Source organism: Borostomias antarcticus (genome assembly GCF_949987555.1).
Source record: "Borostomias antarcticus genome assembly, chromosome: 2".
NCBI lineage: Eukaryota > Metazoa > Chordata > Actinopteri > Stomiiformes > Stomiidae > Borostomias > Borostomias antarcticus.
In genome coordinates, this window is record NC_140235.1 from 2420806 (window position 1) to 2492894 (window position 72089).

The 72089-nt window shown below is 47.2% G+C and overlaps 3 protein-coding genes across 4 annotated transcripts; 1 reads left to right on the forward strand and 2 right to left on the reverse strand.

Moving 5' to 3' along the window:
* Window positions 1–12252: 12252 nt before the first annotated feature.
* On the reverse strand, window positions 12253–15176 carry LOC311318605 (uncharacterized protein; the record flags this gene model as incomplete). Of its 2 annotated transcripts, none has more annotated exons than XM_084449974.1 (2): window positions 12253–13513; window positions 14984–15176. In XM_084449974.1, 2 exons carry the CDS (start codon window positions 15174–15176, stop codon window positions 12681–12683), a joined length of 1026 nt encoding a protein of 341 aa, XP_084306100.1. In that variant the 3' UTR covers window positions 12253–12680. The 2 variants fall into 2 exon arrangements, with proteins under 2 accessions (XP_084306100.1, XP_084306099.1); XM_084449973.1 differs by having other exon boundaries at window positions 14975–15176.
* Window positions 15177–18895: 3719 nt separating this feature from the next.
* Window positions 18896–59177, reverse strand: cep170aa (centrosomal protein 170Aa; the record flags this gene model as incomplete). Its single annotated transcript, XM_084461377.1, has 20 exons — window positions 59141–59177; window positions 50546–50690; window positions 46198–46287; window positions 44706–44797; window positions 44459–44513; window positions 43793–44003; window positions 40867–41004; window positions 34235–34681; window positions 30738–31372; window positions 28814–28960; window positions 27569–27707; window positions 25826–27433; window positions 25446–25499; window positions 22978–23239; window positions 21535–21769; window positions 20506–20670; window positions 19915–20003; window positions 19687–19780; window positions 19268–19319; window positions 18896–19155 (listed from the first exon to the last, which is right to left on the reverse strand). Exons 2-20 carry the CDS (start codon window positions 50648–50650, stop codon window positions 18896–18898), a joined length of 4878 nt encoding a protein of 1625 aa, XP_084317503.1. The 5' UTR covers window positions 50651–50690; window positions 59141–59177.
* A 1124-nt stretch (window positions 59178–60301) lies between these two features.
* Window positions 60302–66934, forward strand: rtkn2 (rhotekin 2; the record flags this gene model as incomplete). The annotated part of the gene is given in 12 exon segments (XM_084452164.1): window positions 60302–60439; window positions 61895–62092; window positions 62433–62487; window positions 62577–62630; window positions 62805–62922; window positions 63027–63227; window positions 63806–63900; window positions 64236–64342; window positions 64776–64907; window positions 65710–65881; window positions 66031–66138; window positions 66312–66934. Coding segments are annotated over 12 exon segments (2001 nt in total).
* Between the last annotated feature and the right edge of the window lie 5155 nt (window positions 66935–72089).

Genomic DNA, 72089 nt, shown 5'->3' on the forward strand with positions numbered 1-72089 from the left:
GCTCATCCCATTGAGAGAAAACGGCGGAGTGTTGCAATGCGGGAAGCCCCGCCTTCTCATTTGCATGATCTGGCAAGGTGCCGTCTTTCGCAGACCGACTAGACGGGACATGAGAGGCGGGCAGTGTTAAATAGCCAGCCGAGGCAGTAAACACGGAAGTATTCTCACTGACCGGTGAGCGTGAAAACTCTCTACCTGTCGAACACACAGGGAGAGGCTCGAACGCTCGGCCCGAATGAACGAACGCCGTCTGGGGGTCTAGCGCATCTTTTTCGCCGCTAAACCCCGCCAGCGGTCGGTCCCGAGAAAACTCCGAACAGGGCAGTACAGCCATAGCACTTGGCCTGGGCGCACACATCCCCTCTGTTAAAAACCCAACCGGTCTGTTTAGAACAGGGGCGGCGAGACCTGCCGTGGTCAAATCTGACTTTCTCACAGAGGACCCGGCGGCTCTAGCCGAATATATTACATTCGCTGAACCGGCGAGAGCTGCGCGCGTCACGTCTGCTCTCTTTGCAGGAAAAAACTCCGCGGCTCGAGTCGGTTTTTCAGCTGCGGCGAGACCTGCCATGGTCAATTCCGACTTTTTCACGGAAGACCCGGTGGCTCTAGCCGAATACATCACATCAGCTGAGCCGGCGAGCCCCGCGTGAGTCACGTCTGCTTTAGCAGGAAAAGACTCCGCGGCTCGAGCCGGTCTCCCAGCTGCGGCGAGACCTGCCGTGGTCAATTCTGACTCTTTCACAGAAGACCCAGCGGCTCTAGCCGAGAACATTACAGTAGTTGAAAAGGGAGGAGATGCGGACTGCACATTACAACCAGCTTGAAAACGTTGCATCGTGTTTGTTTTATTAAACAGGGAAACTTGCTCACCGCCGCTCTTAACAGAGCGTGGTGTGGGCACAACACAGTCACGCATCTTCACGCACCGTCAATAGGTGCGCCTCTTCCTACCCCAAGCCGGAGGCGGAGCGGTGGGCGCGCTTGAAGACGCCGGACCGGTCCCGGCACCCTGGGCGGGGTAGGCAGGGGGAGGTCGCGGGGGAGGAGCCGCGTGCGCAGTCCAGGAGCCCGGGCGAGCCGGTCCATGGGCCGTAGCGGGGCGGGACCCCGTGGCAGGTTGTTTAGTCTTGTGTGTCCGCCGGCGCTTGCTCCCAGTCGCGGCAGCATCAGCCGGAGCACGCGGACGTGCCGGCACACTGCGCTCCCCCGGAGCCGCGAGGTGGCGAGCGAGGAGGAGCCGGTCCTGCTCCTGGCTGCGACACTGCTCCAGGATTTTAGACACAGCTGCCCCAAACAACCCCTCCCTACTGACCGGTGAGTTGAGGAGGACACTCTTGCTTTCCTCGCGCAGACGAGTCAGGGAGAGCCATAGGTGGCGCTGCTGCACCACCGACGTGGCCATCACTCCACCCAGACAGGAGGCGGAGATTCTCACAAGCTGAGCCACGGCTCCGGCGGCTTCGGCCATCTCCGCTCTCCTGTCTTCATCCATAGAGGGGGGGGTTTGCTCCGTAGCTAGCTGGCCGATGTAAATGGCCAGCATAGCAATGGAGGAGGAGGCAGCCACGGCCTGCGCGGCCAGAGAAAAACCTTTGTCGGCCAAGGACAGGGTTGTCTTGTCTTTGACGTCCGGCATGAGAGGCTTCCTGGCCGAGCCCCAGGCGGAGGAACCAGGCACCAGGACCGCTGCAATGTCGGGTTCCAGAGGAGGAGAGCCGATAGCTGCTACGTCAGTCCAGCCGGTTACCCTCGTAGCTCTGCTGAACTGGCGAAGCGGACCTCTGATGGCCAACGGCCGCTCCCATTCAGCCTCGACGAACGCCTCCAGGTCAGGCATAGCCGGCAGGAGACGAGGAGCAGGCTGAGAGGGACGCCCGTAGCAGACGGAGCTCCACAGTGGGAGCCCCGTAGTCGCAGCAACCTCCGGGACGGAGATACCGAGGTGATGCGCGGCTCTCTCCAGCAGCCGGGGCAGGTCGCGATCGAAGGAACCCCACCCCGGGAAGGAGGCGCCACTAGCCGTAGTGGCTTCCGACGCAGAGAGAACCTCGTCTTCCCCGGAGAGCTCATCCTCATCATCCGTAGGCGCGAGGGAGGTAATCGGGGCCGCCGGTTGTTGCGGGGGCGCGCCGATGTACTCGCCGACCAGCTGGACCAGACCTTCAGTCTCCAGCGGCGGCGGAGCGAAGAAATGCGCCCGGAGCATCCTCTCCATGGGGTCCAGGAGGGCGCAGATCTCGCAGGCGGGGGACGGAGCCAGACCCGCTCTGGCGTGCTGCGGCCCCAGACAGCGGAAGCAGAGGTGGTGTCCCACGTCGCTGTAGCGGGAGCCGCAGACACAGAAACGATCCGGCGGATCCATCGGCACCGGCAGGGGGTCATCTAGGGACGCCGCCAGGTCCGCTTGGGTCCGCTGAGTAGACATCTTCTGATCTTCTCCAGTAGCAATGCGAGCTGAAAATTTCGAAGGAGCAGATGTGCGGGCGTAGCCCGCTTATACAGTGGTGCACCGGACCTGGTTGGACACAGGTGCGTGTATGTTTTTTTCTTCAGTCAATGTAGCTAGCTGGGTTTCGCTAGCCAATAGGAGCTAGCCCTGTGGGGCGGAGCTCCACGAAATAGAACCATGGAGCCTGAACTGAACCATTGTTTGATGGCGAGCGGCCAACGTGGCGGAGAGAGGAGCTACGAGCTCATGATAGAGGTACTCTAGCTCGTTACATCGCCACCTGCTGGGGTGGAATGCAATACGCAACAACAGTGTGATAAATGTAGGGATACTGTGATACAAGAAACGAATGAAATCTCCAATACACGCAGTTTTTATGCAGGCTCTCACTGGGCTACAATGGAAGTCAATGGGGAATATGCAAAGGTACTGGAAAAACTATGATAAATGTGCTTTTACAGGACGGGAAGCATAGGGTGTATCATCCCAGTGCTATGCTCTTCTGTGAAATATTCGAAATCCGAATATTTTTAGGTGTTATATTATTTTCAGGAGTATAAGACGATTTTTAGTGAATTATTCATTGAAAGTTCCTTTCCCATTCAACTTTCACAAACATAAATCAATATACAATATTTTAAATAAATAGATCAGGTATAATTGTCTGAATCTCCAGGCTTTGAGTGCCAAATGGCATAGCCTACCCTATTAGCACAGTACACAAAGCCGACGGGACACATTGGTCATAGTTTGGTACATTTGACCTCAGGGAGATTGTACGGCAACGTAGCCGTCACTGCTGCTTAAATCCGTAACTACGATGTGATTAAATAACGTTACATTACAATCCCACCCTGACTTTATTGGAAATGTACATTTGTCACAGTGGGTCAGAACATTTGTAAATTACTTAGGTTTTAAAATACATTTTGAAGTCATAAAGTTACAGAATTGTAATAATGAGGAGCAATCCTACCTGTCTGTTTTGTGTGTAATTTCTAATTTAGGCTACAGTTAATATTAACACTAAAGATTTGCAGTGTAGGCCTAATAAAAATAATTATAAAAAATATGCCTACCACGGTTTAATTTGCAATAGCACCTTCATAACACCTGTCTGAAAGTGCCAATCAAGTGATTTACAGTGATTTTAGAACTCTATGACGCACACAAAGTTGGTTTTGTCAAAAGAGCCTTACAAACCGTGACGTCACAGATCGCCCTTGTGACGTGGGCCTGGAGGTGTATAAAAGCCAGAGAGAGACAGAGGAAGAGCAGCCAGAGAGAGAGAGAGGGGGGCGTCTCCCTCTCGCTCTCTCTCCCTGTCTCTCTCTCGTGGGCCAGAGAGAGAGAGAGGAGGAGGAGATGTCAGATTGATATCTCCTCCTCTCTCTCTCTCTCCGTCTCTCTGGCCAGAGAGGGAGGGGGGAGGAGATGTCAAGATGATATCTCCTTCTCCTCTCTCTCTCTCTCTGGACCACTGAGAGAGTCAGGGAGAGAGAGAGAGATGTCCTCTTCTCTCTCTCTCCTCTTCCATGGCTCGGAGGAGGAGGCGGTGGAGGTGGCAAATTATAAAAACTAAATAAAAAATGATTTTAATAATAAAAACTGATTCTGATTCTAATTGTAAGCTATAGTGTTGCTATTAAGATATCCATGTTAGCATATAGGAGTACTGTTACTATAGTTAGGCTACTGTTAGCACTTCAGACTTCCACTGTGTCATCAGCTGCTTGCCCCTCTTCCCAGAGCAACCGACGTATTTTCAACCGGAGACGTATTTTCGCGTCGCCCTGATTCAACCAGGTGTTATGCGGAATTATGTGACCATCAGTGACCAGATCCGGTGGTCACTGATTTCCGCATGTTAATACATCGACATGATGAGACTATCTTAAACAGACGCCCCTGACCCAATATCACAAACGTTGTGTGTAACTAATTTGATGATTTTCTTGACAGAAAACATAACAAACACTAGGCTATTTCATCCTTATTATTTTACAAGCTGCCAGGATACAGGGACAAAGAAAAAAGGCAGACAAATGATTAATATTTGTGTTTATGTTTGCGAGACTTTTCTGGGAAGGTTCCGAGGTCACACATAGCATATCCCATTCGGGATCAGACCAAATACATAATCCCATTCCAAAACAACACAATTGTAATACAAAATTCCAAGTCACACACAAGGTGTAAAGATACAAATCCTTCAAATCAACTTATTCCATCCATTTTTATTAAGAAGCTTAGCTACACCTAACATTGGGCTTGAACCTTTGACCCCGAGATTAGATTCTCATGCCCTACCGACTGGACAGTGGACACCAAAAGTACATTACAAGGAAACAGTTTCTACTATGTGACTCGTATGGTTTTTCATCCGCTCCAAATGTTTTTTCCTCTCTGTGCCAGTCTTAAAACATTTACCACAACATCTGCAAGGGAATGGCTTCTCCCCTGTGTGACTTCTCATATGCCAAACCAGATGTCCACTCTGTTTAAATCTCATATCACAATATTTACAGCAAAACGGTCTCTCTCCAGTGTGAATCCTTAGATGCATTTTCATTTCAGCATTAGTCTTAAAACATTTACCACACTCACTACAAGGGTATGGTTTATGGCCTGTGTGAACCCTGTAATGCACTTTCAGATGTTGAGGTGTAGTGTATACTTTGCCACAAACATTGCAGCCATGCAACCTTCCTGCTTTGTGTTTCTCTATGTGTACCTCCATTTCAGCAGTAGTGTTGACGCCGTAGTTACAGACACTACAATGTACAAGGTTCTGCCCTTCCCGAACACTGTCATAGTTTTGCCATGCCTGAACACTCTCATGGTTTTGCTCTGCCTGAACCCTGTCATGGTTTTGCTCTGCCTGGACCCTGTCATGGTTTTGCTCTGCCTGAACACTGTCATGGTTTTGCTCTGCCTGAACACTGTCATGGTTTTGCCCTGCCTGAACACTGTCATGGTTTTGCTCTGCCTGAACACTGTCATGGTTTTGCCCTGCCTGAACCCTCTCATGGTTTTGCCCTGCCTGAACACTCTCATGGTTTTGCTCTGCCTGAACCCTGTCATGGTTTTGCTCTGCCTGAACACTCTCATGGTTTTCCAACCGTGTTGTGCCACCATTTTGGGAGCCATGCCCTTTCTCTCTACATTTGTGCCTCTTCAAACCGCTATTATCAATAAAGCATTTACCACAATCATGACAACTATATGGTTTCTCCCCTGTGTGCATTCTCTTATGCAAAATCATACTTCCACAGTGAATAAATCTTTTCCCGCAAAACGTGCAGCTGTATCGTTTCTCTCCAGTGTGGATCCTCATGTGTATCTTCTTGGTATAAACACTACTGAAGGATTTGTTACAAACATTACACATGTTTAAATCTCTAGTGTGAACTGGAAGGTGATCCTTCAAGCTCGTTCTGGACTCAAAGCTCTCTCCACACACACCACATGCATGTGCGTGCGTTTGTGCATGTCGAAATAAAAATCCCCTGACGAGAAAAGTCAGTCCACACACCTTACAACAATAATTAGACTGAGTATCTTGACTGGGTGAGTTCAGACTAGACTTCTTTAACATCCCTATCTTTTTCTTCTTCACTGATTGTCCTTTTTCAGCCGTCAGTGTTGTCAGAGTGCTGTTTTCACTCTGTGCAGCAGAAAATACAAGATTTCCTGAGAAGGGCACAGTTACTTTTGTTACCATATAATCCTCTTCATCAGGCTCTGTTTTCATCTGGCTAACCCGGCTGCTACTGGGTTCTATGTCTGTCTCTCTGTACTGTACACCGGCTCCTACATGTGAGGAATTAGCGTTGCCTTGATCACAGCAACTTTCCATGTAGGGAGTCTCCAGCCCTCCAGTTGGAATGAAAAGCTCATTTCTCTTACTGATGCAAAGTTCTTCATTTTCCTCTTTGAACTCCGCTTTGAGCTCTGGGTCCCGGTCCAGACCCGGGGTCCCCTGCTGCGGCTCCAGACCCGGGGTCCCCTGCTGCGGCTCCAGACCCGGGGTCCCCTGCTGCGGCTCAGGGAGACTCTCCTCACAGCTCAGGTGCTGCTGGGCGTCTAGGGGAGGAGAAATCATGGATGTATTAAAAGAACTGGGAGAAATTACAAAATACTTTATACATAATATATAAACCCCAGATCGTTAGGTAATAACAAAAAAAAAAAAGACAAACAGGCAAGCTACAAACCTGTCCTGTGTAACTTAATCTCCAGAACGGTTTCCTTTACTCTGCGTAGCTGGTCGATCTCCTGCTTTAATAAACAGATCTCTTCCTGGCAGTCCGTGATAGTGCTCTCAAACACCCGGCAGATCTCATCTGCAGCTGCTGCCAGCCGGTCGTTTACGAACACTCTTATGGACTGCATTGTAAACAATTCAATCGAAATTATAATAAATATAATAGCGGAATAACAGTTCTATTAATACATCCATGGAAATAACCACAACTCAAAGGAAGCTGGTATTCTAGATGATGACGTTACCAGTGGCGGACAGACTAGCTCGATGTTATAGCGCCACCTGCTGGGGTGGAATGCAATACGCAATAACAGTTGGATAATGTAGACATAGTACCTAGTTTCACCAATAATTTAATTTGAGAGGTTGCAAAGCACCATTATGGAAGGATTCTTAAAACCAGGTTCAGTCTGGCTTATGGGCGCATAGGCCTACAGCTGTTCTTTTGATAGTTCTGGACAAATGTCATTGGCTGCCCTATGCACTTCCCTTAAGGTGTTGAAGTAAGTAGATCAAGACACAGTGGCCTATCTGAACATGTACACATATTTGACTGAGTCAGCAGGTAGGATAAGTGTAGACTCCATGGAGCTACAAAAAATAGGCATGCACCGATAGGAGCATTTTGGCTGATACCGATAACAGATATTAACATTGCTTTTATGGCTGACAACCAATATTTAGCTATGTTGATATGTTCTGTATAAAAACAAGTTTCTATGATAATCAAATGTTATACATACTGAAAAACACATGGAAACACTGTATCTATTTCCAAAACATTTGATCAAGGCGATAAATCATAGATTTACCACATTGTTTCCTCTCAAAAACAACACACAGCAACTAGACAGAAATAATCATCGATTGTTCACATCGGCCCTGTTTTGCACATCGGACCGATACCAGTATATTAAAAAATGGCTAACATCGGCTGATACCGATATGATTGCCGATATATCTACATCCCTAATAAAAAAGGACATCGAAGACCCACCAACAAATAAATCCCATGACCCAGTACAACCAACAAGCTGAAAACATTCAGTGATATGTGTAAGAAGAGAGAAGTGAAATCAAGTGGGAGCGTGGCCATCTTGAAAACAGACAGGCCTTTGTTTGGACATATCCTAGTGATGGCACAAGGGCACATATATATTTCTCACCCATTTGGACCATTGCCCTGGGCCCACTCCAGATGGATTTCTGAGAAAGACAAATAAAGCTACTCTGGCCACAACCTTGCAGAGAAATGTAATAGTACAATCCCTGGAAACTGTTACAGTGGTTGATGGAATGAAGTTGGCCCAAATAGTGAAAGTTGATCAAGTTACTTTCAGAGATGTTGCCACAACGGTTCTGGGTATGGTTCTGAAGGAAGGCAGAGCAGCAGAATTATTCAATACTTGAAAGGGTGCTCTGAGAGAAATACGCGTTGTTTCACCCTGATCGATGCGAGTGATGGAGAGAATGGACTTCAACATTTTTGTTTAGCGTAACTCCACACTCTAAACAGCTCTTTGACCCACCCCCCTCTGGCAAGTGACTGCGGTCCATCGGGACCGGGCCCACACACCACAAAACAGCTTCTTTCCCACGGCCATCAGACTCGAGTCCCCCCACGACCCCCCCTCCCACTGACTCTACACCCCCGGCACACAACCTCTGATTGTTCCGCACACCTCAACAGCACACACACTACACACACTGTACATAACTCTGCACACACACACACTATACAGTACATACTCACCACACCCCATTCTGTATATAGAACGTATATTTCATTTGTGCCTCATATCTTTTTTTAACAGCATATCATAATTTGTACATTGCATTGTATTTTGTTTGCACTGTATTTTGTACTGTTTTGCAGTCATGTCTTTCACTGTCCTGTCCTGCACCCTGTCCTATGTCATCTGCAACAGCGTGTGGCTTAACACTAGTGAAATTCCTAGTAGGTGTGAACCCCAGATCTTGAGTCTCCACAGGGACAGTGTGTTATGAATGTATGAACCCTAAACACGTCCCACATCATTTTGACACGTTCTGTACAATTATAGGCTTAACAATTTAATTTGAGGGGTTGCAAAGCATAATTATGGAAGGATCCTTGAACATGTTTATTTCAATTACATTGAGACCAATTATATACATTGTTTGGATATTGGATTTCTGTACATTTTGTATCGTAAATGTGTTTCTAGTCTGGGTTGTGTTACTCTGTTGTCTTTTGATGCTGTAACAGTGCAATTTCCCCCTGGGGGTCCATTTTGAAATGAGCCCCATACCAAATACAATATTATAGAAAGACATGAATTAATACGTTTCCATTAAATCCTTCTCATATTAGCAAAATGAAGATTCAGAATCAAACAATAGAAATAAAACAATACTTATTGAAGCAAACAGGAAACTTGCCCCAAGCAGTAAGTGAACTAACGACCTCCTGCTTCCAAACCTGAACCCGGCTTGCTAACCACAACACCAAGAGAGTTAGCTCCCTTGGCAGAGATGTTAACAGGCCTTAGAGGGTCATTACAATGCATTCATAATCCCTACAGAGAACCTGTCTCTCTGGAAGCTTCTACACTCAACTTAAAAAAAAAAAATCAGTCATCAGGGTCTTATATTCACAGCGTGGCACTGGAGATTTGCCAAGGAACTCAATACGACTTTTAAAAGCAGCTGGCTGCCATGTTTGGTGCTGCTAGCTGCAAAAGTAAAGAGGCACAGATCAGGCTGTGTGTGATACAACAAATCTCAATCACAGATACACGTGTCTGGAACAGGTTTACTTCTAGCTCTTCAGTTATAACACACACAAAAAAACTATTTTAGCATCCAGTCTATACAAATCAAATTTCCTAACCAAAGTCATTCTGAGCTGCTTTTGAGGCAGGTTGTGCTACTGAGGGGCACTGGTAGTCATTCATAGTCACTATACTTTATCACCTCAAGTGAACCCTCTTCACGTGCCTTTTCATATCATTGCTGCCCCTAAAGCGTTTACCACAAACATCACAAGGGTATGGTTTCTCTCCTGTATGAATTCTTGTATGCCCAACAAGATTTCCAAGCTGATTGAATCTTTTGCCACAATATGTACAGAGGAACGGTTTCTCCCCGGTGTGAATCCGCAAATGTGTTTTCAATGCAGCGCCACTAGTAAAGCATTTAGTGCAGATATGGCAAAAGTGATCTCCTCTGTGATTCGGAAGTTCTTTTGGAACAATCATACTTTCTGTGGACTCAAAGCACTTTCTCCACACACAACGAACACATTTTGCATCCTTTGAATGCTTTCGCACATGCTTCAAGTGTTCGGAAGAACTGTTATAACCAAAAGCCTGGCCACACATTTTACACAGAACATGACTTGGGTGTAGATGGGTCTCCTTCAGTCTTATACGAGAACTTTCTCTTTTCACAGTTGGCTGTTTTTGTGATTTCAGCATTATGAACCCTGCTTCCGTTCTTATGTTTTTCATCCTCTCAGCATCGGCAGTGTTTTCCATCGGAGCTGCAAATAAGGCAGGATTTACCGCACAGAGGAGCTCAGAGTCACAGGCTATTTCTGTTACCTCATACTCCTCTCCACCAGGCTCTGTTTTCATTTCTCCAGTTGTGCTGCTACTGGGTTCAATGTGTCCGTCTGCCTCTATGTACTGCACACCTGTTCTTAAATAATACACAGCTTCCTCTTGATTATGGACATTTTCCATGACAGCCTCGAGCCCTTGAAGCTGATCTTCTGCCTGACTGTCCCAGAGTTCCTCGTGCTCCTTCTTGATCACCACGAGCTTTGGGAGCTGCTGGTTCACATCGGGGCTGCATTTCTTCTCAGAGCGCCGCTCCTCAGCAGAAACCTGTTCATCAGGGACGGTGAGCTGCTGTATGTCTGAATGAGAGAAAATACCATTCACCTTCCATCATCAATAATGAAATAACTGTATGTCTGAATGAGAGAAAATACCATTCACCTTCCATCATCAATAATGAAATAACTGTATGTCTGAATGAGAGAAAATACCATTCACCTTCCATCATCAATAATGAAATAACTGTATGTCTGAATGAGAGAAAATACCATTCACCTTCCATCATCAATAATGAAATAACTGTATGGGTGGTAGTTAATAATAAAATATATATATAAAAAAGAGGGAATATGTTACGTAATGATACAAACCTGATCTGTACAGCCTTATTTCGGGAACTTTGTTCATCACCCTGCGTAACTGGCCAATCTCCTCCTTTGAACGGGAAACCTCTTCCTGGTACTCTGCTATCGTCCTCTCAACCTCCCCGAATATCTCTTCAGCAACTGCTGCTAGTCGCTCGCTCAGAAACATTCTCAGCAAATGCATTTTAGACATTTTCGAGTGGATCAACAACAACCCTCCAATCTTACGCGATGTAGACAGTGCGGTAAAACCATGAATGTAGGGACAGAGGATGAAACAAACGTGCTTAGCTTCTCTCTAGCGTTATTCGAGTGATTGACATGCAGATTAACCAATGAGAATCGAGATCGGGGTTGATTCGGGGATGTCTTCTTCTTCTCTCAGTTTAATGGCGGATCGTGAACCAACTGAACATACCGCCACCCGGAGTGTGCACAACATCAGGGCAAGATTCAAGATTTATTTTATTAGTCACATGTAGGCCTAATTAGTGTTGTAGTCAAGACCACCCGAGACCAAGACCAGAGTATATCGAGACAAAGACAAGACCAAGACTTTTAAGGGTTGAGACTTGAGACCGAGTCACGACCGAGACCAGGACCGTTTCTGGAGCTCTGTAGCCTGGCTGTACGATCGCGAAGTTGTAAACAGAATAAATACCACATACGAGCAGATGTAACCTGCTCCGCTATAATGAAACTGTTAAAACTAAGATGCCTGGATAAAGAAATAATTTTTCGAAACGATATATTTCACAGAATCGTAATTTGATGGCAGGTACTTAAATGGTGCACAAGATCACTAACGTTTTGAGAAGTGTCTTCTTCAGAGTGAAACTCTTAGTGATCTTGTGCACCAATAAAAGACAGTTGTCGAAACGGTAGTGATCTTGTGCACCATTAGAAGACAATTGTCGAAACATTAGTGATCTTGTGCACCATTAGAAGACACTTGTCGAAACATTAGTGATCTTCTGCACCATTAAAGTTTTCTTTAAGATGATCAGTGTGCTGTGAAACTGCTCGCCGTCGACCGAGAGCTCCGGTCCTCATCTCAAGAAGGTTTTAGCTCGTGAACTTATACAGATTTGGAAAATTTTATTTTCAATAAATAGCCTAATTATGAGAATCACGTCGCCTATTTATAAGAATCATGTCCCCTCTATGGATGGGACAGAACAGGACATCACTGCTATAGACAAACCTAGATAAGCCTCCAAATACGGAGGCTAAATAATCATAAGGAGAGGAAGTGAAAATAAGTAACTGCCATATTTTTTATTGACTTTAAAGCAGTTTTTAAAGGTACAGTGGGTACAATATGGTTACAACATATTACTCAACTCCAAATTCAGTGAATTAATCTAATCTCAAACATGCTAAATACGTAGACATATGAATGACAAGATGACTAAGATGTAGAATCTCCCATAAGAATATTGATAATCTCCAATATGAATATTGATAATCTCCCATATGAATATTGATATTCTTCATTTGCAACAAACACGGTAGAATCAGTGTGGATCTCCACATGCACATATCAAATGTGCTTTCCAAACAATTCACTGCCACACAAACTGCAAAGATAGTTTCTCCGCTGTGAATCCTCTGATTTGAAAGCAGTCCATCTTTAAGAGCCGTCTTTACAGCAAGACAGTCTCCCAATGTAAGTCAGTCAGCCTATTCAACACTATGATGAATGCTTTGTGCATATCACGTCAGAATCTTCTTATGAATATTCATACCTTTTACCATATTTTTTTTTTACAGCTTCATTGTATCTCTACAGCGTGTATCTTCATGTGTGTTTTAACGCTGGACTTATGGCGGAATCTTTTTCCACATACAGTGCATGGGTATGGGTTGTCCTTCGTGTGAGTCCTCATATGAGTGTTCAGATTTGTAGACTCTGTAAATCCTTTGCCACATTCTTTACAGACATACACTTTATCTCCCGTGTGAATCCTCATGTGCATGTTCACACTAGCCCTATGACGAAACCACTTACCGCACACAGTACAAGGATAGGGCTTCTCCCCTGTGTGAATCCTCATATGCGTATTCAGATTTCCAGCCTCAATAAATCTCTTGCCGCATACTTTACAGCTATGCGGTTTCTCACCAGTATGAACCCTCATGTGGTTTTTCCAGTTCGCTGTATGGCTGAAACTTTTACCACAAATATTACAAAGATACGGCTTCCACTTCCTCTCGTCAACACTTTCCCTGGTTTCAATCGTAGCTGCAGAGAAGGAAGGAATTTCAGCGGAGGCCGATGATTCTGCTACCACAAAGCACTCTCCATCAGGCTCTGGTTTCATCGGTCCAGTTGTGCTGCTACTGGGAATAGTGTCTCTGTATATATATTCTACACCTGAATGTGAGGGATTAGCTTGGTCTTGATCGTGGCCATTTTCTTGACAGAGAGCTTCGAGTCCCTGCAGCTGATCTTCCCCCTGACTGCTCCAGAGCCCATCGTCTTCCTCTTTAATGACTAACAGGTCTGGGATCTCCTGGCTTAGGTCGGGGTTAAAGGTCTTCTCACAGCGCTGCTGCTGGGAAGGACGCTCTTCTTGAGACACAGGACCAGTTATCTGCCGGGGGTCTGGAGGAAAGGAAAGATAGCATTTAGACCCTCCACAAGGATGAAGTTAAGACACCTAAAACTGAGTTAGTTCCCTGATTATGTCATACGGTCAGTCAGTGTGCCCGACTCCCCATTTAAGGGTACCATATGCTTACATTTACACCTTGCTCGCGGAAAAATAGACCAGAAGACAAAATAGACCAAATGAAAAGATAGACCAGACGCAAAACTATCCGCTGCAGGGCTCGAGTCCCGCGGAGCTAAGCAACGTGACGGGGTTTCCCCAAACGGAGAGAGAGGCGGTAGATAAGCCAGTGGTTAGAGCCAGTGGTTAGAGCGTGTGACTAAAGCCAAAGGTTTCAGGACTGGCCCCAGAATACAAGTTGATGCTGTAAGTCACTTTTGGATAAAATCTTGTTAGAATGTAAATAAATAAATAATGTAAATAAATAATTTTCCCAACCACAGTGAAACGCATAATGTCTATAATTATTCCAGAACATGACACTAGATTTACAGTGATTTAATTTGCAATATAATAGACATCTGATTTAACCACTTCGACTATTCTTGCTCTAGTTTAACCCACAATCAACTAGTCGTTGTAGTAATGTAAAATTGAGTTAGATAATCAAGATTAACATGTTTTGTTAGTGTAATATTAATAGTAGCATACACACTGTCCAGTTTAGCCTTCTTCAGGCGTTGGGTTCTATTACCATTATAAAACCAATACAGATACCCCTACATCTTCTCGAATGAGAACTTGAAAATGTAAATAGTCCTGTAAAAACTCCTTTGTCGTATCCCAGCAAACACGCAACGTCAGGGAGACGTTCAGATCACGTCTTAATAACGTCCGTCGGTCCTGAACCCCGTGTGTTCGTCTGCTGGACCCCTCAATATTCACACGTCTGGCTTGGACCCCTCTAAGACGTCTGTGGACGTGCAGAACGGGTTCAATATCTGAACGTCTAAAAGAAACTTTCATTCTGGCTCCTAATTGGATGTCTTTGGACGTCCGAAAAAGACAAAAAAGACATCTAAAAGACGTATTTTACACGTGTCTTTGCTCAGTGGGATCACCCGTCTCGTGTTACCACTTGGATTGCAGAGCATCGGAAACTGGGGGGTAGAGCTGGCGAGAGGAGTTTCAGATGTACGACCAAATAAACACATGACCTCAGCAATTAATGTGCAGACAAGCTTTAGCTTTAACACTTTGGTGAATTGTATGTGCGAATTGTATCTATCTATATTGTTGTTCACGTAGGCTACGCATGCTGTATTTGCTCATACACGTCAACTAACCTAATTATAACTTAACTGGTAATAACATAGGGTAACAACATTGTGGTAATAGGCACAGGCGAGCGTAATTAAAGCTATAGTAGCAGACGGCCAAACATAAAATTCACTAGTAGGCTATAAAATATTAGTTTATCTATAAATGTGAAAACGTTACAGAACTGAACGTACTAACGTTACCTGGTCTTTGGAAATGTATTTCGCGTTGGAAATTGCTGTCCAGGACCATTCGTAGCTTCGCATTCTCTCTCTTAGAATAATCCGCCTCTTCCTGGTACTCTGCTATGGTTCTTTCCACCACCCCGAATATCTCATCAGCTGCTGCTGCTAGTCGCCTGTTCACAAACATTCTCAGCAATTCCATTTTGGACATTTTCGAAGAAACTGCAAGATTGTAATCCCCAATCTAAACAATGTAGCTTAGTGTGCGTCCACAAAAATGTCGAGAAGTCTCGTGTACGCATGCGCGGTTCTTGCCGTTCTGAACGCATACCAGTGTATCTAGCTGAGGACTAGCGCCCCCTGCTGGAGTGAGGTTAAAGATACGCTCTGTGCACCAGCTCCACTACTTCCTGAAAGTCACTTGGCATCTTTATTTCCTGTCCTATATGATTGGATTAAGTGATTAATCAGGTGTGTGGCAGACCCAGCGCACACCTGATTAATCACTTAATCCAATCATATTGGACAGGAAATAAAGAAGCCAAGTGACTTTCAGGAAATAGTGAAGCTGGTGCACAGAGCCTATCAAGCCCCAGGATCAGCTCAGCGCAGTGAGGCGTAGAGCATCCATGATCGAAATGCAGAAACAATTCGCTTTTGTTCTGCTGATTCTAAACTTGCTATAAGAGTTAGCCTCGCGTCAGAGTCTCTCCTCGGGGAGAAGAGCCTGGTATCTATTTACTTCACTGCCTTAAGCCCGCCCCCTCATCCGGCTTGAGCCTGTAGAGCCCGCCTCCAACATCCGCTTGCTTTATTTTTCCTTAACCGGTAGTTCTCCTCGCATCTTCTTTTACAATTTTCGTCGGTGTTATGCCTGGTGATGCCATCGCGAATGTTATATACTTGAAACTTCACCATGTGCAGCCTACAGTAAAAACATTACAACAACTTACTGTTCGTCTTCCGGTCCAGACCGGATGATTATGGGATGCGTCATCGCGCTTCCGCTCTAGACCGGCGAACCAACACCGAACGAGAAAGGCCCTAGACTAATAAGAGTATATAAGAGTCCTTTCCATTTTCATGACCACCCCCTTTCCAAAGAGCACTTGTGTATTCATATTATGCACAACTCCAGTACTTCCTGAAATTAGCTTCTCTATTTCCTGTCTCACACTATTGGATGAAATGATTATTCAGGTGTGCCTGATTATTGTGCTGCAGTCATGCACACCTGATTAATCATTTCATCCAATAGTGTAGGACAGGAAATAGAGAAGCATGTCTAATTTCAGGAAGTACTGGCGTTGTGCATTAGGCTCTGTGCACCAGCTCCACTACTTCCTGAAAGTCACTCAGCATCTTTATTTCCTGTCCTATATGATTGGATTAAGTGATTAATCAGGTGTGCGGCAGACCCAGCGCACACCTGATTAATCACTTAATCCAATTATATTGGACAGGAAATAAAGAAGCCAAGTGACTTTCAGGAAGTAGTGAATCTGGTGCACAGAGCCTATTGGCTAATTCTAGGCTATCCTGGCAGTATCACTTCCTTCTCCTTCTACAAGAGCAGCCACAGCCGACAAGAACAGTCAGAATGGGTTTTTGTTTTATTAACAGATATAAATCAACAAAAATGTAAAACGTAGGATACAAATGTACAGAAACACATGGACACAACAAAAAATAAATAAAACGGTAGTTCATACAAAAAATAAACAAAACAAAAAGTGTAAAACGCCGATAAGATAACACATGTGTAAATAAGTAAGAAAAATAAGTACCGAGCTACAACCCCCTGATGTTTTGCACTAATATAGAAATGAAGAGAAGGAGCTAATGGACAAAACACAGAAGCAAGCCTTGCTATCTGATTAGGCTATAGGCTATGGTCTGGATTTTGTCCGTTAGAATTCCCAACACAAAACTGTAGGCTACTGTGACATATAGTCTTTGAACCCTTTCACTGCCTCACAGTAAAATATGAAACATAAACACAATCCTATGTGCAAAATAATACAATTCTAACTCACGGTTTCATGATTTATCATTTTCTAAACATGCCGTTACATTTTTCAAACCGGCACTTTGTGACGTCAAAATTCTGTATAGTATAAACTGGAGAGAAACACAGCATGTACTTAATTTCACTATAGCTACAAATACTAATACTCTACTTTTACTTCGTTTCATTTTATCACACAATTGCTGTAGATAGGAGTGGCTTAAAAATGTAAGTGTCCGTTAAATAGCTACAGATGAAGCAGTAAACACTATATGGGAGACTGGACACACACAAACACACACACACACACACATACACACACACACACACACACACACACACACACACACAAACAAACAAACAAAACAAAACAGTAAGAGTGCATGGAAGGCCTCCTCCCGATATGGAAATGTAGAATAATGACTAATTCGACAGCATTTAAAAAGCATAATACATGTGAAATTATCATTAGGATCTTGAGACTCATGTACTTTGTGTCTCTCAAGACCATGTTAATGCAGTCAGTGCTACAGTACATTGATCTGGATCACAATGTTCCAAAGTGAAAAGAATCCTTTTAAAAGTATTGTGACATTAGTTCCAGTTTACAAAGATACCACCTTACACTATTGTAACTAAAAGCACAGATACCAACCGGAAATTATAGGACACTTACTGTGTAAGTACACTTCTACTGAGACACAGAAGGTACTGTGTAGCTTGGCATGGATAGCAACCACATCAAAATTATGTTTACAGAATTGCATATCACTGTGGCAATGTATTTATTTTGGAGCTGCTCAGAAAAACTGATTTGAGAAATATTTGCACTTCAGAGAAACTTGTCTTATCGAAAACAGATTAACAGCAAACGCTGGCATTCAAAATACATGTAAAATGTTTCTTGAATTTCTATCACAATACGTTAATTCACTTGGGGAAACTTTGCTCGTAGATTAAAAAAAGAGGACATATGCTACTATTAGCTTTGGTAGTTTGAATCACTGTTGAAAGACAAATAATCACTTGTTTCCTGAACACCATTAGCTATCAATAGTGGTAACCAAACAGGATTAGCAAGACTACTTTTGATGACACAAACAGGTTTTCTGAAAGAATACCCTTCAGTCTCTTGATAAGATTAAATGCTTTCGAACTTCCAAACACAAGTGGTCACTGGTCAGCAGGGGGGGAAAGGTTGGGAAGAGCAATTCGGAGGCACTCAAGAAGTGGTTTTCAGCAGACGGTCTGTCTGGGGTTTTTACTCTATGGGTTGGCATTTGTAACAATCTGTAGACAGGTAGACTTAACTCCAGGCAATACAGTACCAGTGTGCCCAGAGGTTCTGCTTGACATTAGACATCTACCACAAAGCTGGTTTATTTCACACGGCTGTCATAGTGATTCACTCCACCTCGGGGTAAGGCAAATTCAAAACATAACTTCCGAGGCAGCCCTACCACAAAGAGGCGACTGCAGAGGTCCTAATGTCTGACTGCGTTCGTGTCCGTTCAGTAATGTGAGGTTCTAGACTTGGTGCTTAGTGTTGTCCTTGTCCACTGAGACGAGGAGAGGGTGGAGATTTGCTTAAGGCTTGTCCTAGGGTCCTGACACATACAATCTAGGCTATCAAGTCAAGGGAGATAAACATACAGAACTATACATACACAGGGGTTGCGTAGGTCCGTTCAATTAAAGAGAGTCAGTTAGAGTGGTTCTTCTGTGAAACATCAGGTCCAGTTCATGAAGTAACACCAACGTTTCGGGACGACTCCGACAAAAAAAAACGTAATTGAAGAGATTCCTCATGCTACTGTATGGAAACGAGAGACATACAGTATGTCTGTTCAATATACAGCCTACTTCTGTCTCTTAGTTCCACAATGTGTCCTGGGAAAGGTGGTTTCTCTCACTATTGTCTCTCACTTCTGGGCTTTGGCACTCTCCTCTCCGCTGGGGTGGACCCGGCTGAAGAGGGGCCCTCCACCCAGGCCCCGGCCGGTCTCCAGCGGGGGGACGGAGGGTGTGTGGCCCCTGGCAGACCCAGGGCCAGGTAGGGGGCCCTCAGGGGGGGCCTGGGAGCCAGGGCTGGTCTTGGACTTGGTGGGGGTGGTGGGGCTTGTAAGACCAAGGCTGGTCAGGGCATCCAGGGTACCATCGGGATCCACCATGACGTTTATCACTGCAGGGTGGAACACGGGTAAGTGTTGAGCTCAAACGGAGAGTAGCTGACTGGCTGGCAGATTGTGTGTGTGTGTGTGTGTGTGTGTTGGAGTGTATGACCTCTGTCTTACCTTGGAGCTGTTTCTCCACCCTCTTCAGCTCCAGCAAGATGGAGGATATTTCCTGAGGAAGAACCAAGAGACTGGTGTCAAACATCATGGACTGGGCAGTGGACTGCACTTATATAGCGCTTTTCTCACCCCTAAGGGACAAAGCGCTTTACAATGGCCTCTCATTCACCCATTCACACACACACTCACACACCAGTGGCGCCAGCAGGCCATACAAGGCGCTAGTCTGCTCACTGGGAGCAATTGGGGGTTCAGTGTTTTGCTCAGGGACACTTCGACATGTAGACTGGAGGAGGCGGGATTCGAACCGCCGACCCTACGATCATTGGACGACCCACTCGACCTCCTGAGCCACAGCTATCAGCACATCAGAATAAAAAAAAAGAACCAATACTTGCTGACAGCCTCTCTCCCCCTACCTTGTTGGAGGTTTTTAGAAGTGGTATGTCACTCTCAGATCTGAGCTTGCTCTCAATCTCCTCCCAGTTCCTGTCTTTGTCTTTAAACAATATCCTGGAAGAGCGAGAGAGAAAAACAAAGAGAGAAAATAGACTCAACGGCGATCGTCTCCGTACCGTCGTTGCTCTCGCTTTACCGAACGGCCTTTATTGACTTTGACTGTTCAAATGGATGTTCCAGTGAGTTACCGGATCTTCCCTGCGGTTTTGTCGACAGACTGTCTGATCTTGGCTGACAGCTGGGAGACAGAGGTGAGCAGCAGACTGTCCAACACCGCCTGAGAGAGGAGAAAACATGGAGGATAGCGGTAAACAAACAGTAGAACTGGGACGAAAACACAGAAGAAACTTGTCTCCGTCTCTCTACCCTCCCTCTCCCTCCTCCTCCCTCCCTCCCTCCCTCCCTCCCTCCCTCCCTCCCTCCCTCCCTCCCTCCCTCCCGACGTCTTTTCTCCTCGTTCCCTCTATCCCTCACTTCTAGCCACCCTCCCTCCCTCTCTCTCTCCTCCTCCTCCCTCCCTCCCGACGTCTTTTCTCCTTGTTCCCTCACTTCTAGCCACCCTCCCTCCCTCCCTCTCTCTCTCCTCCTCCTCCTCCCTCCCTCCCTCCTCCTCCTCCCTCCCTCCTGACGTCTTTTCTCCTCGTTCCCTCACTACCAGCCACCCTCCCTCCCTCTCTCTCTCTCCTCCTCCTCCCTCCCTCTCTCTCTCCTCCTACTCCCTCCCTCTCTCTCTCCTCCTCCTCCCTCCCTCTCTCTCTCTGACCGTCACCCTCTCTGACCTCCTCCCTGTTCCAGGTGCGTCGGCGAAGGGCTCGGGGGTCCATGGCGTCGGGGGCGCGGGGGCGGAGCTCCACGGGCCGTCCGTTGTACTCTGGGAGCTTGGCCTGGACCACGGGGGGCGTCTTCCTGAAGGTGAGGCTCTCATCGAACACCCGCTCCACCAGCTGGGGGGAGGGAGGGAGAGAGAGGGGGGGTGGGGAGGGAGAGAGAGGAGAGGAGAGAGGGAGAAGAAGTGGGAGAGAGAAACGTTGAGGTAAGATTAGGTTTTGTAAAGATGGATTAGATGATATCAAGGGATGTTTGTCAGATGACAATAGCTTAGTGGAAATTAGTAGGAAGTTAGATCTAAAGCATTTCTAACCATGTCACTCTTGACAGCAAAATGGACCCCAGTGGGATATAAAATGGCGGCACGGTAAACAATGTCCGCAAAGCTTTACTACCCACCCAAGCAGGCCTTTAAAGGGTAGCGCTCCACACTCTCTGTCCTGTTCCGTATTGTCTATCTATGCTTCAGCATTTTTGCTGATTCTGCATTTTAGCTCCGGGGGTGACTAAAGAAGTGGGTGTGCTCTAATGGCGAAGTTGCAGAAGTGTTACAGTTTGTACATGAGTGGTGTATAAGAAGTGTGGATAGGCCAACGTAACGTGTCCAGAGAAGTGGGTTTACCTTCTCCTACACCGCTGGTTAGTACATAGTTCCACGTGTCGTGCTTTTAGGGGGCAGTCCTCATTAGAGCGGAGGCTCACAAGGGCGAATGACATCCAGGGTGCAGTGATACCCGGATGTGAACGGCTTCCGGGTGCGCTTGTTTTCACTCCGGATATCACTGCGCCCTGGACGTCACGCGCCCACGTGAGCCTCCGCCCGAATGAGGATTGCGCCCTAAAAATGTGGAATCATAGTCCCATACCTCTCCCAGTGGCCCTGACGCCAAAGCCAAAGCAGCGCAGCGGGGGTGCGAGGGGGCGGGGCGATGGTGGGGGTGACGGAGGAAAGGGCGGAGTAAAGAAGAAGACCTGGGCACCTTGCGCATGCTCTCCCGCACGCTGGGTGGCGTCGTGCGCCCGCTGCCTCCTACCTCTTCGCGGGTGTCGATGGCGGAACCGGGCGTGGTGGCGGCGGTGCTGGCGGTGGTGCTGGGCGCCGTGCCCGACGAGCTGACCGAGTCGATCTCGCCCGCCACGTCGTGGATCTCCCGCGCCAGGATGGCCAGGTCCTTGGCCAGGTCTTGGCTGATCCTGCGCACACAGGGGAATAACCTAGAACACGTCAGCCTACTGGACCACAGGGGAATAACCTAGAACACGTCAGCCTACTGGACCACAGGGGAATAACCTAGAACACGTCAGCCTACTGGACCACAGGGGAATAACCTAGAACACGTCAGCCTACTGGACGACAGGGGAATAACCTAGAACACGTCAGCCTACTGGACAACAGGGAAATAACCTTGAACACGTCAGCCTACTGGACGACAGGGGAATAACCTAGAACACGTCAGCCTACTGGACAACAGGGAAATAACCTAGAACACGTCAGCCTACTGGACCACAGGGGAATAACCTAGAACACGTCAGCCTACTGGACCACAGGGGAATAACCTAGAACACGTCAGCCTACTGGACGACAGGGGAATAACCTAGAACACGTCAGCCTACTGGATAACAGGGGATTAACCTAGAACATGTCAGCCTACTGGACAAGCGGGAATAACCTAGAACATGTCAGCCTACTGGACGACAGGGGAATAACCTAGAACACGTCAGCCTACTGGACGACAGGGGAATAACCTAGAACACGTCAGCCTACTGGATGACGGGAATAACCTAGAACACGTCAGCCTACTGGACAAACGGGAATAACCTAGAACATGTCAGCCTACTGGACCACAGGGGAATAACCTAGAACACGTCAGCCTACTGGACGACAGGGGAAGAACCTCGAACAAGTCAGCCTAGTGGACGAGGGTAATAACCTAGAACACGTCAGCCTACTGGACAACAGGGGAATAACCTAGAACACGTCAGCCTACTGGACAACAGGGGAATAACCTAGAACACGTCAGCCTACTGGACAACAGGGGAATAACCTAGAACACGTCAGCCTACTGGACGACGGGAATGTAATAACACATTCATTAAAATGTAATGTAATGAATAACTGCTTTGCTTGCTGTGTGGATGTGTCAGAAGACCGCATAGCACAGCTGAGTCTGCTAGTATAGGGTCTGTAAATGAATGAGGCCGAGTTTGTGTGTATTTGTTTGCGCGCATGTGCTTGAAGCCATGTTTGTGTGTGTGTGTGTGTGTGTGTGTGTGTGTGTTTGCTTGCGCGCATGTGCTTGAAGCCATGTTTGTGTGTGTGTGTGTGTTTGTTTGCGCGCATGTGCTTGAAGCCATGTTTTTGTGTGTGTGTGTGTGTGCGCGCGCGTGCATGCACACATGTGTGCATCTGAGTAGATGAGTACCTGGCGATCTCCTCGCTGTGGGCGGTCCAGTCTCGGATGTACTCTTCCTGCTCTCGCATGCGGTGCTTCATGACCACGCCCCCCGGGCTGGAGGCGGAGCCTGAGACGGGGCCGGGCGTGGGGCCCGCGAAACGAGCGCCCCGCAGGACTGGGCTGGGCCTCAGGTGGGGGCGTATATGTTTGGGTGAGTTTCTGCAGGAACCAAACTCCTCCTCTGAGGTGGAGCCGTACTCCGGGGGCAGACGGCGCCACCTGTTGGAGACTGAGAGCAGGGCAGGGAGAGAGAGAAACGAAAACTCGTCAAGGTTATTCATTACATTACATTTTAATTAATGTGTTATTACACAGTTGTTTGGTAAGTGGGTGTATATGATTGACCCTGTCCAGTAAACAGCCCCACCAGGCAAAAAAAGCTCCTCAAAGACCAGGATGTGGTGGTCAGGGGTTGTCTCTGTGCAGGACTATCATTGGGTTATATTTCAGTTGGGATTTGATGTTGACAACAGCGTCAATGTTGGGGTTATTTTGAATGAAGGATTACCATGATAACAGTGACAGTAAAAAAGCCGGACTGTTGTTTGTTAGTAAGATTCCCATCACCTCACAGCCAAATAGACCATTCCATCACCCTGCCACCACACCCGGGCTCCATACCCAGACTACCCCACCACACCCAGACTACCCCACCCAGACTACCCCGCCATCAGCCCCCGACCAAGCACACCCTGCCAGCAGCTCCGCCCAAACACGGGGAACACGTTACTGTTTGCCACCAGACTTCAAAGCAGCACCTATTATTGGCAACACGGCGATGACATTATGCTCTCTCTTCAAAAACAATCCATGAATCAATATGGATAATAATAATAATAATAATAATAATATAATCAATGCTATAAAAAGTTGTTTCTTTGAGTTTGGCAAAAGTTTGTGCTTTTTATTCTAGCGTTGGTTTAATCCGTTTGGGAAACCTTATTGTGAAGATCCATTTCTTTCCACTAGGTGGAGCACTATCTATAATAAATAACATGATAAAAAGCAGCACATATGCTCATATCTTTCCTCAGGGACGAGGTTGTGTTGGATCAGTTACTCCTGACCCAGTCCTCCTGGCGCTGTGGCAGCTCTCTTCCTGCCCGGCCAGCTGAGTTCAGACCAGACTACAGTAAGAGAAACTTAGCTTGTCTCTATCCCTCCACTCTTCTCTCCCTCCTCCGCCCACCCAAGATCTGCTACTGAATCACTGCTGTTTGTAAGCAGGGCACATCTAGAAAAGAGACCCCATTTACACCTGGCATTAAAATGTGTCTCATATCCAGATTGTATCTATATAGGATTTAACCTGATTACATTTACACCTGGTATTAATATGTGTCTCATATCTAGATTGTATCTATATAGGATTTAACCTGATTACATTTATACCTGGTATCAATATGTCTCCAGTGAGATCTGATTCAGATAAGATTGCTCTATCTAGCTCAAACAGGTCTAACATTGATGTATGTGGATTGAAAACACATTTGTGTTTACACTTGTGTTCAATGTGGTCATAACGCGTCCCTGACTACCTCTGGAGCTGGTTTAACTGATCAGATCGCAATCTGTCTTCAAAGCATTTTGGGTGCGTTTACACCTGTACTTTCAAGTGGTGTAGCACTGTCAGATTGCAATATGATCACCCAAAACACATTGTAATGCCAGGTGTAAATGGATCTGTTCTGTCTAAATAAAGGCTTCTTTCTTTCTTTCTTTCTTTCTTTCTTTCTTTCTTTCTTTCTTTCTTTCTTTCTTTCTTTCTTTCTTTCTTTCTTTCTCTTTCTTTTTCTTTCTTTTTTTCTTTCTTTCTCTTTCTTTTTCTTTTTTTCTTTCTTTCTTTCTTTCTTTCTTTCTTTCTTTCTTTCTTTCTTTCTTTCTTTCTTTCTTTCTTTCTTTCTTTCTTTCTTTCCTTCCTTCCTTCCACCCACCCACTCACCCACCCTATCTATCTATCTATCTATCTATCTATCTATCTATCTATCTATCTATCTATCTATCTATCTATCTATCTATCTATCTATCTATCTATCTTCTCGTTCCCTGTATCCCTCTCTTGACTTGGTGAGCAGCTAGTTGGACCAGAGTCGAGCGCTGAAGTCATCACCGTAGAACCAGGAGGGGAGGGAGGGGAAGCACACGTGACGCTGAACACTGCAACTCGCACCTCCGTGGCAAAACAGTACACATTCTCAATTCAGTTACTTCACGTGCGCTTGATTCAGCTCGCCTGGTGCGTGTCTGAGCAGGGATCACATCTGGTTTGAGATGACTTCACCAGGGATGAGCTCAACCAAACACACCTAATGTAATGTAATAAGAAAATGAGTAGCATTTTGCCTCAGGTTTGACACAAACACACACACACACACCCACACACACCCGCACACGTATGCGCACACACAGGGGCCGAGCTCTCTATGGTACAGTACCCATCAGCTCGTCCTCCTCAGTAGCGCCCCCCTCAGGCTCGGGCTGAGAGCTCTCTGGACAGTGGGAATGATTTAACACTCATCACCACACACTTATCACAACATAGCGACTGACAGTGAAATAACAGACTAACATTCACCAATACGCTGATTAACACAACACTGACAGTTGAGATGAACTGTCGTCACGTACACACAAACTTGAAGACAGGAAAAGACAAGACATTCCAAACATCATACTGACACATCTAATCTAAATTATTCATTTTACACTGTAATATTTTGTGCACAATAGGACTGAGGCTGACCTCTTTTCAAATATTTACATGAACCGGTCTATATTTTGATCGTGCAAGAACTAAGCTGTCGGTTGACCTCACCTGAGGGCAAGCCGTGGATGGAGGTGGACAGCTTGGCCTTGGTGTCGGTCAGCTTGGACACGCTGTTGGCCCTCATACGGGGCGTCAGCCTGTTCTCGGTGGGCGTGGTCGACCTGAGGCCCAGACGCAGGGCGGTCTCGGCCGACAGCCGGGGCGAGGAGGCGGAGCTCCGGGTGGCGGTGCACTCGGAGTCGCTCCGGGCGGAGATGGAGCCCAGGCGCGTCCTCCGGGGCTGGGCCAGCATGTCCAGCCGAGTCGGCCCCTTGCGGCCGGACGGGGGCTTGGAGGTGGAGCTGGTGGTGGACACCTCGGACGCCACGGACACCCGGTCGGCGTCCGCCAGGTCCGTGTCCGAGGTGTCCCCCAGGCGGGCGCGGCGGAGGATTGAGGCTCGGGTGGGCCGAGGTTGGGGAAGGGCGGCCTGTTTCCCCAAGGAGGACGCGGTGGCGGCCTGGAGGGTCTTACTGAGCCTGGCGCTGCTGCTGTTGGCGCTCCTGCTGCTCAGCTTGGAATGTAGCAGGTCGTCTGTGGAGGTGAGGGAGCCTCTGCCGCCGTGGCGCCCGGAATACGTCTCCTGGTCCGAGGAGAGGATGTCGGAGATGGGGAACGAGGAGGTCTGGTCGTCGTCCGTGAGGTCCAGGGAGGGCTCTCGACCCCGAGAGGACGACCCAGGCTGGACCGGCCGCCGGGCTTCGGGCCGGCCGGCGCCGTCGGTCCGGGGCTTGGTCTTTCTCTCGAGGCGTTCGCGGGCGCTGGCGTTGGCGGCGGCGGCGGTCTTGGAGGCGGCGGCGCTCGCGTTGCTCTTCTCCCTGTGCAGGCTGCTGAGCGAGCGGCGTTTCTGGGCGGCGGCCTTCCTCTCGGCCTCCCCCGTCTGGCTGACGGTGCTGGCCGTGTCCACGTCAGACTCCGGGGACACGGAGCCGGCCCGCTGGCCGTAGGCCGCGTTGGCCTTCTTGTCGTTCCTCAGCTTGGCCTCCAGGAAGGCCATGACGGCCTCCGTGTCCTTCAGCAGAGTAGCCGTGTCCATGCTGCCCACGGAGTCGCTCCTCTCTCGGCCCTGACCCCCGACCCCGGCCCCGGCGGCCTGCCTGTTGATGTTGGGGAGGTGCTGGACCGGCACGGCGCTGCTGGGCTTGTCGATGGTGAAGCTGCCCTGGCGGACCAGGGGCTTGCCCGACTTCTCCTCTGACCTCTGACCCCTGTCGTCCGACCTCTTTCTCCTCCCGTCCTCCCTCTTCTCGGCGCTGCCCGTGGGCCTGAGAGGGGGCTTGGCGGAGGAGGCCCCCTGCTGGTTCTGGACCTGGTTCTGGTACTGGTTCTGGCTCTGGTTCTGTCTACCAGCCATGTCTCTACCCAGGCCCTCCACGGAGGCGAGGCACGCCCCGTCTCCTTTGTGACCCGGCTGGCTCTCCTTCTCCTGGGCCTCCGTGTCCTGCTTCTCCCCGATCTCGGAGTGCAGAACCAGGCCCGGGCCCGGGGCCGAGGGGGGCTTGACCCGGAGGTCGTCCAGGGGCAGCTGGGGCAGCGTCCGGCGTTTGCGCTCTGCGATGCTGGAGGTGGTGGAGCCGGCGCTTCTGATGGACACGCCTGTCTCAAAGGCATCGGCTTCTGGGAGACGGATGTTTGAGAGAAGGTTCAAAGATTTGACGGACGTACAGTAAGAGGATTGGACAGATGTAAGAAAGGGATATTTCTACTGTATATATTATTTGTGGAGTAGCTGATCTAGGATCTGTACTGTACCTCTCTCCTGATGGAGGAAGGCGGGGGACTCCGCCCCGGAACCCTCCGGGTCGGTCCTGGTGTGATTGGCTGCTAGACTGGCCCACTGGGAGACCCAACGGGAATTGGCCACGCCCCCCGAGTCATCGGCCACACCCTGCTAGGAGGGACAGAGGGATGATGGGAGTGGTGAGATGTCTGTCCCTTATTCCATGTTTTGCCTTCTACCAAAACACCTAACGGGAATCAGAGACTACAGGCGAAATAGTGAAGACTGAATGCTGCACTTATATAGCACTTTTATCCAAAGCGCTTTACAATGAAGGCCTCTCATTCACCCATTCATTCACACACACACACACACACACACACACACACACACACCAATGGTGGCAGCTGCCATGCAAGGTGCTCATTGGGAGCCTGCTCATTGGGAGCAGTTTGGGGATCAGTGTCTTGCCCAAGGACACTTCGACATGTGGAGAGGAACAGCCCAGATTCGAACTGCCGACCCTACGATCATCGGACGCCCCGCTCTACCACTGAGCCCCCTAGAAGTGTGTCATCCATACTCAGAGGGACTACACAGCCTCCTCTCTCTCGTCACGTCAGTGGAAGCTGCCTCGGGGGAAGAGATGGTCATTCCTCATCCTCTCGCTAACTAGGTCGGTCTCTAAGTGGCCTACCGGCTGCAGAACAAAGGCATGGTGCAGTCAGGCCATGCAGGCACAGATGAGGCAGCCTGTGAGGCAACCTACTATGGAGCTCCGGTCACTGATCCAGAACTCCGTCGGACCGGACCGGGCCTCAGAGTGAAGGGACCGTATGAGAACGGAATCACTTCTTTACCTAATAGAATGGCACCTTGCACTGCATTTTTGAGTCTGTCTTCCACAAGTCGTCTGGTGCTACAACCCCACAGGATCAGGAAGATAAGCTGTTTAAACATCACCCACTATGGTTGGAAGCAGGGATGCACGATATATCGGTAATCATATCGGTATCGGCCGATGTTTGTCGTTTTTTAATATATCGGTATCGGTCCGAAGTGCAAAACAGGGCCGATGTGAACAGCTGATAATTATTTCTGTCTAGCTGCTGTTGTGTTGTTGTTGAGAGGAAACAATGCGGTAAATCTATGATTTAATCGGCTTTTCCAAATGTTTTTTCGGTTATTGGTATCGGCCAAAATGTTCATATCGGTGTATCTCTAGTTGTAAGTGGAGAAACATTCAACGCAACGTGCATAAACATGTAACTTCCTACCTCAGTTGGAAGGCAGCTTGTTTTTCCAGCCTCTCCTGTCCTGCTGGTCTTCTTCTCCTTCCCCCGGTCCTGCTGCTGGTCTGGGGCTCCTGGTACCGAAGAATTCTGGCTCTGGCTCTGGTTCTGGTTCTGCTCCACCCCGAACACCTGGGAATGATGAACGCAGCACCGCCCTTGAGTTTGAGTGTTATTAGGACAACTTGCATCATGTTCACACAGGATGAATTCTATGTCCTATTACAATTTTTAAATATAATACAAATAAACAGTAGAACATACAGTACAGTAATCAACAATTAAGCTAAACATAATTTAAAAGGAGGGGTATCAAGTTATACATTTTCATTAAGCAGTGTGGTCAGATAGGGGATGGTAGAGCTCAGTTCTTGTTAATCACCGCCTGTGTGAATCACCCCATCAGGCCTAGTGGTCGTTTGCGCTCTTTATTATTAGCTCACTCATTATTAGTGTATTTTTAGTGCATTGTAACAAAATGCTCTCTGAATAATAAAATCACTTCATCTCTTCTACTTGATAAACAACAACAACAACGCTGGCAGAGACACGACGTCGAGAGATGAAAGCACCAGGCTGGCGCCATGGCAACAGAGCGGAGGCCATGTAAAAGGCCGTCGTGAGAGAGGGAGCCGTGTGCTTATTAGTCTGTCAGCTAATTACCATAATTACTCTGTCTAAACTCCAGCTTTTTAGAGAGCTGAATGCTAAACGAAACCTAGTAGTACGTCCTCTCTATTCCACACCCCGAAATACCCTCTATAAAAGGTTTATTTGAGAGAGATTACATCTTAGGGTATAGGTTTACAAGCTAATTTGAGGGAAACCTGTGTCTCTTCTCAACAATAAAACCTTTCCTTCCACAACGTGCATTGAAATGTGCCATTATGAAATGTACATGTACAGTACGCCATGAAAGACCAGTATGCTGCCGAGCCTTTAAGAGAAGCTGGTTTGAATCTCCCTGGAGTGCGAGAGAACAATGAGCCAAGGTTGATGGAGAGCCTCAGTGGTCATTACCAGGCCATTATGTAGCGCCCCCGGTGGAATGAAGCGGTCACAGAGAACACGGGCGCAGCTGTCAGAAACGCCGGGATGACTGACTGTAGGTTGGTGTGAACTGGGCCTTAAGGAAGCCAAGGTAGTGAAGTGAGACCCCTCGGTCTGTGTGGGGTCTCGCTTCAGAAGAGGAGAGGACGGAATGGAAGAGAAGAGCGAAGACTCTGATCTCTTCACTCATGTTTAAACTCTGTTCATATATCTCGAATTATTTCAAATGAAATATGAGATGATTTAAAAAAAATATGAGGGGAAATTGTGGTTCTGAGTAAGAATTTTACGCATAAATGTTGAATGGACATAAAACTAGAACGCTTTGAGAAAAGCGGTGACATAAATCACTTTGACAGGTCATTGTAGATGATCCTGAAAAGCTCAGCAGGCCGACGTTTCCAGCGCGCTGCCCACAGAGTCTGACCCCGTCTGCTGAGGTGACCTGATTCAAGACGCCACACTGACCCACATACAAGCGCTGTATAATCCTACAACTATTTAACCCCCATACATCCCACTGTCACTTACATTGTGCATTACTTCTACGTCTGATGTCATTGGGAATATTTCTACACTATACCTCATCTCAATGAACCGCAACGATATTTAATAACCCGCCATTTTGGGTTTTGTGAGGTCAAAACAATCTCGGTAGCATTGAATGATACGCATGAAAAGCAATACATTTTTTATGCATAAAAAAAACGAACGTCAAGTTTCTACTACATGAATGAGTACATGCTTTACTCTCTGTAAAGCGCATTGTGTTGCCTCTGTGTATGAAATGCGCTGTACAAATAAAGTTTGATTTGATTTGATTTGACACAGATTCACCCTCAGAGTGACGTTCTCCTACCTTGTCTATCATGCGTCTGGCCTCCTCCTCCTCAGGGTTCCGGTTCTCCAGTTCTATCGTGTAGGTTCCCTTATCGCTCTGGTCGTCGTCCGGCTCCTTGTCTCCCTCCCCGGCCCCCCTCGGGGCTTCCTCGCTGGGGGTGGTCAGGTGACCCGTGCTGACCGAGCTCCGCCCCAAACTGGGGTCCTCTGACCGCTGTTTCAGCAGCACGCGGGCGGCCGTCGGGGCGCCCGCCACTATGGTCGGCGATATCGTCACGCAGCTCTTGGTGTAGTCGGCGGCGGGGGTGGCGACGGCATTGGCGATGGCGTTGGCGATGGCGTTGGCGGCAGAGCTGGTGGCCCTGGGGTGGGAGGGCGGCGTGGGGCACAGTCCCTCCCCGGCCACGCCCCCGGGCAGCGGTGCAGTCTGGGAAAAGGAGTACGAGCGGCGCTTGCGAGGGTTCTCCTCGTCGTAGAACTCAATCATGAAGGCAGTTCTGCTGCCGCCGCTGCTGCCGCCACTCCGGACGCCGGCTCCGCCCCCTAGGGCGTGCGCGGCCCTCAGGCGCTCCTCCAGAGCCAGCCGCCGGCTGCCGAAATGCAGGCCGGGCCCGTTCTCCGAGTCGCTCTGGGTGCCGTCCTCATGCTTGCTGCCTGGATGGACAATACACAGAGGGAAGCGCCATGTAAGGTTACGACACAATCAGTATCCCCATCACAATGTGTCTCCGCACCTTAACCCTAGACCAGACAGGAAACACAACCTTTAACCCTGATAAACAGCTAAACAGAGAAAGCTGCATCCCACAGCGGCACGACCGTCCGGTCTGCTGGTAGGCTAGGCAGTGTGTAACAGTGTTCTGAACACACAGCCCCACCAACCCCCAGCCCAGCCTCTGAAGGGGGCAGGATCAAGGAGAGGAGGGGGGGGGCAGGAAGGAGGGAGAGGGGGGGTGGGGCAGGAAGGAGGGAGAGGGGGGGGCGGGTACTCTTCTTAAGTAGGGGGCTCAGGAAATAGCACGCAGCCAGAGCTGACAGTGTTGATCTGGGGAGGGGGAGAGCCGGTGCGATGCCCCAGACAGACAGAGGCTCTTCATGGTGCAGCGCTCAGACAAAGGAGGCTCGGCCCCAACAGCACCACATGAGTCAGACTGCATCTCCTCTCCACACACTCGCACACACACACACACACACACACACACACACGCACACAGCGCACACACACACACACACACACACACACACACACAGAGCGCACACAGCGCACACACACACAGATTGCACACACACACTCACACACACACACACACGTATGCAAGCACATACAGTACTGTAAACACACACACACATGTATGCAAGCACATACTGTACAGTACTGTAAACACACACACACACACATGTATGCAAGCACATACAGTACTGTAAATACACACACACACACCACACACACACACACACAGAGCGCACACACAGCGCACACACAAACACAGAGTGCACACACACACACACACACACACACACATGTATGCAAGCACATACAGTACTGTAAACACACACACACATGTATGCAAGCGCATACAGTACTGTAAACACACACACACACACACACCACACACACACACACACACACACGTCTGCAAGCGCATACAGCACTGTAAACACACACACACACAAACCACACACACACACACACACACATGTATGTAAGCACATACAGTACTGTAAACACACACACATACAAACCACACACAAACCACACCCACACACACACATGTATGCAAGCACATACAGTACTGTAAACACACACACACACATGTATGCAAGCACATACAGTACTGTAAATACACACACACACACACACACACACACACACACACACACACACACAATAGCCTCCAACATAGACAACAGATAAGCCAACACAATAGAGCAAACAAAATGATGTCACGATATTAGGGTTATATTAAAACCCTCACACAAACGCAAGATACAATCTCACAATCTTCAGATACTTCGCCTTGAGAATCCTCTCTGACCCCCGTGTCCGTTGTATAGTAGAGACCTCCCTGAGAGCATGAGTATTAACCCCAGTGACTGTATCCCAGGATCCCCTCGGCTCGTCTGAGTTAACCCTCGCATGTACCCACACACACCCTCCTAGGAGCTGACCACATCACTGAGCATGCCTCACACACACATGAACGCCTCTCTCACACTCCTCTCACACACACACGGACGCCTCACATGCACAACATACAGGCACGCCTCCCACACACCCAGGGCTGAAAATGAACACCTGCCACCGGCCAAATGCAGGTAAAATTTCCAATTGGCGACTAGATTTCGGAAGGCTATCTGAAAAATATATATACTTGGCCGGTGACTCACCATGAGCCAAAAAGTTAATTTTCACCCCTGCACACACACACACACACACACACACACAATCTCACAAACATGTGCACGTCTCTCTCTCTCTCTCTCTCTCTCACACACACATATACACACACACACGCACACACAGGTTACCACCATCCAAATGCAGATGCCCCAAGCTCACCAACAGTCCTGTTCCTCCCCGGTCCCGTCCGAGACTCCCTCTCTCTCTCCAGCTTCCAGCCTTTCAGCGTTCAGCCCAACACACAGCGGAGCAGCCACACCTAGAACTGGATGGACTGAAATGTCCTCCCCGCCAGCGCTTGTCCCTACGCCCCCTCCCTCCAATCAGCAGCTCTCCACCTCCCCTAGTTCACTCGTGTCTCGTAAATCTTTATTCAACCCCTTCCTGACAGCCCCCCCCCCGCCCCCTGCCTCCACCGTCAAGCATCATAAATTAGCACCCGTTTAATTATCTAGCTCCCCTCTAAGTATAGCCCACCCCACCCTCTCTCGTCAGCGCAGCGCCCTAACACAGAACAAGCCTACTCAGCAGATACCGCCAGCAGGTAGAGGCACAAAGACGAAAGAAAGAGGGACTGACATAATGTTACCAGTCCTACCCCGACAATGCATAGCAACAAACCCCAGAGGCAGAGATTAGGTAGTAGACAGTGTCCAACCAGAACCTTCAGCGATAACTATGAGGCAATTGCTATTCCTTAAGCTCTATACATGTGGATTAACACTCGCAGAGTTGGGGGATGGATGTAGCTCACAGCTCACAGCTTCGCACGCGGCCGTGGATAAGCGCGTTTGACGGGGGTGCTGTGATATGGGGGAGGTAGCTAGCTAGCTAGCTAGCTAGCGACTGTGTGCTACTGTGCTATGCTATGCTAAGCCCTGCCAGTGTGTGTCAAGAGAGCCTGATATGAGTGTGGAGACGGGGATTTAACAGAGCTGAGAGCTAATCCTCTAAAGCAGGAAGCAGGTCTAGCTTGACTTCACTAGTAGTACTGTGAATCTGTGAGGGTGAGCTTAACAGGAAGTGTTAAGCGTTTCTATCCACCGACGAACGAGAGAGAACAAAGAGAAGGGTTGAAGGATGGAGGGAACGAGGAGAGCGAGCAAAACCCTCACCTTTCAGCCTCTTCAGATAGACGGGAACGTCACTCTTGATGCTCTTGCTGTCCTCCTCCGTCGATTCGTTACGCACCAGTGTGGGGTCGTTGTGGGCCAGCCAATCAGCCACCTTGCTCTCCGACGCCATCATGGCGGCCTGCAGGGTGCTCAGCTCCCGTCCGCCCGGCTGTCCCGCCTTCTTCGAGCGCGGCCGCTGCTCCGGGGTGAACTTGGACACGTGGTCCTTGATGGTGACCTTGCCCGGGGAGGTGTCGTCAAACTCGATGGTGAAGGAGGCGTGGCCGGACGCGGAGTTCGTGGCGGCGGCGTTGGCGCCCTCCGTGTCTTTGGTGGGGATCTCGTGGATGCCGTTGTCGGCCATCTGACCCTCCTTGGTGGGGATCTCAAAGTAGCTGGGCTCCTGGCCGTCCTCCTTGGACCGGTCACCCCTCCTGGCCTCTCTGTCTGGATTGAAGAGGACACATACAGTAGAAAAATGAATACTTTATCGATCCTCAATAAAGTCCTCAACAGCGGCGTGAACACGTGAAGAACAACGTCAACGAACCACAACGAGCACGAGGTCAGATACATGGACAGAATATCTGACCATCAGTATCTGAAGACTGAAGAGGTCGGACCAAGTCACCAATCGGAGGTGCCGATTCTGAAGCCTCGCCATTAGTCAGAATCAGTGTCGGGAGCCATGGGGGAACAACAGAGCTCCGAACGACAGGACAGACCGCTCTACCGAACAAGCACAAAGCCATCTGTGTCACTCTGACAGGAGAACTAATGGGCCAGCCAATTAAAACCCTTTGGGCTACTTACTAGTAAACAATCTGGGCTACTAATTCGCTTAATTCGTTCTGATTAAGTGCCAGCGCTCCATGAGATGTGGATGTGATAAATGAGGTGTTTGGAAAATTGAGTGACCATCTGTTTTATACCAATGGTGATGTGGTACCACAAAACCAGTCAGCTTTGCAAATGCACCAAGCAGGTGGTAAATCCGTAGATGCTAGTGTTGAGCAAACTAACTAACTAACTAACTAACTAACTAACTAACTAACTCATTAGCTAAAGATGTTGAGACCTTAGCACTACAATGTTTTAGAGAAACTCCAGATCGGTGAGTATACTGTGGCTGTTAATTCATCCTCCCTTCTCCATCCAACTTCTCTAAACCATGACAAGAATGTTGCCTTTAGAACTTCCTCTTTCCCAGCCTGCCTCAGTAAAAAAAAATGATGATGTCATTCAGAATCACATGAGATCTCTGGAGACACCCATGTAAAGGCACAGACTTCTGACCACTCAGTTCATAACACTGACTTTCATCCGAGTACACTACAAGAGCAGGTGCGAGATACGGAGCTGTACACCGACAGCAGTCGTGTTATTACATATTAATGGCAGCCCACTCCTGTATACTGTACATGGAGACCCTGCTTAGTCAGTTGTTTTCTTCATATGTACCACACCAACCTGGACTGTCCTCAACAGAAAAAAAAACATGCACTAGTGACCACTTCAACTCTAAAAAGACACACTTCACTGAATATCAACAGCCACAGGTAGTCAAATGAGAGAGAGAGAGAGAGAGAGAGAGAGACACAGAGAGAGACACAGAGAGAGAGAGAGACAGAGAGAGAGAGAGAGAGACACAGAGAGAGAGAGAGCGAGAGAGAGAGAGACACAGAGAGAGAGAGAGAGAGAGAGAGCACAAGTGTAGACAAAAGCAGATGCCAAAACCAAAAAGACCTGGACCTGACTTGGAGTAAAATTCCCAGTTAGCAGTTAGCATGTCCTCAGACTCAGCCATTAGAGAAAGTGATAGAAAGCCGAATGCTACTCACCCCGGCGCAGACAGGCAGACAGGCTGGGTAGTGAGTAAACTCTGTAGACTCACCACGGCACAGACAGGCAGACAGGCTGGGTAGAGAGTCAACTCTGTAGACTCACCACGGCACAGACAGGCTGGGTAGAGAGTCAACTCTGTAGACTCACCCCAGCGCAGACAGGCTGAGTAGTGAGTGTTCCTCAGCGTGTTTCAGCCTCGTGTGAGAGAGCTGCTGTTCTGCCGTAACCAAATAGCCCTGTCTGACAATACACAGGGAGGGGGTCTGACGGGCCGCTACAACAGAGGCTATTCACAGCCCGTTCCTTAACTCTCTCTCTCTCTCTCTCTCTCTCTCTTTCTCTCAGTGTCTCTCTCTCCTCTCTCTCTTTCTCTCTCTGTCTCTCTCTCCTCTCTCTCCTTCTTTCTCTTTCTCTCTCTCTCTCTCTCCCTCCCTCTCTCTCTCCTCTCTCTCTCCCTCTCTCTCTTTCTCTCTCTATCCCTCTCTCTCTCTCCCTCTCTCTCTCTCTCTCTCTCACTTCCCTACTCTAGCTGTAGCTCTGGTGTTCTCTCTGCTAGTAGAGAAACATGCTTACTAAACAAAAAAATATATTGAAAAGATTTGTGTGAGGGCTTTTGATGTGAAATGCAAATCCCTCCCAAGACCTTAAGGGAAAACAGCCCACTCATGCAGAAATGCTTGCTGAACTATTAGGATAGTCAGAATCAGAATCCATGTATTGCCAGTTAGTACAACATACTGTACTCGGAATTTACAATAATTAATGGTGCATAACACAGATGGAGACTACAGCAGACAGGGTGCAGGGACAAGACAGTACAGTGCAAATGAGCAGTACAGTATGAATACAAAACACAATAGGTGTGTACTAAATGTAGTGTGATGAGTGTATATACTGTACACTAAGTGTGCAGAGTGTTATGTGTGTGTGATGTTTATATACAGTGTGTGTGACATGTGATATGTGTGTGTGTGGTGCGAGCTATACACAGTACGGTCAGCTGTCATGTGCAAGTAGTGTTACAGAGACAGAGTCAGAAGGGGGAGGAGTCAGAGGGGGTCACAAGCCTCGTTGATGAGGTTAATGGCCGTGGGGAAGAAGCTGTTTTTGCGGCGTGAGGTCTCGGCCCTGATGGACCGCAGCCTCCTGCCGGAGGGGAGTGGTTCAAAGAGATTATGGCCGGGGTAAGAGGGGTCGGCCGCCATCTTTCTAGCCCGCTTCGGGGCCCTGGAGGCGTGGAGGGCCCTGGAGGGATGGCAGGTTGCAGCCGATCACCCTCTCAGTGGAGCAGATGATGCGCTGCAGTCTGCCCTTGTCTTTGGCTGTAGCAGCGAAGTAGGCCTACCAGGTGGTGATGGAGGAGGTGAGGATGGACTCGATGATGGAGGTGTAGAAGAGTATCATCATGGTCTTTGGCATGTTGAATTTCTTCAGCTGCCTCAGGAAGTACATCTTCTGCTGTGTCTAATGTTTTAACGTTGACTAAGGTGTGAACAGAAGCCTATACACACCTGATAAGCTATTGAGAGATCGTGGTACAAAATAGATTGTTAACACTTTACAATAAGGGTACATTAATAAGCATTAGTTAATGCATTATTAAGCATTAAGTAACAGTTAACTAATGTTTCTATTAACCATTTACTAATGTTATTTATGTTAACTAAGGTTAACTCCCCTAACCCTAATCCTAACCTTAACTAAGGTATTCATTAACATTAGTAACCTAACCTAACCCTAAATAAGCATTAGTTAACTGTTAACTAATGTTTTTTGTGACCCTTATTGTAAAGTGTGACCAATAGATTTTTATAATTGGAAGTGGTTTTCATGAGAGCCAACGTTAGAGTGTGAAACCAACTAGTCCAGTACAATAAGACCGTGATAGACAGTTAGCTCACAAGCTCACAACTAGCCGTCGCTTCCATAACATAACGCTAGCTGTCGGTGGCTAAAGCAGTTAGCTAATGTGACAATGATGATTCCTGTAAGGTTAGCTATTTTGATGCAGCTAATGTTACAGGAATCATTGTAAAATTAGTTGCAGTACATTCATTGCGAGTTGAATTGTGGGACGTGATGTGACAGTGTTTGTTCGGTTTAGGCGGGTGATAAAGTCACTGTCAATTGTAGCATCAAGTAGCTACATTCATTGCAAGTTAAAATGTGAGGACGAGATGTGCTATGATGGGATGCATATCCTCGATTTTCCTCCTCACATACCAGTCTGCTTTGCTAACCATCTTGGGAGTTGGGAAAAGAATAATCTCCCAAAACAATAACACTAGGGAATTGGGAAAAGAATAATCTGCCATAACAATACTGCGTGCATAATCAATTCTTAGTGGTAGACAATTTGATGCAAGCGCACTCAACTGGACATGCTGGCTGACCCTGCTAGTGAACTCAAGTCAACAGCTGTTATTTTGAAACTGACCACATATTGGGAATCTACATGGTTACTTTCTCGCCTGAATAAGTCAACAGCTGTTATTTTGAAACTGACCGCATACTGAGAATCTACATGGTTACTTTCTCGCTTAAAAAATATAACAACACCAACAACAATTACTAGATGACTTGCTCGTGTTTGTTGCTTTCTCTAACAGTGTTAATTTGGTCTAGGCGAGAGATAACGTCTATAACGTTAGATTTGGGTGGAGGGACTACACTGCCCTCTTGTGGTGCCGACAGGGAGCTGCCGGCCAGCAACAAACGACGACCAGAGCTACCGAGCAAGTGACAATGTGACGATCCCTACAGCTGCTGGCCTTCGGCATCAGCCCAAAAAAGTATGTATATACAAGTAGCAGCACTTTACTGTCTGGAAACAACTTTACAGTTAGTTCTCTGCTCTCTGCCACAGACCATATATGACATGAGGGTGGTTACTGTAAGGGATTTCTTTACTGTAAGGGATTTCTTTACTGTAAGGGATTTCTTTACTGTAAGGGATGAAGCCAAAGACACACAATTCCTTTGACTTACTCATACGGACGTCACTAATCCCATTTGTGAAGTCGTCCTAAAATTCCTCCAGGTTTCTCAAGAATACGTTTCAATGCATTCCAAAATGTTTTAAGTCTTTATCCTGTAGGTGGGTGAAGAGAAACGCGGCTGGTTCAAGGACAGTTAGTCTGCTGGTCTGGGGTCTGGTCCTAGTTTGAGGACAGTTAGTCTGCTGGTCTGGGGTCTGGTCCTGGGGTCTGGTCCTGGTTCGAGGACAGTTGTAGTCTGCTGGTCTGGGGTCTGGTGGTCCACCTCCCCCACTCCAGCACCCATTGGATGTCGTGCAGTGATGCAGTCTGGCCTAATCTCTAATCCTTTTACTCCTGCCCGGGGCAAGTTAATGGGATCCCCGCCCCCGCGGTCACAACACACACACACACACACACACACACACACACACACACACACACACACACACACAGACGGAAACACACATGTGCACCAACATGCACACACACACATGCGTAACTTCATGAATACACACACAAGCATGCACGCACGCGCACACACACACACACACACACACACACACACACACACACACACACACACACACACACACACACACGCAAAGTCTGTCTGGCCGACTGTGCATTACCCCCAATCCAAACAGACAACATAAGCTGGGGGCATTAACACAAAACCAACCCTTTCTCTACTTATAGAAAGTATCCTATGTTCTATAGAGCAACTTGAGCGTGCTACCACATATGGATTAGCACACTTCAGTATGAATACTAGACCACACACAGACACACGTATCCTATTTCCCTATAGTAATATATCTACTTTGATTCTTGGAAAACAGAGAAGAATCTCTGCCCGTTTAGATCCAAACATCCATCATTTCACTGCAAAAAACACTAGTTAAAATACATTACAGGAAATAAATACTGAATTTGAGGAGAAATTACTTAAAGGCCCTATGAGGAGTTTCGGGAAGCGGAAGTGTTTTCCACCCAAAAAGACCACATTTCCCATGAGCCTCCCCACGCACTCGTAAACCTTAGCTACCTGAGCCGGGTGTTTTGAAGACGGAACGATGACCACCGACGAGGTAATTACATAGGTCTTACTAGTAACGTTACTTTTGACAATATATAACGTCATATTTAAATTATTCTTCGTCTTGTCGGCGGCGTAGGCTACTGCAGTAAATTCGGCGTAGGCTACTGCCCACGAAATAATAATCTAAATATAAACTACATACAAGAAAATGGACACATAAACAAGCGTGGGTAATGTAGATTCACCCACATTAAAATGAGACTGTTTCGTAACCAAAAATAAACTCCTCTGGGTCCCTTTAATACTAGTGAAAGTATCTGTCCATGCAGCAAGATAATTTTACTTGATAAGAATTCTTAAAATAAGCTGGTTTGAGTCTAGAAATAAGACCAAACTAGTAAATAACCTTTAAAACAAGATCATTAATCTCATATTTCCAAAATGTAAGATTTTAAATCTTGGCCAGCGCAGAACAATTTGCCGTGTTGGGAGACCTACGTCTGTCTGACCCTGCCGCCCGGAGGTGGTTCTTACCGGCTGCAGAGCTGTCCTGCTACGTCTGTCTGACCCTGCCGCCCGGAGGTGGTTCTTACCGGCTGCAGGGCTGTCCTGCCACGTCTGTCTGACCCTGCCGCCCGGAGGTGGTTCTTACCGGCTGCAGGGCTGTCCTGCTACGTCTGTCTGACCCTGCCGCCCGGAGGTGGTTCTTACCGGCTGCAGGGCTGTCCTGCTACGTCTGTCTGACCCTGCCGCCCGGAGGTGGTTCTTACCGGCTGCAGAGCTGTCCTGCTTCTTGCCGGACGTCTTGATCTCCTGTTTGAAGGAGTTCTCGTCGTCTGCGTCCTCGTCCCCCCACCAGGAGGGCTGTCCATACAGGGGCGTCCCGCGGTGCAAGGCTGCTATGTCCCCTGGGAGACACGGACGAGAGGACGCACGAGTCTTAGATCACATCGCTCCGTACCTCTGGTTAAGGTAAGGGTGCTGTTTAGGGTCAGTTGTTATACACTTAAATGATTTACTATAATAGAGGACTGCCCATATATAAATAATGCATCCAAATATGAATAGTGTGTGTGTGTGTGTGTGTGTGTGAGAGAGAGAGAGAACTTAAATGATTCCTGAAGAGAGAGAGAGAGAGAGAGAGAGAGAGAGAGATTGTCCAGCCCTCCCTCTGCTACTGTGGTTAGTCATTATCTGCCCCAGTGTTCATATTCCAGCCAGCTGCCCAGCAGGCCAAGCCAGGGGCCGGACCCATCATCACCCAGAGACCTGCTAGTGATGCAGGGGTGGAGCAGGTCACATGACCAGAGACCTGCTAGTGATGCAGGGGTGGAGCAGGTCACATGACCAGAGACCTGCTAGTGATGCAGGGGTGGAGCAGGTCACATGACCTGAGACCTGCTAGTGATGCAGGGGTGGAGCAGGTCACATGACCTGAGACCTGCTAGTGATGCAGGGGTGGAGCAGGTCACATGACCAGAGACCTGCTAGTGATGCAGGGGTGGAGCAGGTCACATGACCTGAGACCTGCTAGTGATGCAGGGGTGGAGCAGGTCACATGACCTGAGACCTGCTAGTGATGCAGGGGTGGAGCAGGTCACATGACCTGAGACCTGCTAGTGATGCAGGGGTGGAGCAGGTCACATGACCTGAGACCTGCTAGTGATGCAGGGGTGGAGCAGGTCACATGACCTGAGACCTGCTAGTGATGCAGGGGTGGAGCAGGTCACATGACCTGAGACCTGCTAGTGATGCAGGGGTGGAGCAGGTCACATGACCTGAGACCTGCTAGTGATGCAGGGGTGGAGCAGGTCACATGACCTGAGACCTGCTAGTGATGCAGGGGTGGAGCAGGTCACATGACCAGAGACCTGCTAAGGATGTAGGGGTGGAGCAGGTCACATGACCTGAGACCTGCTAGTGATGCAGGGGTGGAGCAGGTCACATGACCTGAGACCTGCTAGTGATGCAGGGGTGGAGCAGGTCACATGACCTGAGACCTGCTAGTGATGCAGGGGTGGAGCAGGTCACATGACCAGAGACCTGCTAAGGATGTAGGGGTGGAGCAGGTCACAGATGGACACCGTGTCTGACCATGCAGAGTAGTACCTTAACCTGGATCCTAAAATTAATGGGGAGCCAGTGTAGGGTAACTACTGAGGGATCGGAGTAATGCTTACAATTCACACACACACACACACACACACACACACACACACACACACACACACACACACACACACACACACACATGCTTCCCACTTGATCAGCCCCATAATCCTCAGGCCTCTAACTACTAACCTATGGACATGGCCCAGGCTACCAAATATACACACAATTAGATGACACTTGTAGCCTAGCTGTATAATGTCCTGTACCAGCGGCTGGTACTTTAGCTGTTTAGAGAGAAATGCTTCTTCTAAACTAGAATCAAACGTCCAGTCTACTTCCAACAGGAACTCCTCACTGAGGTCCTCATTAATCACAATGACATCGGGTGAATTTGCATGTACATTTGAAAATATATGGGGGTCACTGCGTTGGAAGATTTGCAGCTTCATAGGGGAGTTCTTATGTTCTACAACAGAGGGGTGGAGGGTATTGATTGGTCCTTGGTTATGATATCAACAATTCTATCGTGTCTGGAATTGAACAGACCGTCGTAAAAGTGGCAACCGTTTAATATGTGGGACATGGATTCTCTATCTCTCTCTCTCTCACACACACACACGCACAAACACGCGGAACACATTAACATAAAACCGACTATTCGTGGGCTAGAATTACCCAGCAGGAGTGAAGGGGAAGCGCACATGTCGTGAGGTAATACCCTGTCTGTATGTGTGGCATCTGGGTGTGGGGGCATCTTCTCCCCTTTCATTACCAGCACTGCTGTGAGCTGACTTCCTGCCGCGCCAAGGCTGCAGGGCCATTAACAGCATTGTGGGTGGCATACTGGGTTAGAAGTGAGGAATTAGGAGCAGTGGTATGTCAGGGACCAATGCCCCATCTGGTGTTTCCCTGATCAGGGACAACCTCAACCTCTCCAAGCACCAACTCCTATGGATTATTCCAGAAGGATAGTGCCTGATCTCCTTTATGAAGATATACACTAGGTGATTTTTGCTTTCCATTGTCAAGTGTGTACTTTGTTCCTTGGGATAAATATATCTCTGTGCCTGGCCTACTGTAGCCATTCAGCCAATGAGAATTGGAGGATACAGACCAATCAGATAGGACAGTGGCTCCGTGGCCTGGTGGCTCAGATGATTGTGTTTGTGGAGCAGCTTAATGGTATTCAACTGAATTTATGATGCTTTATTTAAACATCCGGCTAAGACCGCAACCTAGCTTGTATATAACAATAAACAGATGTGCAGATATACGCTGAGAGACCACAGAGGTACTGTAACAGTTTACCATTTTTACAGCAGATAACAAAAACAAAATCAATTCAAGCCTATATTCCTGTCGCTGAATTGGTACTCTTCCCTTTTTCATTTGGTCCAAATACTATTCTATCATGATAGTATGCTGTATATCAGGCCCTGCCGTGAAGCATGCAGACTATTATTCACAGATTACGTTTCATTCAAAATAAAACATTGATCAGAGTGTGGAAAACTCTTGAAACACATGTTGCGCTACGCAACCCACAACTGGATTATATAACATGTCACTGTATGAGCGTCTTACCCGCCATCTTGTCCTCTGCCTTGTGCGAGTCGGTGGGTTTGGCAGCTGGCTCGGTGGGGGCCCCCTCCGCTGGCTTGCCCACCGCTGGCTTGGAGCTGGGGGACTTGGGGGTCTTGGCAGGGGTCTTGGCGGGGGTCTTGGCGGGGGTCTTGGTAGACTCCACGCTGGAGGGTTTCTTACCCAGCTGGAGCTGGCTGGTGAACTTCTCGTGCTGGGGGGAGGGGGGAGGGTGGGGAGGGGAAAGGGGGGGGGGGGGAGGGGAGGAGAACAGGTGAGAGAATAGAGAGTGAGAGGGTGATGATGAGAGACAGAGAGACAGAGAGAGAGAGAGAGTTGGGGCAGGAAGATGAATTATACCATGGTGTGGTGTGTTCTGTTCTGGTGTGGTGTGTTGCGAACGTGATGTGTTTTGTTGTTATGTGTTGTATGCTGTAGATCTTGGCTGTGTTTGTGTGTGTGTGTGTGTGTGTGTGTGTGTGTGTGTGTGTGTGTGCGTGCGTGTGTGTGCGTGCGTGTATATGTGTGTGTGTATGTATGTGTGTGTGTGTATGCGTGTGTGTATGAGTCTGCGTGCGTGCGTGTGTGTGTGTGTGTGTGTGTGTGTGTGTATGCATGTGTGTGAGTGTATGCGTCTGTGTGCGTGTGTGTGTGTGTGTGGTCTCCTACCTTGAGGGCCTCCTCAGGGACGAGCATCTCTCCTCTCACCACAGTGAACAGGTTGGTATGTGAGACGGGCGGTCAAGGAAACAGACACTGACCCAGACCTAATCTACCATCACAACCACACAAGGCTACGGCTCCACATCTCAATCAAGGCTGTCATTCACACGGGGGGGGGGGGGGGAGGGAAGCCTGACATAACAGCTTGATTAACGAGTAATAAATTGGGCCGCTGAAGTTGAGTCATTGCCACCTAGAAAGGATATCATATCCAAACCTCAGCTTGTCGTCCAGCTTCAACGTGATGTACATCTGCTCCTGAATCCGTACATCGTTCACAAATGTCTAGCAGGGGGTGAGAGAAACAGGGGAAAGACAGCACGTTATTAATTTATTCACCCATTCGTTAAATACAGACTCTATTAGATGCTAAGAATATTCATTCATTCATTCGTTCATTCATTCATTCATTCAAATTTTCAACTTTTCATTCATTTCATTCATTCAACACAATTAATTCATTGTGTGTCTGTTGTAGTCAGTCTGGTTATACTTATATAACTTAACTTATATACTGGTTCTATACACTATGCTATAGTAGAAGAAGAAGAAGAAGAAGAAGAAGAAGAAGAAGAAGAAGAAGAAAAAGAAGAAGAAGAAGAAGAAGAAGTCTGGTTATAGTGTAGTGTTATCTAGGGAGGTCAGAAAGCCATCAGAGATGTGTGAGATGGGTGTGAAATGGTTCTGGGAAAACAGTCCGGGACTTTGGCATGAGCCAACGCATCCTCCGTCATCACTGGCCCTGATCCAGCACTGAGCCCGGCTCACAGACCTCAGACCAGCCTGGAGGAGCCGGAGGACGGCTGTTTTCTGTTTTCTTGGGATATACTTGGTCTCTGTTGTGAATCTATAAGCCACAAACTGTATGGCTGTGCTGAATGCTGTATAGTCGTAGCTATTGTTGTGGTTGTTTCTGATGTGGATTTGTTAGGACGAGTGGCTCGTCTTTCATTGGACGTCTACGCCGCAGATGGGCAGAGCGTCGTCTGGCAAAGATCGCCTTTCCTTCAGGTCCGGGCAGGACATCTGGCATGAGAGGAGCGGAATTTAAGTTTCCTCCTTTGGTTTTACGCTGTGCTGTTTGATTGCTTACAATCGTAGCGCAGGCCGACAAAATCCTCGGGTTCTAAAATTAGTCAGATTGGAGGCTCTGATTGACACAGCAGGCAGACAACACTTCCTGGGGTCCTGCCTCCGCCCGACCGACACCACAGGGGCAGGATCAGTGTGTCGGATGAGTGACTCAGCAGGAAGGGGTTAAGAGTCTAGCTTCCTGTCAGTGTGTCAGAGGATATCTGGTTGGTGGGGAGGACTGTGCCCTCAGCAGATTTGCCATCACATGACTCATGCCACGAAGTGGGAAGCATGGCTACAGTACTGTACATGTGGGATATGTGTTTGGGGGATATACTGTGTGTTTGGGGTCATTCAAACATAGTATTTTTTATTTATTTCATTTACTTGCACATCGATTATCAATCCCTTCTTGGCCCTTGCAGTGAGTGAATTAAAATGTCAATTAGATTCCAGTTGACCCCAACACCGATATGACCCCTCCATTGGACTGCAGCTGTACCGGGAGGATATAAACTCTCATTGACCCGATAATTAATCAGTTGACCCCCTTGACCCTGATCTACATCCTGCTCAACCCCCCCCCCCCCCGCCCCCCACCCCTGACTCACCCCATTCAGACTGCCCAGGTCCTTGACTTTGTGCTCATCACTAGCGGCTTCGTAGTTGATGACTGCATGCTGCTTGTCGACGCTGCGGGACTGCAAACAAAGACAAGAACACACTATAGTTAGCATAGCTAGCATAGTTAGCATAGCTAGCATAGTTAGCATAGCTAGCATAGTTAGAATAGATAGCATAGTTAGCATAGCTAGCATAGTCAGCATAGATAGCATAGTAAGCATAGTTAGCATAGTTATGAAGGCTCAGACGTTAGTGTGAATGATGAGGCTTAGAGTCATTAAATGTAGTATAAGATAATCAGATTAGTAGGATAGATAATTTCAGAGTACCAGTCCCTCCCTCCCAGCCCAGTAGGCTATAGCTTATCACCCTAATTTAGAAACGCCCACCGCCCTTATTCCTATTGGTTTAGTCATTCTTTGTTTCATTGTTTATTGTTTTAAAAAGCAAAGACATCATCTCCAGATGCTGCTGAAAAAAATGGCATGTGTTCTGTTACATGTGCTTCCAAATTCTCTTTCTCCACGCACTCCAGATGAAGCATTCAAGAGTGGCTAATGTAATCAGCATAGACCACAAGAGCTGAGTAGCTAACGGCTTGTTTGATTAACTGATAGTTCAGACAGTTAGCCCCTAATTGCTCACAGTAATAGTCACTTGGAGGGAGTCAAGGACATTAGAAGGGAGTTTGTAGTGATTTGCAAAGTAGCTAAGTAGCCAGCGCACATTCGCATTGTGTAGCCTAGTTGTGCTCACAGACCGAGTTGGCAATAGCACGTCATTTCTTTTCATGCACCAGTGCACACACACACACACACACACACACACACACACACACACACACACACACACACACTAGACACCCACTCTCTCTCTGTCTCTCTAGGGAAATGGGGGACGGAGAGAGTATTGATTCTGCTCTCTCCAAATATCACTTTATCAGCTATTTTTCAGTCTCATTTATTTGCAACCCAAACAGTCTAGCCTTTCATGGGCTGGGGAACTCAGGGAGAGAGACGTAGCAAAATCAATATGTTTGAATTCTTAGCAAAGCAAACATTCCAGTAAATGTCTCCATAAACTTGACATTGCCATGCCTATGGCTGTGGAATGGTTGAAGGGCGGTAAGATGTTAAATAGTGTGTGTGTGCGTGTGTGTGTGTGTGTGTGCATGTGTGCGCGCGTGTGTGTGTGCGCGTGTGTGTGCGTGTGTGTGTGTGCGTGCGTGTGTGTTTGTGCGTGCATGTGTGTGTGTGTGTGGGCGTGCGTGCGTGTGTATTTGTGTGTGCGTGCGTGTGTGTGTGCGTGTCTTTGTGTGTGTGTGCGTGTGTGTGTGCGCGCATGTGTGTGTGTGCGCGTGTGCGTGCATGCGTGTGTGTGTGTGTGTGCGTCAGGGGGTTCTAAAGAGTTAACTTGCTCCTCTATTACGTTAGCGTAGAATGCGGATGAAAGGAGATGAGATTAGACCAAGAGGGCTCTGTCTGTTCTACACACACACACACACACACACACACACACACACACACACACACACACACACACACACACACACACACACTGTACTGTATAATAAATACACAACAAAACAGGCCAGACTACAGCCATCAGCTGTATGTACAGTATGCAAATGGCTCTGATTGCATTATCTAGCAAGTAGCTGGTTCGGAAACAGCAGATTCAAATCAGATATGGAAGCGTTTTATATCCATCCATGTCCAACATCGTTAACGCTGGTACGTTAGCCATGTGACAGGACCATGTGGCCAGTAAAAACAGTCACATGGTCTCAGAGCATGCTCTCCGCTAACAGGCTCCGGCTAAACAAAGAGACGCCCCCCGAGGCCAGAGAAGACAAATGACAAGTCCTTGATCTCTCTCTCTCTCTCTCTCTCTCTCTCTCTCTCTTCTCTCTCTTCTCTCTCTCTCTCTCTCTCTCTCTCTCTCTCTCTCCATAATTCATCTACTGCTGGGTAATCATGAGGACACAGTTAAGTCTCTTGCTCTTGCTGAGGTGATTTACAGCGGCGGTATAGCTCAGTTGGTAGAGCGGCTCGTTCAGTGATCGTAGGGTCGGTGGTTCGAATCCCGGCTCCTCCTGACTACCTGTCGAAGTGTCCTTGGGCAAAGACACTGAACCCCAAATTGCTCCCAATGAGCAGGCAAGCGCCTTGCATGGCAGCTGCCGCCATTGGTGTGTGAATGGCGCTCCGGGCCAGTGTAACAACTGGATGGGGAGCGCGTTACAAATGCAGTACCTATACCATGCTGTCCTGATGTATGGACGGCCCTAGCATACTGCGATCCTTAGCAGACACAGTCGTCGTGATATGATATACAAGATAGATTCACTTCTATATTTCTACTCGCCAAACGTCTATCTGTAGGCCGAGAGACTGGTCCATTTGCTCCGAGGCGTTAAAGAATGTTCCGGCGACGCAGATCTCACACCCATGCGAGGCGACGCAGCAGCTATGCTGAGTCTATAACCCTGTCATCCTGGGTAGATTTAAGTCAGGAGGTATCTGCCCTAAATTCTATATATAGAGCATACTCACACACATTCTATTCACATAGAAAGTGTGTGCGCACACACACACACACACACAAACATTCTATTCACGTAGAAAAGTGTGCACACACACATACAAACACACGCACTCACACACACACACGCACACACACACACACACACACACACACACACACACACACACACACTCTTTCATCCTGCATGGTGTCGTGACTTGACTCAACTCTGTTCCGCCCCTCCTCTCCAAAGCACGTACCAGGGTCATACCAATGTCACTCGCGGGGGGTGACTGCTATCTCTGTTAACATCACAAGAATCTAGAGGTATCAGTTCCAAGGCTGTAGCAGCTCACTCCCTGCGCCATGCAACCAGTGGCCCCTCGTCACACTAACAGCTCCGCCACCGCAAAGGAGGTCATGTTGGAACGGTCTGACTGAGGACAGATGTGTCTAGATGTGATCGTTTAGGAGCACCAGAGAGTTAGAGAGACAGATTGTGTCTAGTCCAGGCAGTAGGCTTAATCTGTGTCAGGGAAACTACTCAATTCGCCTTATTCACCTCAGCTGCCATATTGGTCAGTCTGACGTAATGAGGGGTGCGGATGCGGAAGTGCCCGTTGACTTCAATGTTAAAAGTTCGCTGTAAAAACACCACTTCAAGAACCAAAATAGTCAAAATAACAGGCTGAATACACTATCGGGGTTACAAACTCATCATTACCAGACTCGAACTTTTAACATTGAAGTCAACGGGCCCTTCGCATCCGCACCCCAGACTGACCAATATGGCTGCCAGGTGAATAAAGCGAATACCGTACATACTGTATATGTATTATGTATGTATAGCTAATGTATGCAAGCACCGCTGGCATCCCAAAGTATGTGAATGGTTAATTAATCATGGAATTTCACATTCTTGACCAACTCCAGTGCCTGCCATGAGATTGAAAGGCTCTTGGTTAGATGTAATCCCAAAATCTCGTTCAGCGCCTCTCTGCTTGGCACCCCTGCCTCATTCTGGCTCAGCAGGTCTTGCTTTGCGCTAACATGACCTGTGACCCCATTTACACCTGGCATTAAAATGTGTCTGGTATCCAGATTGTATCTAGATATGATTTTACCTGATTACATTTACACCTGGCATTAATATGTGTCTCATATCCAGATTATATCTACAGTATATAGGATTTAACCTGATTACATTTACAGCTGGTATTAATGTGTCTCCAGTGAGACCTGATTCAGATCAGATTGTTCTATCAATGAACGCCACATTGGTTTAACATTGCTGTAAGTGGATTGAAAACACATTTGTGTTTACACTTGTGTTCAATGTGGTCACAACGCGTCCCTGACCACCTCTGGAGGCTGATTGGCTGATCAGATCTCAAACTGTCTTCAAAATGTTTTGGGTGCGTTTACACCTGTACTTTCATGTGGTGTAGCACTATCAGATTGCAATATGATCACCCAAAACACATTTTAATGCCAGGTGTAAATGGGGTCTGTGTTGCAGCTGCCTGTGTGTGATCCAATGTAATTTATTGCTCTATAAATGTTCTTAGCCGTTAGACAAACATACTCAAACAGGAGCTTGCTCGATCGTCTCGTTGAGAGAGGTCAGGGAAGAATTTTTACAGCTCACCTTACTGGCCCCTGGGTGACACTGTTTTTTGGAATATGTAGGGGTGGGACCTATACCCACCCTCCCATTGCTCTCTGTAAAGCGCATTGTGTTGCCTCTGTGTATGAAATGCGCTATACAAATAAAGTTTGATTTGATTGATTGATGTGATCCAGCCCCACCTGGAGCATGAGCTCGCAGTCGTCCCGTCCCACGAAGATCATCTCTCGGGGGAGGCGGTGGCGGGTCCCCCCACTGCTGACCAGGAACCAGGAGGTCACGCTCATCTCTGCGGCTGTGACACCCGGCCTCCACCTCTACGGCATCCTGGAGGAGGACGAGACAAGAGGAGAAGAGAGGGATGGTGGAGAGGAGAAGAGAGGAGAAGAGAGGGATGGTGGAGAGGGGAAGAGAGGGATGGTGGAGAGGAGAAGAGAGGGATGGTGGAGAGGAGAAGAGAGGAGAAGAGAAGCAGAAACGAGGCGGATGAGCACGAGAACGTGAGCAGTGAGAAGAGTGAGATGAGTGAGTGAGAGAAAATGGGAGGAAAACAGAGAGAAAGAGAGAGAGAGAGAGAGAGAGGGAGCGCACAAGGGAGAGCGAGAGAGAGAGAGAGAGAGAGAGAGGGAGAGAGAGAGGGGGAGGGAGAGAGAGCGAGAGAGAGAGGGTGCGTGAGAGAGAGAGAGAGCGAGAGAGAGAGGGAATGCACGAGAGAGAGAGCGAGAGCGAGAGAGAGAGAGAGAGAGAGAGAGAGATTACCTTCTAAATATTCCCAAACGAATCTTTCTCAGCTCCCAGCTCTTTGCTAGCAGACCAGCGGGGTGTTGACTGGGTCAGCCCCGGAATGCTAACGCTAGTCCCGCCCCCGGCCTCTGATCATTGCCAGATGCTACAGGAAATGATGTAGGAATCTTGGCCGAGCCGCTCAGCAGGGGCCTTTTATTTCCCCTCTCTCCTTCTTCAGCTTCTGTTGCTCTGAGGAAGGAGGTCCGATAGAACGGTTCTAGTTTCCACAGCCGAGGGTTGTGTAAACAGAATTAGGCAGAACCGTCCGTCTGACTGACTGACTGACTGACTGACTGACCTACAAACCAAGAGCCCTGCTTCCTTGCTGACCTCCTGAAAGTGGAACCTAACATTTACTGCGGACGAGATCGAGAGTACTCTAATCGGCTGTTTATTTTCATATTTTATCTTTTTCTGCAGTCAGCTTTTAAAAGCTGTTTAATAGCCAAAAATGTAAATTCCATTTACCAGAGATTGCCAAGGCAAATACAAATTAATCAGGGAGGGAATTAAAATGAGCTAAGCTTTCACTTCCCCCGACCAAAGTATCTAAACTTGATAAATCCCCTCTCACTAATCCCCAGAGTAAACGCCTCAGATTTGGACCACCCTTCTTGGACTGCTGCAGGCAGTGAAGGTTGTAGTACGCAGCTGACCACAGAAAGAGTGAAACAGATATCTTGAATTCTCAAGTCATCATCATTATTTCTTGTGGTAAACAACCGTATAGGGTCCAGAGCTAAGGACTGTGATGGCAGTCAACACAACAGTCCCAAATCATCTCCTCACTCTACCACCCCTTCCCCAGCCCTCCCCCACCCCATCCCCTCCTTTCGCACCCTCCCCCCTCTCTCATTACAGTACAGTGCTGTCAGGTTATTGGCCGCGCCGATTGTATGGCTGCATGTCGAGGCTGGCTGCCTGTATGGTAATTCCCTCCCCCCTCCCCTCCCCTGGTAACTGTAACTGCCTCGTACTGTATTTTGTAACTGCCTTGTAATGTATTTTGTATGTCGTAATTGCCTTGTATTTTGTATGTATTGTATTTTGTATGTCGCTCTTTCTTCCCTTTTTATGTGTTATTTGTATTGTAAAGCGCTTTGTGCATTCGTGCTGTGAAAGGCGCTATATAAATAAAACTTACTTACTTACTTACTGCTCTAGAACCTTCTAGATAGGTTTCAGATAGAACTATTTTAGGTCAGAAAGAACCATTTAGGGTTCCAAACATCTTATGGAGGAAAAACTTTTCTTAAAGTAAAAAAAAAGGTTTTTCAGAGGGTTACTATTGTTACAAATGGTCCTTCTGTATATAACACCCGTTTTTCAGAGTGTACTACAGAAACATGATATTATATTCGCCCGTGTGGTTGTCCTCTGGACTCCAGACATCAGACGGTATTAAAACGAGGCCCAATTAACTTCTTAACCCCCACCACAGAATGCAAGGACGCCCACAACACAACGCCTCGCATGTTTCTCAGTGCATGCCCTCCAGAGGAAGGCGTTCCGCTGCCTTCTCCTTATCACACATGAGAGAGAGCTCACAGCTGAGGAATGTGCAGCGTGAGGGTCGTAGCTAACCCCGCCTACAAGCAGCGCCGCACACATGTACCGCACTGGAGCTCTGACACACCACCACCCTGGACACATGGACGTTAGAACCGTCACACCAACCGCCGGCGTTTATCAGTCTGTTCGGCTTCTTGCGTGTTAATGTGGTTGAAATGTTGACATGCAAAGATGAGGCCGTCGGGGCTGTAAGGTGAGGTGTGAGCGTGCGGCGTTATTAAAACAACATCACGACAATAACTGAAGATTGACGAATACCGATTTTATTTCACAACAGCTCGGATGAGATCTCGGCTGTCTGCCACGCTCATTCCAACAGTATATCCTTGTTGTGGGTCGAGGGATGACTTCATGGTTTTGGCAGTGAGAATCCCGACCGCAACCTCCCCCCCTCTAGGTCAAAGAGTGTGATTGTTCGAGGCTGACTGTGCAGCATTGTGAGTAGGAGACTGAGGAGCAGGAAGGAGCCTTCGCTTCCCATAGTCAGCTACCACTCATCTTTGAATCCACAGGAAGTTTTCATGTGTTGTTTGATTTCAAAAGGTCCAAGATATGGACATGAAGCAGTTCATTCACATTAGGCTAAGTATAATAAACATTTTGACAAGTATAACCTTAAAAATGAATACCAACTGCAGAACAATATAATTGGCTACATATAATCCATTTTAAGATATAGATTTATTCTACATGCTTAATGGTTGCAGAGCTCAGATTTAAACTTGAAACCTCCTTCTCTGCTCCAGGAGTCAATCCAAATCCAACCCTACTGACAGGAAGTGATGTAAGAGGTCCCTCAGATGTGTTTCCCTCCACTCACACACACTCTCCACGTAGGAGCGGACCTTGGCGTGGCGCGACCAGATGATGCAACAGCTGTGTAACTGTCCTCCTCTCCCTGACTTCCTTTAACCATCACTGCCCTCAATCCCTGACTCAGTCCACCTCACACAGGGAGGGAGGGAGGCAGGAAATCACCCCAGTCACTCCCACGTGTACCAAGAGCGCCACGAGCTCCAGCAAAGGGCTGGGCCGCCATGTCAAACGTCGCCTTGTTGCACTAGAAAGGAATAGATGGTGCGCTGAAAAAACCTCATGAAGTAAATGGCATGCTATGCTTGTCTGGCCGCCCAGAGCTAACATGAACCCTTTACTTTGATACATGTTGAGCTCAGAGAGCACAGCGAGGGAGGCGATATATACCCCACAGCTCAGGGCTATACAGAACAAAAAGGACAGCATCATTACAGAGGGTAAGACAGACAGACACATGATAGAGGCAGTCTGGTGATGTCCCACATGACTGGGCTATTATTTACATACAGACAGACAGACAGACAGACAGACAGAGAGACAGACAGACAGACAGACAGACAGACAGACAGACAGACAGACAGACAGACAGACAGACAGACGATAGAGGCAGTCTGGTGATGTCCCACATGACTGGGCTATTATTTACAGACAGACAGACAGAGAGACAGACAGAGAGACAGACAGACAGACAGACAGACAGAGAGACAGACAGAGAGACAGACAGACAGACAGACAGACAGACAGACAGACAGACAGACAGACAGACAGACAGACAGACAGACAAGAGACTAGGGAGGGATATCTCTCAGAAGCCTCACAAAGACAGAGATCGTGAGAGCCAAGGTTTTGTTCTTTAATAGGACCGGGTGGGATCACTAAGCTAAGCTGTGAACAGCTTCCGTCTAAATCTCTGACTCTTTTTTGGTGAAGGAGCATTTACTCATCGATACCCCACGGCTGCATCCTTACACCATCTCGCTATCGATTGATCTCGCGTATCTCGTTCTCCAGAAATAGGCTGGTGCGATTTGAAGGTCGGCCTCAGGGCGCCTCTGACTCATAGACCATCCCTCTGGTTTGAGATCTGATTAATCCAGCTTTGAAATAGCCATCAGCATTATGACCTTAGTGTATTATTATAGGTATAAATTAAGTTTTTATTTTTATTTTTAGGAATTAACCAGGTAAAATCATACAAACAAGTTTCGGTTATATTTCTACAGGATCATATTCGTCTGCTCGCTAGAACAATAGCTGGCAAAGCTTTCCCTTTGTTAGTGATCGGTAAGGCTTTGTGCTACACGGAACAAGTCTACTACTATGTAAACACACTCTCCAAACACACACTGCCTTGCCAGATTACCTCAAATACATGTTAGTCCAGGTCTGGACAAACAAAAGCACACCGTTTTGGAGTCAAAGGTTGAGATGACCCTTTCAATCGTCGAGGAGACGGTGGTTGGTGTCTTGTGTCAGGTTGTTATGGCGATTTGGAGAGGAAGTGAGGCGAACTTGGTTTGACGCTGCTATCCCTGACGAGGGATGCTCCACCAGCGTAGCTGCAGTAGGTGTCAACAGAGTCAACAGAGCGGAAGGATTCTTTTGATGGCGAGCCCCCCCCTCCCTCCCTCCCTCCCTCCCTCCCACCCCACGCCCCTCGGCCTCTTGAGCTGTCTTTACCCCCTCGGTCTCTGGAGCTGTCTTTACCCCCTCTGTCTCTGTCTTTACCCCCTCTGTCTCTGTCTTTACCCCCTCAGTCTCTGGAGCTGTCTTTACCCCCTCTGTCTCTGTCTTTACCCCCTCTGTCTCTGGAGCTGTCTTTACCCCCTCGGTCTCTGGTGCTGTCTTTACCCCCTCTGTCTCTGGTGCTGTCTTTACCCCCTCTGTCTCTGGAGCTGTCTTTACCCCCTCTGTCTCTGGTGCTGTCTTTACCCCCTCTGTCTCTGTCTTTACCCCCTCGGTCTGTCTTTACCCCCTCGGTCTCTGGAGCTGTCTTTACCCCCTCGGTCTCTGTCTTTACCCCCTCGGTCTCTGTCTTTACCCCCTCTGTCTCTGTCTTTACCCCCTCTGTCTCTGTCTTTACCCCCTCGGTCTCTGTCTTTACCCCCTCTGTCTCTGTCTTTACCCCCTCGGTCTCTGGAGCTGTCTTTACCCCCTCGGTCTCTGTCTTTACCCCCTCTGTCTCTGGAGCTGTCTTTACCCCCTCTGTCTCCGGAGCTGTCTTTACCCCCTCGGTCTCTGTCTTTACCCCCTCGGTCTCTGGAGCTGTCTTTACCCCCTCGGTCTCTGTCTTTACCCCCTCTGTCTCTGGAGCTGTCTTTACCCCCTCTGTCTCCGGAGCTGTCTTTTGGATGTAAGCAACCAGCTTGGGCTTTCAGAAAAGGAGGACGCAAAGACCTACAGAACCACCCTTATTATCCTGGGCTGAGTTTCCCAGAGGCGATGAACGTAGCGCTACGATGCCTCTGGGAAACTCAGCCCTGTTCCACTGCAATACCGTCGCTACAGATATGAACACTGAGGGATATAGAGAATTAATACGTATGCTAATGAAAACAAGCAACAATTTAGCTGCTTCATATGTTGTACTGTACGTGATAAGGATGCATTCAACGCGCACGTTGTTGTGAATGTAATGAGGACATAGCGGAAAACAACGGCAGTCGGGCTGGTCAGTAGAAACCAGCGAGGATTACAAACGATATGGGAGTGAGAAAAACTTGAGGGACAGCAGAAAATACCACATGGTCCTGAAAGATAGCCATATCGTTCACGTGGGCAGCTGGTGGGAGAAACAAACAAACAAAGAAACAAACAAAGAAACAAACAAAGAAACAAACACCTTCCTCAATCCATGCATGCTACCCATCCATCGAGCCGGAATGGGTATCAATGTAAAGAGAGCCCTTTGTCTTGAGAAACAGCACAGATGCTCACTGACCATAATGACCTATATGTAAATAATAGCTTGACATACGTCCACTTGGATGGATGTCACTGTTTCGCCTGTATGCAATGGATTCAAGAGACTGTGACATGTCACTTCATGTGACATAGATGAAGGCTATCCACTGTATATGGAACAGCATGATAGTAATGCATTGGTTAGTATGTAATGTTGTTATTGTAAGGTTATAAAGCAAAGTACATTGTGTTGTAAAGACACAGCACCCCATAATGCCCCCAAAGGGCAGTGAGATACAGTGTGTAAGCCAGTCAATGACACAGAGCAAACATCTACTGAGAGTAGAGCTGTTGAAATGTCCATTGTAGCTCTCTCTCTGGCCTTAACTGTGACATGTGTGTCACAGTTAGTGACAATGTGACAGTGACAGTGTTAAGCGGATTACAGCACCATCTCGGTGTACACAGTGGGAGCCTCCATATTCCCGAAGAAGATAAAAATAGTGATGTCTCTCATGTTGAAACGGACACTGGCATTTAGAAATAAAAAAAAACACATACCGGGGCACGTAATAGGAAAAGTCCGGGGCGTAAGTCGAACTGTAAACTAGAAAACAACGGGGGTAATAACGCTACACCCCAAAACAGATGGAGGTTTGTGTATCAGTTGACACAGTCATTCTACTTGTGGGTGGAAAAAGCAGACGCATCCAAACTGTTCCATAACAGGCGGATGAAGCAGGCGAATAGCGGTGTGTTATGACAAAAATGTCTCCCCACGTCCACACAATAGACGCTTTTATCGAGTTACTCACTCATCTGAAATCCATACTATCTCAGAACCGGTATCGGAAAACAAGGTTCTGTTCTATTCTTGGACTTGGCGGCCAGGCTGCATGTGTTATGGCGCTAGTATGAGAACCCTGAAAGAGACCTGCCTCTTTAGCTCGCAGTCTGTAGGCAAGGGTCTTACAAACAACACCCAAAGCTACTGAAGCGAGGTGAAGCAATTTCCCAAGCTTCCTATATACACAATGGCAATGGCAAGAAGGCCAGGCCGGACAACAAAGTCCTCGGACAGAGAAAAAAAGTGGTCGGTCAGGGACACCATAAGAACAATTCTCTACCCTCAAATGTTAGTGGTCGATCGTGTATTTGAATACTGTCTACTTATGGAGAATGACATGTTAACTGGATCTTGGATGTTTGCAACTTTACTGCTCCTGCTTCACACAGTTAAGGCATCCTGTGAAACATAGTTGTTTTCAAAATGCAGCGGCCTGTACAGTAAGTCAGATTACAGTTGCAGAGAGAGGGAGAGAGAGAGAGAGAGATAGAGAGAGAGAGAGAGAGAGAGAGAGAGAGAGAGAGAGATGGCTGAGATTATCAGTTTGGTGGCTGAGGTCCAAACTCTTGAATTCTTGCAGGAGGAGACAGCTAGCCAGAAGAAACGGTCAGTGTGAGTGTTGTCCCGCTCGATGAACACCAGTCTCACACTGGGACAGAACTAATGGTTTCTCAATTACACAGTAGCTGTGCATACTGTACTCTGAATAGATCTCATCATTGCAATTAAATAATCTAAAATTGCATCTAGAATAATGTAATGCAGTGATCTAGTAGATCAAGATGGATTGAAAGATAGCACTAATTTTCATATGAATGAATAAGCAAAATATTACTGTTAACACGAGGTGAGCTTATATATTCACCCCTTCCAGACATTCGAAGGGTCGGATTTCAAACTAGAGTCTAACCTACATTTGATAGGAATGAAACGGAAGAATATGAATAGTCGAGATAAACCTAAAGATAATAGCCGGACTTATCAGACAGTGGTTATGTTTCAAGTTAGGCTAAATCTACAGTGGCCATCACTTGGTAGGCAAGCCATACAGTGGCGGTCCACACAAAGAGAGCGGATGGAAACCAGGCCAGCTGTCTTGACGTGAACAACAAAGCCCCCCTCTATCAAAAAAGGGTCCATCATTGGGTAAAAACAGCAAAGTAGCCTACCCACTACACCCCCGTCCATTATCCCTCCAGACATGGGCTAGAATGGAAATCGAACGCTGTGGCTACATGGTTCCACTGAGATAAAGCATTCTCTCTGTCTGAACACGCGCGGTGCAGCTATAGGCTATCTCTCTAGTTTGATCAAATAATAATAATAATAATGATCAGCTTCTGAAACTGTGGCAGAAAACGATACAGTTATTAGCCTACACTGAGTGGTTGTTATCTTTTCCTCGGTGTGGCGGTGGTAACGGCTGTAACGAGGGAATAGCGTCGCAACAATGTGTCCCACAAAGCGACCGCAAGAGTGGTCATGCTGCTCTGACAATAGTGGATCTGCTTCTCTCTGCACAGCCAATGTACGACCCACTAAACCCGTTTACTGTAGTTTTAATATAAGCCTTTTAGTCCATAAATCAGCTGTGTTGTTTATAATTAATATCTATTCTAGGTGTCATAACAAGACAAAACTGTCGAATCATCACTTATTCAATCCTGATCCAACTAGGCTAAATTGCCACAAAGTCACAATAAATGAGCAGAAAATTAAAAGCATGCGTTGATTCAATCTAGATTAGAGTTCGATCCATAGAGCGACATTTCCAATAGAAATCATATAGATGGTCAAATGGGTCTATGCGGCTATGGGTGCTTAGCATAACCTAATGTTTATCAACACTTACCCTTTTCTTGCTGTCCTATAGGCTATCTGTGTGTTTTCTGGACACCGAGGCACTGCGCTGAGCTCTGAATGCCCAGCCCTATCCCTCCCTGTGAGCACTGCTTTTAACTCAGTTGCTCAGCAATTACGCTATTCCTTACAAATAACGGAGCCCCACATCCTCCACGCCAGCGTATGCACTTCCAGCTAGACCGGACCCGGTGGGCGGGTTTCCTGTTCCTCCCGAGTCCCGTCCTCATCCAACGTTTACCTTGAATTGCGCACTTGTCCACAACTATACGTAGATATAAAAGCATCGGATTAGTGTAAAGGCTGGTTCTTTACACCAACACGATGCTTTTAAGTCTAAGCAAGAAGTGGACATGTGCATAGCATATGTGCAGGATATGATGGAGAATTTGGAAAATTGTAAATGGTTTCTCCTAGGTTTCCAGGTTCGTTTTATCTAAAATAATTTGAAAACAGTTTTGCCTGGCAATATATATATTATATATATATATGTATATATATATATATAGCCTATATATATATATATATTTATATATAGGCTACATATATATATACACACATATATACATATACACAGTATATAATATGTGAAATTATGCACGCATATTTTACAGTTTGCAGTAGTTGTCACATTGTTGCATTGCACAAAGTGCACAAACGAGCGATATAGCGTTGATACAATAGTTACTGCATATTAGGCGTTAATGAACTAGGATTTTAGAGCATAATCCCTGAAATCCATGCAGAAATCTCACGCACAATTTGCAAAGATTGGACGAGACCACTCTCACAAACAGGGGTAGAAGTTTTAAAATCATATCCTCTGTAAAAATGAAGAATCGAGATCGGAGTTCAGTAAGAATTATTATTGAAAGTTAATCTGGTGAATATAGGACATTTCAAATGACTGCCACGTTTTTCGATCACAAGACACCCTGAACGATGGCTAGAAAATTCGAATTTAAAAATGGTATGCTCCCTATTGTTTTGACAGATGGGGGGAGCTGGGAAAACCAACCGAAAGAGCCCGTCATCCATGCCGTCATCACGCAGGACGTCACTTGAACCCTCACTGCAGACGGAAGAGCCGCTGTGATTGGACGGTTCGTGTTGTGAGTGTAGCGACGGTGCTTGTCCAATCTCGCATTCACCAATGGCCAATATGGAGGATCCGCGGGACTTTCAAAATGTCAGGAGAAACGCAAGTGCTAGTGTTTCATCATGCTCCTCTCTCGCCATGGAGATAAAACGAAAGAAAATAAGAGAAAGTACGGTGTTTTTGCAGGCCGAGGTACGTCGAATATAATGCCTGAATGAGAGCAGCTTGTAGCGTGCATGGTGTGCATCTGCTAGTAAGGGTGCGTTCGTTTGTGGTCGGAGGTGGGAAGTCGCAAGTCGCAAAATACCCACCTCCGACCTGTGTGCATTCGAGCTATATACCATTATATCACAGTTACCTAGTTATATATATATATACCATTATATCACAGTTACCTAGTTATATCTACCATTATATCACAGTTACCTAGTTATATCTATATACCATTATATCACAGTTACCTAGTTATATCTATTTACCATTATATCACAGTTACCTATAGTTATATCTATATACCATTATATCACAGTTACCTAGTTATATCTATATACCATTATATCACAGTTACCTAGTTATATCTATATACCATTATATCACAGTTACCCAGTTATATCTATATACCATTATATCACAGTCACCTAGTTATATCTATATACCATTATATCACAGTTACCTAGTTATATCTATATACCATTATATCACAGTTACCTAGTTATATCTATATACCATTATATCACAGTTACCTAGTTATATCTATATACCATTATATCACAGTTAACTAGTTATATCTAGTGCATTCGAGCAACTGGGGGCTGAGAAACATCCGAATTTGCGACGAGGAAGTGCGAGTTCATGCTGTGTTTTATTTAATAATTCCTAGTAGCAAGTCGCAATTTGCCACCTCCTAGTTATAAACGAATGCACCATTAGATGTAGGCTAGGCATGTCTGGTGAATTGAGGTCACTGATATAACGTGTTTTTGCCTAATAGTTTCCTTTCTCACGACAAACTAATGATGTTCTTGCAGGCGAGATGCAAGGAGAGACGTAACGTTAGTCTGAATACGCTTCAGATTATAGAGGACATGAATTTGTTGTACATCCGACAGATTTCTAAGAAACTACAGGTAGTCAGAACGCTGTTCTCGGGGAGGATGGTGATGTTTTACATTTCAAATAAACATAATTATTATTCTTTATTCCACAATTTTCACTACACACCAAATTGTTTTGCTGATAGCTGTGGGAAACAAGTGAAGTGAACTTTGACCCTCGTGACCCTGAGAGGTGCTAGCCAATGATCTCATCAGAGCTCAAAGCTGGATGGCTCTAACACATCTTTAGCCTACAGGGCGATAAACATCACCACAATCCCCTTGGTTAGATTTTAGCATTTCATTGACACTGAATCATCCTACTGTAAGTCACTAAGTCATCATGTAGTCATCATGTAGGCTAGGCCTATATTTTAGCTCATCATGTCTGTCTGTTAGCGACATCTGCAGCTCATTCATTTTATCCATTCATCATCACTGTACTAGCTGCACAGCTAGTTTTAGCTTGTAGCTTTTAGGATACTGTAGTTAGATAAAATGGACTCCCATGATCTTTCTCTGTCAGTATCCGTGATGCTATCTGCTTCCACAGGACACCAACATTCAGGGGAAGATCGATTTTGAGGTCCGCATGCGTGAGGGGTCCTATAAGCTGCTGGTGGCCAGCAGTAAGAGAGAGCAGGTCCTCAGCGCTTCCAAGAACCTCCTGACCTGCAACACTCGCATCACGGCCTATCTCTCGGAGCTGCAGAAGAAGAAGGAGGAGCAGGATAGGGCTATGTCCATGAGGTGGTGATTGGATCAGATGTGTTTTATTTTGTCATGTGTCTTAATGGTAAATGGACTGCATTTATATAGCGCTTTTATCCAAAAGCGCTTTACAATGGCCTCTCATTCACCCATGTTCACACACCAATGGCAGCAGCTGCCTAGCCTGCTCACTGTGAGCAATTTGAGGTTTAGTGTCTTGCCCAAGGACATGTGGACAGGGATTTGAACCGCCAACCCTACGGTCCGACCCTACGGTCATTGGACGACCCGCTCTACCACTGAGCCACTGCTGCCCCCCATCCTATGGTAGGATTGAAGTTGGACTGATTAAGTAACAATTCATTTTCTTTTTTTATAGATCAGATCCTATATCGACTGGTCGCGTGGCCTGTACAGGAAAAGTGGCCATTTCTGGTAAGAATCTTCTGGTTAAATATTGTTCTTTTTCTCTTCTTTAATCTTCGGATTCTTCCAGTAATGATTTCCCCTGCTTTCCCCGGTAGGTCTGCGCATACCGCTGATGTGGAAAGACTCAGACCACTTCAATAACAAAGGCAGTGAGTGCCATTATTGTTTAGAAGATGAAAAATCTATTGTTAAGAAACACTATGTTTAAGGAAATAAAACAGATGTTACGTAAAAATTAAATTCAGTGAGTTTTGAGCCTGTGGGTGCAAGATGTTACATTTTGTTTTTGGAACTGAACTGCTGATGATGGACCCTGGTTTTAGGTTCACGGCGGGTGGCTGTCTTCTGCCTGATTAGAATTGGATCAGAAGTGTTCGACACCGAGATGGTGGTTGTGGACCGATCGTTAACAGACGTTTGCTTTGAGGGAGTAACGGTTTTGTAAGTATCGACTCTGTACAAGCAGGCTGCACTAGTGTGGCTCGGGTCAACAGTGATATAGAAACCGTTGGTTACATCCCCTACAATTTCGTTGTGTCCCACAGCAGTGAAGCGACGCCCCAGTTTGACCTGAGGGTGGAGCTGTACAGCTGTGCCATTGAGGAGGAGACCACTCTGGTCAACACCCCCAAGAATCTGGCTAAGAAGCTGCGCAGCTCTTTCGGCCGGACCTCAGGCAGGAAACTCTGCCCCCTGCTGGAGGCTGGAGACCCTGACAAGTTCCTCCAGTCCAACCCTATACCACCGTAAGTCAGTCAGCCAGAAGCCCGACGGTGTGGCTCTGTCTCCTGCCTCAGCCCCAGCCACTTAGGGGCTCTGAAAGGTTGTCAAAGAACATTAAAGATAACATATGAGGCCTATCAGATGACAGTATTATTGTCATATCATTTATCAGGGGTTTTCCTGGCTCAGTATGGGTCTTTGGGGGGTGATGTGCACACATTTTTGGGGGGAAACCTCAGTTTTATGCTGACTAGCCTCCCAGCGTATAAAAGCCTGTATTCTTCACTGTCGTTCTGACTGAGCTCACTTTTCACAACCGTGGGAAATCTCCCGACTTGACACAAAATGGATATTAAGACAAAATGTTTAAGATACCGATAACCTGTCTATTAATTATCTTAATTACTAGTGGTCCAAACTGAAACAAGCTATCAAACAAATTTGTAGAGGATTAGAATTGCTATTTTTATTTTACATTTTTAGCATTTTAGCACTGCTGATTCTCCTTTGGCTCTGGCTCAAATCTCTTTGGGGGCCAAAAAATCCTCTACGCAGGAAAACCCCAGTTTATTTCTCTCTCTTCTGCTCGTTTCCTTCTCAGCGGAGCCAGGTACAGCCTGCTGGCCTACACCACCCTGGGCCTGGACGAGGCCGAGGGCAGCTTCCAGTCCCACTCTCTCATCGTCCTCCAGGACGGTAAGAACCGGTCTACACCTCCCCTCTCGTTCTCTCTCCCGCTACTCCACAGTTCCTGGGTGACCGCTGCTCTTATGTGCTCGTTGGAATATTCCAGAACATGGCCTCCTATGATTGTTCATGTCCTCTTGGATGTGTGGGCCAGGGATGAATTTTTACAGCTCACTTTTCTGGCCCCCACGGGTGAAACTGTGTTTTTTGCTTCCCTCTGGAATACGTAGGGGTGGGACTTATGCCCCCCCCCCATTACTCTCTGTAAAGCGCATTGTGTTGCCTCTGTATAAAATGCGCTATACAAATAAAGTTTGATTTGACTGTGATGTGTGTGTCCTCAGCGGACTCCTCCTCCTGGCTGCCTCTCTATGGGAACCTGTGCTGTCACCTGGTGGCCCAGCCTCTCTGCATGACTCGGCACATGATGAGCGGCTACCTTAGTCAGCAGGTGAGCTAGCTGACCCTTAAGGCAATTTAGACTTCGTCGTACGACACTTTCGAAAGCGTCGACAGACAGAAATTACATCACTGTCGACACTTTTTTTTAATGTCGTACAGGGGTGTCTTGCACCTACCAAACTTTCTAAGGTCACTTTCGTCGCACAGTTGTGATTGGATAGCTAGATAGAAGTTATGTTCGTACGTTACGCGTCTGCAGGTTACCATGGAGGTGATCGGACACTTCGCTGAAGTATAAATGCTAAATGTCGGTCGATATTTTTTTTTCTGTTGACAGACATTTGTCGTACGACGCTTGTCGACTGAGTATAAACTAAGCCTTAGTGAGCCGCCCATATGACGGCTCTCCACGCCGCATCACAGTGGAAAAACACAGAATTCTTCATGTAGAAGTGCTGGTATTCTGGTGTAATCTGTTGCAGCAAAGCGTGGAGGGTGTGTACCGCTGCTGCGGTCTGTACTGCGTGCTCCGCGCCGGGTCCATGTCCTGCTACTACACCCCCGAGGAGATCAGCGCCAAGATGGAGCCCTCCCTGGTCATCCCCATCAACAAGGTATACATCCCCATCAACGAGGTAAACATCCCCATCAACAAGGTAAACATCCCCATCAACAAGGTAAACATCCCCATCAACAAGGTAAACATCCCCATCAACAAGGTAAACATCCCCATCAACAAGGTAAACATCCCCATCAACAAGGTAAACATCCCCATCAACAAGGTAAACATCCCCATCAACAAGGTAAACATCCCCATCAACAAGGTAAACATCCCCATCAACAAGGTAAACATCCCCATCAACAAGGTAAACATCCCCATCAACAAGGTAAACATCCCCATCAACAAGGTAAACATCCCTATCAACAAGGTAAACATCCCCATCAACAAGGTAAACATCCCCATCAACAAGGTAAACATTCCCATCAACAAGGTAAACATCTCCATCAACAAGGTAAACATCCCCATCAACAAGGTAAACATCCCCATCAACAAGGTAAACATCCCCATCAACAAGGTAAACATCTCCATCAACAAGGTAAACATCCCCATCAACAAGGTAAACATCCCCATCAACAAGGTAAACATCTCCATCAACAAGGTAAACATCTCCATCATGGATTGAACTTGGAAGTTGAGTAGTCACAAAACTGGTGTGGTCAGGAAAGGGTGTGTGGTATAGGCATTGTTTGAATCTCTCTCTCCCCTCTCTCTCTCTTTCTTTCTTTCTCTATCTCTTTCTCTCTCTTTCTCTCTCTTTCGTTCGTTCTTTCTTTCTTTCTTTCTTTCTTTCTTTCTTTCTTTCTTTCTTTCTTTCTTTCTTTCTTTCTTTCCCTCCCTCGTTCCGTGTCCACCAGCACACTAGTATCCGACTGGTGGATAAGGACCCAGCGTCCAGCAGGAGGTCCAACAGTCTGACCATCATCAACCCCTCGCCAGGCGGGGCTCAGACCCACGTCTTCACCCCCGACACCCGTGAGGAGATGGACGACTGGCTGGAGGCCTTCTGGCAACACTTCTACGACCAAAGTGAGTCCCAAACCAGGACCAGAACGGATCTCGCTGACACACACACACACACACACACACACACACAGATCCATTGTATCCGCTGTCTGCTCTAGCTGTCCATCTTCTATCTGCTCTAAACCCTCCGATGCTTCTCCTGTCTCTCTCAGGTCAGTGGCTGCATTGCTGTAGCCAGCTGATGAAGATTGAGGTCACATCACCACGGAAACCCCCCCTTTTCCTCACCAAGCCGGCGGACTCCGTGTACAATGACCTCAGTGAGTTCAGCTCTACTCGCAGTCCTGTACTGTACCAAGACCCCCCTAGAATATGTTTTCAGTACAACGCCGCTTTGTAATTGTCCAATCACCAATTTTGCTTTTGTGCAGATCGTGAAATGACCTCACAATGTTTATGACATCGTTGATATGGTCCCCGTTTGTTGTTGTAGGTATCAATTCTCCCGGAAAGTTTGAAAGCATCACCGACATCATCCACAGCAAAATCGAGGAAACAGGAGGTCGCTTCCTCATTGGTCAGGAGGAGGAGAGGGAGCCGCCCAATTGGTCCACTCTGTTTGACGGGTCCCGCCCCATGGTTGTGCAGAAGAGTGTTTTCTCGCCAAGCAAAGGAAGCCCCACCCCCAGCCCCACCCCCAGCAACACCTCCATCCCTAACGGCAACAAAAAGAGACGCGCCCCGCCCCCACCCTCCGACAAGCAGCCTTACGCCCGCGAAGCCCCGCCCACCAGGCCACCGAGACCGCCTCCTCCTCCTCCTCTCTTCTCCCAGGAGAAGGAGAACAGGGGCGCCGGGTCACGAGTCCGCACCAAAACCGGCCGGCCCTCCCTTGACGCCAAGTTCTCCGCCATCATCCAGCAGCTCCAGAGACACCCTGGACCGGCCCGGAAGAACGCCCCTCTGGGTCAGCTCGAGCCCCCCGGCCCCCAGCTGCCGTTCGGGGGGGGCCAGACCCCCGACCCGGATGACTCCCCCAGACCCATCCCGGTCCCCGCTCCGCGCAGCAAGCTCAGGAAGTCCTTCAGGGAGAAGATTAACCCCAAAGCCTGGTGACCGACTGGACACAACCACCTTGACCACTAGACGACAGCCAAGGTGCTGCACAACTGCACGTCTCTTTCCTCACTAATGCGACTCGGCCATTAGGAGGCTGTTTTAGATGATTTAAAAGAATGAGAATACTGACTGTAGCATTTAAGGACTGCCAAGACATTTGAATTGGTTTTGATTGGTGTAATTTTTGCTGAGTGCATCATGTCTTGAAATCACTAATGTCAATACTATGATAATAGACTTAAACCACTAACTGAAGATCCTACAGATCTTTCTAGCCAGAACATATCATCGGAAAACTATGTTTATGTTTCGAATATTGCTAAAGATACTGGAACTATGGGGAATATTTCAGAAGAGAGTTGAATATTAGCATTAGCATCCGTATGACCAGTATGCACAGATCCACTGAATGTGATGTGAAGATCGTCTTATATCTGTGTGTGTGCGTGTGTGTGCGCGCGTACATGCGCGCGTGTGTGTGTGTGCGTGTGTGTGTGTGCGTGTGCGTGTGTGTGGTCTATAACCTGTGGCCTATTTGTGACAAACACTTTATACTGGACCAAAATAATGCACATAACTCATGCCCATTTCTATTACTTTGTGTACTTTTCTAACTTTTAGAATACATACAGTGGGAATATTAGATTTTATGAAAATGTTTTGTGAGCATGGATGTAGCCTTACTATTCTGTGTTACAGTATCTGTAATGACAACGCTAATTGTTTAGTAGCTACTGTAGCACTTTCCTAAATACCACCAAGAAATTTCAGACTTTGTATTGTGCCGATTAGTATTTTAGTTACATGGTAGTTTTACATGTTTTAGTAGGTTGAGTATACGGTTTATTATTATGAGATTACTTAGACAAATTAATTGTTATTTGTTTAAAAGATAGGCCTACTTCAGTCAAATGTTTTGTCAAATCATCTGCAGTTTTCTTCTCACCCCTCCATTCATGTTGTGAAATCTAACTCTTTAGTTCCGGAATAAAATCCCTTTGTACTCGATTTGTTGGGCTGGTTTTCCTGTGGGCTTTGGTATAGTGGCTACAAGAAAGTGACTAAGAGGATTGAGATCTTGCCAATATTTATGGATCCGGGAGCCATGGTGCTGAACTTGGTTTTGTCAGGTAAAGTTTTTTTTAGACTACCTAGTTTGCGGAGGTTTACACACGTATGTGCTGCGACTAAATAGTTCTATGCTAAATATTTAAAAAAGCCTTTCCACATGAACTAGAATCTTACTTTATGGCGAATTATATGTCTGAATGCCAACTAACACCTCGGTGAGTTCTTGTCTTTGAAATTGAGAGTTTAACATGTTTTTTGAAAGATTTTTCAAGATGCCCACCCACATCCATTGTAAAACAGGTTTAAACATGCATTTTCCCTTTACTACTCCTTTAACATTGCTGTTATACAGTCTGATCTTGGTTTTTAGGCTGTGATGCTTTGACTTCCAGATGGTATGAAGGATTGCAAATGCACTGTGAGCTTTTCCAAGCCTTATGCTGATGTCTTTACTGCATGCATTGTCCTTGCTGAGTAAACTTTCCAGATATGTGAACTCCTTAACATAATCAAGAGAGCTGCCATGTGTTAAATTTATGCACATCACTTGGGTTTTGGAGGTATTAATGTTCAAATCCATCTGTTTGGCTGATCTGTCAGTCCTATCTGTTTTCTCTGGTATGTGAGTATGGTTTGTGGAGAGGATGGCTAGTTCATCAGCATAGTCCAGATCTTCCAGCTGGGTGAAAAGAGATTGGGAGAGATGATACATCCCTGGCGTAGGCTACACAAGATTCCACAAGGAACCAATCAGTGAGGTTGCCGTTTGTGATCACACTACAGTTCAATTGATGGTAAAACATCTTTATCAATGTGATGACCTTTGGAGGAACTCCCATAGGATCACACGATCCTCCACAGGGTGTCACGGTGTAAGCTGTCAAAAGCTTTGAAAGTTGATGAAATTGATGTATAATGGCTTCTTCCACTCCAGGCATTGTTCAATGATGTTCCTTAGTGTGAACTTCTGGTTCCTGCCTCAGTTTGGTGTCAATCACTGTGTCAATTCTGCCCAGCAGGATTCTGCAGAAGACCTTGGATGGTTTAGATGGCAATGTGATGCCTCACCAGTTGTTGCACTTTTGCAGATTGCCTTTCTTAGGGGTTTTAGCAATCAGACCTTTGGCCCAATCACAGGAATGACATTTCTGTCCCAGATGTTTCTGAACAGGACTGTGAGAACCTTAACTGAGGTGTTTTCAGGAGGATGGTTCCACCAACTACGCAGTTGTTTTCGAAGCAGAAGTCACCAAGGCGCTCACCGTTGTTCCACATGCCACCGCCATGTGTCCCTGTAGCTCTGTCACAGCCGTCATTATCGGCTCCAACCTTGGTGTTCATGTCACTTATGATTAATAGCATATGGTGTTGAGGGACCTTGGAGCCGGTTTGTTGTAGCTCCTCATGCCAGTCATCCTTGTCCTCTCTCAGCTTCATTTGTCGGATAACATTGAATGATGTTCAGTTTGCAATGTTTGAAATTGAAGCGAGTCCCGATCATTGTGTCACTCACAGGCTCCCATTCTACCAAGATTTTTGCCTTTTCTTTTCTAAAGAAGTGATTTGTAGTTAACTGACTGAGTGTTTAGTCAGATCTTTGGTAAAAGCTGGTAGATGGGGTCTGAGGGTGGAGCGTTCTGTTGTCTGGTGCTCCATCTAACAGCCTGTTAGGCCAGTGTGTCGTCCCTACGGTCCCAGCACCTTCACCTGGGTGAGCGTCTGTCCCTACGGTCCCAGCACCTCCACCCAGGTGAGCGTCTGTCCCCTTATCTCCCTCAGAGCAGGTGTGTCGTCCCTACGGTCCCAGCACCTCCACCTGGGTGAGCTTCTGTCCCCTTATCTCCCACAGAGCAGGTGTGTCGTCCCTACGGTCCCAGCACCTCCACCTGGGTGAGCTTCTGTCCCCTTATCTCCCACAGAGCAGGTGTGTCGTCCCTACGGTCCCAGCACCTCCACCTGGGTGAGCTTCTGTCCCCTTATCTCCCACAGAGCAGGTGTGTCGTCCCTACGGTCCCCGCACCTTCACCTGGGTGAGCGTCTGTCCCCCGGTCCCCGCACCTTCACCTGGGTGAGCGTCTGTCCCTACGGTCCCAGCACCTTCACCTGGGTGAGCGTCTGTCCCTACGGTCCCAGCACCTTCGTCCCTACGGTCCCCGCACCTTCACCTGGGTGAGCGTCTGTCCCCTTATCTCCACAGAGCAGGTGTGTCGTCCCTATGGTCCCAGCACCTTCACCTGGGTGAGCGTCTGTCCCCTTATCTCCCACAGAGCAGGTGTGTCGTCCCTATGGTCCCAGCACCTTCACCTGGGTGAGCGTCTGTCCCCTTATCTCCCTCAGAGCAGGTGTAGGAGGAAGCTGACTTCTTCTTCCGATATGCACTTTATCACTTTACATCAAAAGTGTGCTTTGCTAGCATGGCCTAAAAGGGTTAATATTGGAATCAAATACATTGTACATGACATGAATAAACATTGGGGAAAGCAAATTTGATGCATTTGAGTATTTTGCATGAAATCTCTTAAATATTTTTCTGGGATTTTGGGCATAAAGGGCTCAATATCTGAAAATGCTCAGGGGATATCACTAGACACCCTCCTGTATTTTGAAGAGGTACCCCAAGCTACAAGAATCGGCAGAGAAAAAAAATACCCGACAAAACCAGGTTCAACAAAATACTTGTAGCTCCAATATTTATGGATCTTGCAGAACACAGTTAGGCCACCAGGGGGCGACTGCTCACAACGTTCTGCGCAACTGGAACATGCACATTCATACTGCAGCAGACGCTGGTCTTATCAAGATAGTATAAGCAATATGCCCCTCCACATCACTTTCAAAGATACTATCTCACCATAGAACTGACTCATCCGTGAAACTGTGTTGAACAATACAGACTCTTGATGGAATATAAACAAATATCAGTTCTCGATCTGTCTGTTCCAGTCCTAGGGGGGTGTTCCATTTTGGACTTCATTTGCAGGCAGACTGCAGTTCCAATATTTCACTGTGTACTATAGCTATTCTCCAATCTCACCCATCTGTGATAGAGGGTAGCACAGAAATCACAAGGGCTTTATAAACGATATACTGTAATAGAAGGACAACATGGAGGGACATGGGTAGATAGTAAAATATTTTAATTAAATATACAGAGGGTCATATAATACAAAATGTTTTTTTTTCCTCTGGTTTGCCAGCTGTGTGATGGGTTAACAGATGGCACATCGTATCAAAAACACTTTAAAGATGAACAATATGAAAACAAAGTGAAAAACTATAACACAAAAACAAGCAGATAAAAAGTGTCATTCATTTCTGTAGTGTTTCTTAACATCAGTAAAGGTGACCTTGAGACTGAGCCATAACGTGACACCACGAGATTGTGTAACCTGCAGTATGCACTTATAATATTTAGATACAGATACAGTATACATGACAACAACAAATGTGTCAGAAATATTTACAGTATAATTTACACAGGAAATAAGACCAAAATCGTTGCCGTGGAAATGATGTTTTGATGCTGAATGTTTCGAGGCCTATACTACGACTACCGTTACAACCGGCTTTCTGAGGCGAACGTGATGAACACACAGACCATGTACTAATCGTAGGCAAACATTAATTTTAAGTGTATTGTAAATATCTGGTGATATTTATTTACGATCTTTACACCGACTGCGGTGTTTCGAATGTCCTGAATCCCCATGAACAGCAGTTCCAGCGGCTGTAAACCCAGACCAGGTGTTCTCTGCAGTCCTCAGGCTACCAACACCTCGCCTTTTGATCACTGTGTCAGACACACAAAGTCTCTGCTCTAATATTTAACCCCACATATCCCCACCAAACAGGCATGACAAACAGTGAATAAGAACCATATTTCTTAATGGTGACTGTATAGCGAATTTCTCCATGTTACTGTAAGGTTAACTTGTAACTGTGGTGCTCTGATAATCAACTATGAAAGGCACACATATATTCCCAAAGCGTTCAACGACACATTCAGTCATAAAGAAGATTACTGTTCAATGAGGAAATCTGAGTTTTTCAAGTCTGGAACAGAAATGTACTTAACTCTAAA